The 72,089-nt window shown below is 37.9% G+C and overlaps 1 protein-coding gene and 1 long non-coding RNA gene across 3 annotated transcripts in view; one reads left to right on the top strand and one right to left on the bottom strand.

Annotated features, from left to right (window-relative positions):
- Positions 1–1,651, bottom strand: part of MEF2C (myocyte enhancer factor 2C) — a 125,671-nt gene extending 124,020 nt beyond the window's left edge. The window contains exons 1-2 of the mRNA XM_042013254.1: positions 1,564–1,651; positions 994–1,092 (exon numbers count right to left, since the gene is read on the bottom strand). The gene's annotated coding sequence lies outside the window, so the exon portion shown is untranslated. The remainder of the gene's footprint in view (positions 1–993; positions 1,093–1,563) is intronic.
- Positions 1,652–22,859: 21,208 nt separating this feature from the next.
- LOC121657377 lies at positions 22,860–60,445 on the top strand. Of its 2 annotated transcripts, XR_006013596.1 has the most exons (6): positions 22,860–23,104; positions 33,780–33,925; positions 35,194–35,312; positions 48,640–48,718; positions 49,184–49,400; positions 50,275–60,445. It is a non-coding gene; the product is annotated as an uncharacterized LOC121657377 (long non-coding RNA). The 2 variants fall into 2 exon arrangements; XR_006013595.1 differs by lacking the exons at positions 33,780–33,925; positions 35,194–35,312.
- The last annotated feature ends 11,644 nt before the right edge of the window (positions 60,446–72,089 follow it).

The following is a 72,089-nucleotide window of genomic DNA, read 5'->3' as shown; positions in this document are numbered from 1 at the left end:
CACGCAGTGTTTTAAACTATGAGACATCAGTCAAAATGTAATAATTATAAAATCCGATCTCCAAAGGTTTATTAAAGAGTGTACCCGAGTATCTCTTTCCATTACAAGTGTGATTACCTCAAGGTAACATTTCCTTTCAAGATGATTATCAAAGTCCGTTTTTGTTCTTTTGCGGATGCAGAACATATTTTTCCCTTAGGAGAAATGAGATTGCCAGTTTAAATCCTTTCATGGTGTTTAAACAGAAAAGCAGCGAGGTTACTATGAAATGATCCACCTCCTTTGCATCTTAACCCTGGGTTGGCTTTGTTTCTATTTTCTGTTTAAAGTTCTGCTCAAACCCATTCCACTCTACACCTCGCTCTCTTCCACCACCTCCCTGTTTGTACGAGCAATGCAGTATAACGCTTCTTCCCATGTCTGGCTGCTTTTAAACTTGGCCCACGCTGGGTGCAGCTCTTGAAGTGAGCTTTATGAAATTATTTTAAAGTGAGCTGGGGCGGTTGCCACAGCAACCCACCCTGAGAGAAATCGAGGCTATAGATTAATCTACCCCACAAGATTATTCAACAGTATTGTATTTGTTCTTCATTCATTCAGAATATTCCCTCAATCTGTATGCTTTTATAATGAACAAAAATATATAAACTCAGATAATTTCAAAGCTAATAGGGTATATATTCCAAGAGCATAATTTAATTGCTTTGTAAACCACTGCAGTGAGATGACATGTACATGATTCTTTGCAAAATAATTTAATTGCAAAAAAATCTGCAAGGTAGGCACAGCTGGCATATTAACTTTAAATAAAATGGCATGCCATTACTAAAATGGTGTCATACACATCAAGCAATGATTACAGAAAGCCTTTGTCACAGGTGTATCTGTAAGTATACAATAGAGTTTTGCTCTCCAGGTTTTGCTTTGAACAAAAACCTAAAAATAATAAATAGCACTTGGTAATATTAAATGTAAGGAATATTAAACACTCACCACATACACCCTCTTTATTGTCAAAATGATCCACCTCCAATGCTTTACTTAATCTTTCCCATAGTAGTTACTTCGGAGTTTACAATTCTTGTTCGGCACCTTGGATGTTTAAAAGCACAAAAGTAGCATATTATTAAAATGCAAACCTATAGTACTTCAATATATTTAAAGCAATTAATTAAACAATTTCTATAAAAAGGATACAAATCTTTGCTGATGTGCACTTAGGCCTATCTTACTTGTAAGTAACTTGATGTTTTCAGAAGCTGTTATAAACGCCATCTAAATCCTACCTTGGGGATGCTACACTATCAATAAAATTACAAAACTATTGATCACAGGCTGTACTTATCCTCCAATCAGTATTTGTGCGTTGACATGCATTTTGGAAAACACAGCTATCTCGTTGTTTAAAAGGCCAGGGTGAATTATAAAGTAGTAAAACTTGGCATATTAATTTTTTCCTTTTATCAAGGGCTGGTATGTGTGATGCCAACACCAGACATGCATCTCCTCGGCTCTGCTTTCAGGCAGGCAACACCAGGTAGCAGCAGCAGAACTTTTTTTTACCTCAAATATTCCTTTTTCTCTGCACCTGTAGTTGTGAAGAGCGGGTCCCAACCAGGACGACTGGTCTTGAGGGGCGACCTTTCTGGCCTCTGCCCCAACCCTTCGCACCTGCACACATCACTACCCCGAGCTTCTCATCATTTATTTATTGACTCATTATTTCTAGGTGCTGGGGCGTTCCTCCGGGTGCGTTGGTCGTGAGTCACGGCAGGAACAGGTACGACACCGGTCCCCTACCCCATCTCTTCCGCGGGTTTGGCGGCGCCGGGCGGGACAGCGAGTGCCAGGGGCTCCCGGGTCGCGCCGGCGCTGCCGGTGCTTTTTCCACCGCCCTCTCCTCGTCCCTGCTCCGACGGGAAGACGCTGGGGCAGTGCGGGGGCGGTGTAAGGCCGGCCGGGCGCCGACTGACGCCAGAGCGGGTGGTCCCGGCGAGGGAGGGCCAGAGGGAGCGGTGGTTGTTCCACTGCAGCTATGGCTGTGTGGGACTGGCCGGGATTAGGAAAGAGTTGGGAAGTCGAGACCAAAGGGTGGCTCTGGGGAAGGCTGCCCCGCGTCCCCCGGCAGAACTGCCCTTATCGGGCCCCTCCGGAGCCGGTTCAGAGCCTTTGCCCACGGCTCCGACCTCTGGAACAAGTGGGTGTCGCCACTATGGGAGGCCTAGACACAGCTCTGCAGTGCCAGCGGGACCCGGGTTGCCAATCCTGCCAGCTCAGGGCCAGGCTGGAGCAGGGGCTGCTGCCCGCCAGCCGCAGGAGGGTGGGTGGTGGGTGGTCGGAGCCGCGGTCCCGGGGCTTCAGAGAGGGCTGAAGTGGCCAAACACGTAGGGCCAGGCTCGGGAAGCTCCAGCAGCATATGGCAGTCCTGGGAATGGGACAGATCGGTGTCCAGCAGGCCGGTGTTGAAGCCGTGGACTGATGTTGGATGGAGGGCTTGGAGGTTGACTAATTAATACTGGGCATTATCTGTTAGTTTCCAGCCTTTTGGAAAGATGTTTTTTCAACTCCCCACTCCCCCTGTCCCCTCTACTAGGCTTTTTTTTTTTTTTTTGGAAAAGATTTTTTTTTTATGCTCTCCTGCTGATATTTTCAAGGACCTTTGCAGGGAAGAGATTGATTTTAAGGGAAAAAGGCTGCCAAATGCGTTAAGTCAACAATGAAAAGGGGTTTTGTTTGTTTTGCTAAATTGATCCTGTTCTAGTAATCTGCAGTGTTTCATTGTTACTAAAGGCAGTTTCTGAAACTGTAGTTTGCAAGTTCATACTGTCCTTTAAATATCTCATAAACAGCTGCCCAAAGGTTATTTTTATCCAAGACTTTTTAAAATTGTAGTTTCTTTTAAAACTGCTTTCAGACTAGAGATAGGAGATAACTTCTTAATAGATAAATACATTTTCTTTCAAGGATTAGGCATTACTAAAATTGTCCTAAAGAGTGCAAAAAAAGTATTTATTACTTTCTGAATGACAACACGGACTGATATTAGAATTAAATCTGAGTCTAGTGATAACCACTCTTGCCACACATGCATTTAGAAATAAGTAATACTTAAGCTATGTATCTTTTTATATTTTTCTTCAAAATGAGACTGAAATTGCATCTGAAGAAAGTTAACATCTATAGAAATCCTGAATCTCCTGCTTGGTGTGGAACATGGATGCTGTGGAGCTTATGTGGTGTGTCCAAAGGTCCCCTGAAGTCTGTTGAAATCCAGTGTACTCTGACAGGCTGAGATATTACAATGGAAGCTCAGCCCTATGCCACTGGCCACCCAGATCCCACTTCTGCTTCAAAATTAATCTCAGGGTAAGTTCTAACTCCAGTTCCTGTACCGGCCACTTTCTCTCTGTAAGTCATTCAGAGATACTTATTATGGTATGACAATGTTCCACCAAATGTGTAGAGTTTGTATATACACATATGCATCTTAGGGGCACAACTCTTGTGGCCCATGATCTTAAGTGTAAATAAAGGAAGAATTTAACCTACTAACTTCTCCCTTGCTGAGATTTAGGGACTCTAAAAATCTGGGTCTAGACTTGCCTGAAAGAAAAGCATCAAGGGTTTTGAAGTTTTCAGTGCTAGTAAGAAATTGTCAAGCAAAACTTTAGTCTCAGACAAACTCAAAAGCTCCGTAACTAGCTTCAATTCTACATCCCTTCCCCAATCTCTTCTGACATAAAGTTAATTAGGTAAAATTTCAAGCTAAATGGGCTTTCTTTTTTCCTATGCAAATATACAAAAATAGATCAAATATGACCTTAGAGTGGAACTTTGGAGTCAATTCCCCATCTTAATAGGGTTTAAGTACAGGAATATATTTGAAGAATAATCTTGGAAATGTTGTCATTTTCATGAACTGCTGTTCATCAGTCTGATAATTCTGCATCTTCACTTGCAGAAGCATCAGAATTTTTTTTCGGAAGCAAAGCGTTTGGTGGAACTGTAATTTATTTTATGGTTTAATACCTCTGTAATTAAAGTCTATCTAGATTATTAAACAGCCTTCACCCAAGAAATACAGTATCTTTACCATTCAACTTGATTGCTAATATAGAAGAGCTATCTCTCTCAGCTTCTAGAATTGATGCAGAGGAAGATAATTTTGTATTTCATTGTTAATTTATGTGGCTTTAGAAGTCTTAAACCTCTGCACCATTAGCTGGGTGTTTCTAAAGAAGTTTCTGCTGGGGCAGTTCCTTCTACTTATTTCTAAGGGGAAAGGCTGTCAGAAATTGTTTCAGAATTAGCATTTAAGTAAGGACCACCCTTTTTATTCCTTCTACCACATTTATTTGTCCACGTGATTGTGTGCCATTGAATAAGGAAAATCTCTCTGTGATTCACTTTCATTTTGGAAAAAGCTGGGAGGGAACAGAGAAAAGCTTTTTTTAGGCTGCGCATTCCTTCTCTTTTCCAGAAATTGAATTGCCTGACTAAGGTATTGTGATATTTTCAGATATTTTGACAAAAAAATCCACAACCCAAACCAAAAAATATGATTGCATCCCCTTGCTCATTGTGTGACACTCAAGCTTTTGTCTATTTTGCACTGAGTGATGATGTGATACAGAAGCAGACAGACAAAGATGGCCAGAAAGGCCTTAATTAAGTATTCTGCAGCTGCTACAAATTAGATCAGCATCTGCATCTGTGTAGACAATGAAATTCACTGTAATTTTGAGGGCCAAGCAAAATAGAGGTTTGTTTTGGATGGACCCCTAGCCACAATTCAAACAAAATTCTGAATGAAACATGTTCCAGGGGAAAAAAAAGGTTGGTCAATTTCATCTCCTGAAAGCCACTATGGTTTCCCGTTCTGGCTTTAGACGTGTATTCCAACGTCACACATGAAACACTTCTCTTACAGCATTCAAAATTGTTGATTTTTTTCCCTAAAAAATAATTTTCAGGAGTTTTCCAGATTAGACTTTGAGCTATATTTTAGGTAAGTGACCAGGTTTTTTTTGCTGTTTCTCTGACAATTTCCCTCTATTTCAGATTTCATACCACTTTCTGGAACCAAAGTTGGAGTAAATGATGTACAAATTTTAATGGTCAATGATCCAACCTGTTCTAACAGAGATATTTACACCATAAATTGAATATAGAATACAATAGCTATAGATCAGTACATGGAATGAGGGTATGAAGGTATTAGTCTCAAACTTTTTATACAGATATGCTTGCATGCAGATATTGAGAACTAATGGGCTATTCTGTTGATATTTTGACAAAATGCAGTGGTTTTATGTGTTTTCAAACTCTTCTGTACTGAATTAATGTTTTTGTTTTGCATTTGAACAGCTCCAAACCCAAGTGTTGATCTATAAATATGTTTTCTAAGCGCTGCTGTAATACTAATATCTCTGTTGTAAAACCAATAATTAATACAAATTTTTATTAGATGATTTAGAAAGGCCTTTTGAAAGTTGACAGCTCTTCTTGATAAGGGAAGAAGAAGTCGTAACTTCTGTGACGATAAATGTAATTGCACAAGAGTTGGGTCAGCTTTTAGATGTGATTGTGCCACTTACGTACATCTATTTAAAACTTCCATGAGCCCCCTGCTGTGATGTCATTGGTTATAAGTCTTCCCATGGAAGTACTTTAAAAGTTGATATTATTGAGGTTAAAAGGAAAAAAACCTCAGGTCATGTTTGGATATGTATTTTGGTTCAGATTTATTTCATCTGAAGTTGCTGTTACTGCCATATGATCTAGTTTGAGCTTCTTTATACAGCTCATGTATGATGCAGACAGATTTAAGTTCCCATTTCTGGTCTGTTATGTTCTTGCAAGCCTGCACCAATCAGACCAGTGAGATCCGATTTCAGCAATGTCTTTACAGATAGCTACCTTAACATGGCTAAAGGAGAAGAAACCTGATTACTGAATCCAAGAAGTTCCTCGATTTGGAATTTTTTTTTTTTTTTTTTTTTAAATTCAATTAACTTCATCCAAATATGTATTGGAACTTCTTGAACTGACCTAGTATATTGTTAGCCTTTTTAGTTTTAAGCACTCAGTAACAAATAAATATGTTATGGTGGCCCTAGTATCTCTCTTTACATTTTAAATCTACAGCAGTTGGAAGGTCTGTGCTGTAAAACCTCTTCGTCTCTAATGTGATTGAATTGTTTTCTTTGCTGTTGCTCAGCTAAAGGGGCAGGAGCTGGGGAACAGGTACATATTTGGAAGGGGTTTAGAAAATTTTCTAGCTCCTAAGTGAGACCAAAGGGTCTTTTTGTAGTCTACATATTCATGTAGGGGAAGATAAGACAAAAGGAATATAGGCAGAAGTAACTCAAGAGGACTGTTGCTAGTGGAGATAGAAGGGTTAAGAATTTTTGGATGAGGAGTTCACATATCCTTTTTTGCAGATTAAACTAGCAGTTTAGAAGTGTTTAAGGAGTGGTTTCTCCTGGGAACAAAGGAACCAAGTGCTTCTTTGCCCTAAGTGGGAGCCAGTTCCCTTGTATTCCTGTGTATTTTCTCATTTCAGTGAGATTGAGGTGGGGTATTAAATGGCTAATGAATTGATTTAGTGCAAGGACATAAAATTAAATGGCCAGATGTATTTTCACAAGGGTAGGAACAATCTCCTGATATACAGGTAGATTGTTTCACAATCTCTTCTATTTTTCTCAGTATTAACGTACTCTTTTATAATTATTACACACATAAAAAAATTGTTATTACCAAGCATTCTTTCTACAATAATTTTAAATTCAGGAGATGGATTGATATTAGGGAAAGGGCTATTTGCATATAGTTATATACGACTTTAAAAAGTAAAGGAAAAGAATGAATGGTGCAGGTACCTATAGCAAAAACTATAGGAAGCACCCATTTTTTATACTTCTCTATTGTTATTTTTGTAGCAATAAAATAGAGAGAAATGAAAATTATTGGGGGAGAGTTTTTTGTTAAAAAAAGAGCCAAAACAGAAGATCAAATGTAGCGACCCATAAACAGAAAGGTTTATTTTGCAGGATTAGTCCTTAGCAACTGGTTATCATACTGCTCAGCTTTTAATTTTTTTGCCCTGACAGATGATTCTATGTTTTGGGATACAGCGCATCAGCTACATTAACATTAGGTTGAACTTCATATGCCATAAGTACAGCTTCTAAGTACCTATGTAGAACTAGTAATGCTATATAGCTATACTTATGAACAAAGCTGTAATTGCTGTTTTATTCATCTATTATTTTATTATTTTAAAAATTATTTCCTGTGCAGTTATTTTATGTGCTCCCAGTAAACTTGTGTATGTTAGCTTAAATCTAGATGCTTATTCTTTGTATTTATTGAACTTGATTTAGAACCCAGTGCCTTTAGAGTTATGCATAGAAAGCACAGTGCTTTTGTCTTTATTGGAGATTTCTTAAGTGGTGCTTTCAGAGCTTGTCTCATAATGCTTAGTTGCTTTCAAAGGAACAAACCCATATCTGACTATGCAATAGGTTGTCAGTACTTTAACTGGAGAAGACAACTCCCGTTAACTGTTTGTGTACCTATACACTGTGACAAGGGGTATACTTTGAGACCTATCCTCATTACCTAGTTTATGGTGAGTGTAGAGTGCAACAGCATATTTGAAATGGGATAGGAGGGTGGAGCTCCAAGCAGTCATGGAGAGTGGTGTGTGAATGCATCTTCACCTGGGAATGAGCCACAGTGGGGTGCAGGGGTGGAGAACAGCTGCAAAGCCATCCATTTGCAGTCACGAGGACAGCTCAGGGGCATGGAGCCCTCAGTCAAGGCTCCAAGTGGCTCTCTGTGTCGCCAGCACACTGGCAAAGAGGAGAGTTCTCCACTACTCCTAATGGTAGTCAGATCCTTTGATTTCCATGGTGACTGTCTTGGACAAATAACCAATTATTTCTGAACAAAAACATTAATTAACGAAAGTCCAAGAAGAAAATTATATGCCTTGTTTAGAATAAGATTTTGTTTACTGTACCAAGGGAAAATAATTATAAATTTAAAGTGTGTATTAATTCATATATATATTTGTGCATACACACACGTTATATGCACACGTATACATGTATATATGCAAATACACTTTATAATAGAAATACAAAATGGAAAATTTTCATATTTAAAATACTCTTGTATAAAGAGGTAATTAAGGCTATTCATTCTACTCCCTTCCTGATTTTTTATCAGTATCTCATCTTCTTATCTAACTTTTATATGGAACTTCATTGCCTTTGGTGGAAAGTGTCCAGTTTTCACCAGTGTAAGTAGAAGGTCATGAGAGGCTTTTAAAATACCACATAACAGTATATGAAAAAATTAAAATTAACTTTTGAAGAACACAATCCAGACTGTGGATCTCCTAAAGAGATTTTTGCCAAAGCTTTGTGGTCAAATCCCATTTTTTATTTACATGCACTATGGAAAAAACTAATACAGATATCCTCCTGCCACTAAGACTTGGATTTACTGGAAAAGACAAACATGTGGTTGAAAGCTGAGCTACACTGTAGATTTTCAAAATAAAAGTGATAAAAAGATAGTTGTAGAAGAAATTGTCATAGTTTACAAAACAGACCACAGAGGTCTTAGTTAATAGGGAATAGTTGGTACAAAAATAAAGGAATGTACCAGGCATTTTAGGGGTAATTTTGTTTCTAACTGAAATAGTTATAAAGTTTCAGTGCATTAAATTAGGTTTTCCTATTACTTAATCTGTTAGTACTTCATTAATAACAGAATAATTTCAGAATTTCACTTAGTATGCTGAAATCTGTTGACGACAGAAATAAGAAACCAGAAAGTCCAATTAAGGACAGTCCTTTAAATATAATGGTCTAATGGTGATAATCTCTACCTTTTGAAGCATTAAACAATCTTTTTCTAGAGAAGGAAAGCATCTTTCATTTCACAAAATACTCTTTTCCCTCAGTGAAATACAGAATAATTTACCTGTAATTTCATGAAATTATCCAAGAGTTTGTCACTTTATTTACTGTTTCTAAGCCTTTAAAATCAATACAGTAAAATGCTGATGAACTTAGAATATACAGAACTAAAGGCTCTAAACTACAGGCTGTATGTTTTTCTTGTTTAATGTGGCATGTACAAAGTCTAGTTAGCTCCAGGAACTGCTATTACTATTTACTGAGTTCATATTTAACAGTGCTTGGTTTTAATGACTATTTAGGGGATTTGGTTTCCATACATTACATGTTATGCATGAAACAGCAGAGTTTTACAGGCACTGCTCATTTTAAAGGCTGATCTAGTTTTGGGGATTTCATTTTGTTCTATATTTCATACTTGATCTTAAAGTGTATATTTCATATTTAGAAGTTTACTTTATGCTTTGACTAGTAATGTTTTATGCTATTGGCCTTTTATTCTCACGTACAGCAGGATATCTTTGCAGCAAACAAAATTGTGATTATTTTAATATAGCACATTCCAGAAACAGAAACAACCTCTTCTTCATTTTCCGGTCTCTGAAAATGAAGAAAATGGATGAAAACTATGCCTGATTTACCTCTGCTGAGGTAGAACTTCCCTGTCAATTGTGTGGGTCCCACACCAAGCAGCCTAGCAGAAACAAAATCAAAGATCATGGGTGTTTGAAAGGTCATTATTATTCAGGTATTATTGTTCAGCCTAATCTTAGACTATGCATTGCTGATATATAATTTATTTTGATATATAGGGAAGACCTACTACAGAAATAATCTAAAAGTATATTGACATGTGATTCCTTTTTCTCCCCCATTAGTGCCTTCTATGCTGCGCAGTGACTTGTGCCTATGTAATCTGTTTGCTGAAAAAGATTCATATGGTTAAGTTTTCTGTCTGTTTACTCAAATAAATGTTTTCAATTTAACACAACAATTTGTAATGAATACTGTGAAACACAGTTAAAAGAATGAATTCTTGAAATAGAAGTAATAATAAAAATGCTTTTCTCCCCTTGAAAATATTTATTTTAACATGTGGTCACATTTTCCTGCATTTTTGCATTAATTGAAATCTTATTGTTCTAGGAAAAAAATAATTTTTTTTCCCCCATCATGTAGTTTCCCAAATCTTATGCAAATTAAAGAATACACACACAGACATAATTTGTGGTTTTAAAACAAGGGAATGTGTAAATTCATGATATCTTTAAAAAGCACCGTGTCAAGCTCTGCTCTCATGAAGCCTCTAGCTTACAATTTACATTTTCACTTTAGTATAAGGCAATGGTTTTGTGTGATAACCCTTTGATTGTCTTGTAAAATGCTCTAAACAGTGTTAATTTCACTCATTTATTACCAAGGAAACTTAGTTGATGTTCAGAAGGAATGTCTAAGCTCAGAATGGCTGTTGAAGCTCCAAGCAGTCTACAGACAACAAATCCTTTTGATTTATTTGGGAATTATCAGGATAACTCATTTATTTTTAAGGAGAAAGATGGAGAGTACAGAGTACACCCTCAGCCAGCACTGTCTGGCTTCTGCTGTTCCTGCATGTAATCCTCTATGTCCTTTCCTTTCAGAATCATAGAAACAGTTTGAAAGAAAGGGACTATAAGTATCCATTTAGTTTAAATAAACTTTTCTTGGCAATAGAAGCTAAAATCAAGCACTGTATCAAGTTAAATGAAAGCACGCTACAAAGCTTATATGCTTTCTCTTGAAGAAAGCTTTGTGAGAGTAACCATGAGCCTGGAGCTGAATCACTGTGGCAAGCAGAACATTCCGAAGACATAAGAATAATTATTTAATAAGTTTTTCTATTAAAACTCACCAGTGCCCTTCTGCTTCTCCAGGAAGTTGTACCCGTCAGCACCTGCTGAGGGCTTTGTTGATCAAACTGGCAGGTAAAAAAAATTCCTGTAGAATAAAGCCAGACCAGCTGGCTTTGAAGAGAAGCCCCCCCAGTTTGGGTTGTGTTTGCCTCACTCACCCTCTGCTCTGCAGACCTAGGCTTTTTCTCCTTTGGATGTTGACCTGTAGGCTGCATGATGTGGGCGCACAAGTGTCTGGCAGGCCAAGGTGCACCTGCTTCTGTCACTCCCAAGTAAATTTAGCTGTAAAAGGTATCACTGACAAGCAGACCTTTGTCAGTGCTGGCAAATAAACAGAGCATTGCCATCCCCCTTCAAAAGTACCCTGTAAGTTAAAATGGAAAATATCTACTTGGTCGTCTTATCCAGTAACCAGGAACTGCTTCTTCAAGAAGAAAGGACACGAGGCTCGTATATGGCAAAAAAGTTTCCTCCTTTAAATAGATGTTAAAATCACATTATTCCAAGGAGAATCTATGAACAAGATGAGATTTTGTTCTATTAAATGTGGCTGGAAAAAAACTTTTTTAAAATGGGAACACACCACACAGAAATTTCAATTCAGGTTATTAAATTGTGCTAGGTGTTAAAATTGATTGTATTTCTCTTCTGTAACTCATTGTGCTTTTTTGTCCAAGAAGTATTAGAAAACTAAAATGTATCATGTAGAAGATATTAATCTCATTCCCAAAATTAGAAAGCATACAGAATTGAGAGTTTGAATTTCAAAATTACATGTTTGTAATACTTATGTTGTGGTTATCCAGGAACCAGCCACTTTTAAAATGGGAGTTAAAGTAAATGGAGGCTCTTTTGAGAGAAGTGATCAAAACTTGTTATGCTTGTCCTTATTGGATATATATAATTTACTCATAATAGGGGTATTTATAATTTATATCTGCCCCTTGCTTTTTTTTTTTTTCCTTTTTTTCTTCCTGGAGATGGCTTCTGGTAATTGAAAGAGAAAGGTGTAATTTGCACCAGTGTGTCTTCTCACAAAATTAAAAAGAGTCACCAACATAGGTTTGCCAGGATTGGTAGCATACCCAGATACTCCATTTTCTACTTGAAAACTATGCCATAAACTCAAGCGGCTTTAAAGAAAAAATTTCCATAGTGTCTACTTTGCTCTAATATGCTATTTAGAAGGAGCAAAATGTTCCTTCTAACAAATGAGACAAAAATTGTGGGTCAGGAGCTCTTTGTAAGATAAACAAGGTTCCTATTTATTTACTTGTATAAACAACCACTCACCAAGCTGTATGTCTCTGCAGGGGCACCCTTTCGGATAGAAACATGGACCTTATTGGCATCATCTTGTAACCATGGAAACATTTTAAGTACCTCTCTCTCAATATGTACTTCCCTTATTCAGGGTTTAGGAGCTGAGTACCAAATAAGTAAGTGTTTTTATTATTTTCTTTGTGGAAGCTTGTTTTGTGGGGTTCATATCTGTCATAATAAAGATCTTGTACTTTCTTCATGTTTGCTAAAATAAAGTGTTTAGTTTCAAGTCTCCTATCTGCTCTAATTCTTAGATTAAAATTAATGTTCTAAAAGTCCTAATGAATGGAAATTCTGAAACTTCTCGTTATTCATTACTCTTTGAAAAACAAGGATCATAGTTCACATTATCATCAGACTTAATCACTGCTCTCATTGCATTAAACTAGTCTGGTTTTTCTGTGTTTCTGAAAAAGAAATAGGGAAAATAAATAAGAAATCAGACTATTTTCTCTTGGCAACAGCCATACCCACCTATGTCACTGTTTAGTAGGTCATGGAATTGTCTTGAAACTGAACCAAAAGAATGAAAATAAAGGAGCTTATTCTGGGTTTTTACACAGAAGTAATTGAAAAGCAAAATAATAATTTTTCTTTTAAGATGTGTCTGCCACACTTCTTAGTTAAAATTTCAAAGCATAGAGCTAAGAGAAATATGGGATTTTATGTCTCTATATTTCCATGCAGAAAAAGAAAAATTGGCATGAACTACATTTATTTTCAAAACTATCATTCTGAAGAAGATCCTTTGCAGATCAAATGTAGCTATTTCAACACGGCCTTGGCTCAAATTCAAGACTCTCTTGTAATTCCACCTATTAATTGGTACAACTGATGCACACTTTTAATGTACTTTGATTTAAAAAATATGAAAATGGGTTATTGCTACCCATTAGTTAACATCTTCTATGTATTTTTAAAAAATCCTGCCTTAATTTTCTTTATAAAAAGCATTTTCTTCACCTGAGCCAGGCTGTAACAATAGAATACTTTATTAACTACAACTGCTATCAGAAAAACACACTTCTGTCTGCAAAGATCCAGTACTTCTCACTGAAATCCTACTGGTTTAGAATCTTGGTTTGCTAAGATTGTATCCCTGCATATTATTTTCATTTACTACTGTTACTGTTTTTATTTGCCCCATTGTGTCCACAACGCAGTCCTTGATGAGTGCAGATAACACAAATGACTTCTCCACTGATTAGGCTGTAGTATTTGTGTAGAAATTCTATAAAACTTTGTTATATGATAAAAATTGTTACCTTTTTACATGCCAGATTCTCCATATCAGGTTTATACTTTTATTTATGGATATCTGTTTACAAATGTGCAATCATTTTATTTACAAAGTATGATCATGGTGTAGGCAAGTTGAAGCAGCCTGACCCCCTGTGAAAACCTCAGTGAGTAATCTTCCTGTGGGCTGGCCTGTTTGCTCTGCAAATTGCCACATGAGACCTAGGATTGTGATTGCTCTCAAGAACTTTTACTCTGAGCCAACTAAGCATATCAGAGAGGTGAAACTTTCAGCCTCCAGAGAAGGATGCAGCACACATGGCAGTTTTTTCATTTCCCTTTCATCGTGTGCCTGACCTTGTTACAAGGTCAAGCAACCCCAAGGTTGCTGGGGTACTAAATGGGGAAGTAGAAAGAGAACCTAATCTCTACTCAGCCCTCTATGTGTTCAGCCTGAGGTAGACGAGCAAGCTCTGACCTTGCTCATCATCCTGAACCAAATAAAACTTCAGTTACACACTTGAAGGATTGCTCAGGTGCGCTGCAAAATACAGTGAAAGTTTGGCTTAACCCTGCTGTTTTGAAATGATGAAACTTAGATTTGCCCTGTTGACTCTATGTAACTGGCAAAAATATAATTCTTCTTAGCCACAGATCTTGGGGAGAGAAAGGGATGAGGAAAATTGGTAGTGGTATCTCTTGGGCACATAAATCTTCATCTAAGTAATGTTCTCAGCTTTATGATTTTTGGCTTTTTAATCCAAGATGTCTTTTTTTTCCCCCTAGCATTTGTTAAAGAATCACTTCCAAAATGCTAGAAAGTCAGCCTGAGCATATTGCAGATAAAATCTGTCTCCCTTCTCCATCACGCAAAATAGAGATTCAACATTTGGCCTATATTCAGTTTTTCAGGTGCTAAAAAGCTATGACAAAACTGCACAGATCGTATGATAATGGGCATATTATACAACTCTAGATCATCATATGCCTAACTTATTATTACTATTTTAGTTTTCCACAGATCACTATTCTAGTGAAGTACATCAGCTTAGATGTACTTTAGAAAAATAAAGGCTAATTTAATGTTTTATGAATTTATAGATCAAATACAAATAAGTGGGAAAAAAACCAGGAAAAATTTAGGAATATGGGAAAGAAGTAGGTAGTATTGCTGTGAAGAGTGAGCTGAGTTGTGTGAAGGCTCTTATGGATCATCAGCAGAATAAAATGTATACAAGGAATTATAAAAGGAATAGAATATCCTCCTCTTATTTTTGAGTTATCACAGCAAAAACAAGCCTTAAATTCTGAACCTTACATGCCCGAAGCACACCCAAATGAAAAGGACTGAGAAAGAAACCTGACTTACTAAAAAGCAGCTATGTTTGAGGAACTTGCACAGAACAAAATTGGTTCAAATTTGGGCTCGAAAATGGGTGGGAGTCTGCTTCCACTGGTAGGAGCAGAGATTTTCCAGGAGGGAAGTACTCAGTTACAGTAACAAGGTGATGGAGTGTGAAATTCCCCGTTCATAAATTTACTCAAATAGGTGCAATACAGCAGTAAATATACATGGACAAATTTGCATGTGGCCTCCCCTGTATCACTGTGCAAACTCTGAAAGGACAAAGGATGTAAATATACATTTGGCAAGTGAGAGAGAGAGCAAGGTTATATGGGTTTTCCTGATACAGAGGAGGAACTGAACTTTTTTTCCTAAAGAAAAAGTAAATTGAAAGGTATATAGACAGTAGAGGTATGGTAGGAAAAGGGTCAGTTTAGCTGCAGCATTCTGAACAATTTTGAGAAAAGAATGTAGGGCACGGTTAAGGTAGATAATGTGAGGTATCTGTCCATTTAAGTGGTTGTTTGCAATGGTGGTGAGCCACATTTCACTGCAATGAAGATCTATATTTAGGAAAGAAGTTGCATAGTAAAATGCTGGAAATAGGTAGGTCCATAAGTTATGAAAGAGAATGGTTATGAAATACCTCATGTAGTGAGGTAGAGAAGGAAACAGAGGGAAGAGACAGTGTTTAAGTAGGAATAATTCTGTTCATGTCTGTGGCTGTTTGTAGGCAGAGGCAGATGCATGCTGTGCAGCAGAAACAGTCAGATTTGGCATAAATGTAGCTGAAGGCAGGAAAAAAGATAATCACAGAATCATAGAATACCAAGTTGGAAGGGGCCTCAAGGATCATTTGGCCCAACCTGTCTTGGAAAAAGCATGTCTATGGGGGTGGGAGAAAAAGAAAACTTTGGAACATGCTTCTCTACTTTTTCAGTTTTTATGCCCTAAAGTGAGAACAACTTCTCAAAAAAGAAAAATAAAAGCACTGTAGGGGAAGTATAGGTGAGTGAATTAGAGAGAAGAATCTGATCTTTCAGTGAGTTACTGATTCTGCTGAAATGCTGAGACAAACGTATACACATATGTGCAAGCACCTCAAATGCTCCTATTTGTAGATTTTGTTTAAAAAGCGTAACAGAAACTATGGGCAGAATTTATTCATGTAGTCAGAAGTACTTTCTGACACATGCATGAATACTGGCTAGCCAGTGTGCTTGTGTAATTCAATATGAGAGGACAGGGGCAGTAAGGGAGGAGATGACATGGCAGTGCCCAAGTTTGGCATCTCAAGTGCAGCAGCCTCTGTGCCACTCTGTGAAGGCTGTAGCACTGCCTCGGTCACATGAGGTTCACATAGAGGATACACACTAGGTACACACCTGTAAGGTGACAGGCTGATGCCATAAGATAGCTGGTTCCAGGAACTACAAATACCTAACTCACAATAAGCCTGTCTTGTTATGTTCTCTCACAGTTAAAATAAAAATAATGAAAAACAATTCTGAGACAAATATGAATGCATCTATACCACTGGAGTGAAAGCAGTGTGAGCAGCTACTGTCAGGAGGAACTCGGCTTTGTATATGCCATTATTTTAAATGTACTCCAGGATTCTGTCAACAGAGAAAATACATGAGAACTTCCCCAGGAATGTTTACTGCAGAACAGTTAACACTGACTATAAGTTACTTTAAACTAATAAATTAATAGTGACCTTTTCTGCCAAAGTATGGTTTGTTACAGACTGATATGCTGTTTTGTATAACTCTTTTACATAGTAATTGCCAGTATAGTTGCCCAAGAATTGAAATGTAAATATAATAGGGAGTGATTCATTGACAGTATCTAAAAGCAAAACAAAATCCTCAAAATGTTATGAGGTTTTAGAATGAAAACATTTTAGTCCAAATCAGCAATATGGTGCATTGTCAAAGTAATTATTTGAAAAGGAATATTTATAATAAACATTGGAAAGGATCAGTGAAATAAGGGGTTTCACTAAACATTCCCAGTTTCATGTAAAAATGATTCAACTCCTCTTCCCACAAGTAATTTTTCATATTTTTCTGTTGTCTCCCAAACTCATAAAAAGCTACAGTTTTATAAGTACATTCTGTTCAATAGTTAAGAGATTTATTTTGCATTTGTCCTGGTGACTACAAAAGATGCTTATTAATAAATGAGTAAGTGGGCCTCCTTTATTTTTAGTGCTTTGATTCTACATGAACAGTTGCTTTGAAAGCTACCATTTGAGGTGGTTCCAGTACCACAGACACACACAAGTTGCACTGAGATTTTTCATTTTTTGTGGGTTGTCAAATTTCAACCATTCAAATTTAAAGTTACTGTTTTGGGGTATGTACCTTGTGCTGGATTTTCTATAATGATTTAGCAGTAATTTGAAATGAACAGGAGGAATGGTATTCTAGATTATGTCTATTAAGAAAATATGTAAAATTGTTTCACTGGGAATTGCTAATAACTACAGATTTTTGGAATAATGGAAGAAGTTCAGGGATAATCTTAGTAATGTACCTACTGTCTGCTCAAATAGTGTGTCTGCCAAAAAGATGTTTGCCAGGAGAACATCAGGTTGTGTATGCTTGTCTGAGACTTCAGTTGGAAAACTGGCACCAAAGAGGGGGAGTGATTAAAATCTGTTGTCATGCCTGTATGCATAGAGCCAACTTGGTTAGAGCTGCATGGCAGCTAATTCTGATATCTGTGGTATTCTAAACAACTAACATTATCACAGAATCTGAGCATTACTAAGGTGTGTATGTTTTGCATTGTGTATGGATTGATGTGCTGGCTGCTGGCTGCTCCCTACCTGCTTGGTCGCAGTTTCTAGTACAAAAGGAGGAATATACACATTGTTTCTTCTCTCTTTGCACCTTTTTCCTGCTCCTTGGAATGATACAGAGAACTAACTTCGCCTTGATTTTCTCTCTTTGTCCCACCTTCCCAGTTCTTAGTATGACAGCAAACATTGTCCAGTGCTCTATTACAGCTGGTGGAGTGGTCCGAGGCTGGGCATATCCCACAGTGCTCCACAGCAGTAGGCAGAGAAATGTCTAGTAGAATTCAGACATTCTGAAGAATTGAGTTCTGCAACAGGCACTTGTATGTACAAAAATATAATTCTAATCCTCTGTTGTTTCTTGGCATTAATGTACCATATTCATTGAGACTGAAACAAAACTGATGCCTCTAAGAACACGGATTTGAACAATTATCCAAAATCAGATTATAATAAACAGCAGTTTTAGGAATTTTGATTAACCTCTAAATAAGTGTTAAATAAGTGCTACTTTGGAAAAACCCTGATCAAATGCATTAATGATAAGTTGTGAAGTAGTAGTAATTGCTGATAGGGCATTATAGATAACATAGTTAATTGATATCACTCTCTCAAACATATAGGGCACATCACCTGGCATGAAGCTGGAGTGATTATTTACTGCAGTTGAAATACATTAGATAAGATGCATAAAATGGAAACAGGTGTTTACTGTGATCATCTTACTTGGTCATTCAATGACTTTACTTTGGGTGAATATTGCTTCGCTATTAAAGCTTCCAGGTTTCTGATGAGCTGCTCTGACTAGATTTTAAGGGAATGTCACATGGTTCAGATGAAGACTGTAAGTAATCCAGAGAGCCTTCACAGGGTGAAGTAATCATTCAGGTCCACGGATCACTCTGGGAGCACAGTCAGGACTAGGAGGAGGTGGACCAGGGACAGGGCTGAGATGAGGCTACACCATGGCTCATTAACCCATTCAGGGAACAGTGAAGTTGGACTGGTAAAAAAGCAGGGGTCTGTTTATCCAGGAAACAGCTACCCAGAGCAAAGCCTACTAGTCCATTCAGAGACTACTACACTTAAAACATAGCTCTGATTAATTAAGGCCCTGGACTGAACTTAAAGGGAGCTCCTATGTCTGGGACCATGAGTGAAAGGGAAGTTTATCGGCATAATACAGCCTGTCAGGACAATCAGAGCCTTGACAGCTTCTTCCTTTCTCTTTCCTGTATCAATGCTCACACACACAGGGTTCACCAAATGCATCTGCCTCTCACTTTCTTCATGGTGGTCCTAAGGAGTGATGTGTTTTGGAAGAGTTCAGGTTGAGATTACAAGTGGGGGTGGCAAAGCTGTCCTCATCTTGCAGGTGTGTTCATAGAAGTACAGTACAGATCACACATGCAGACTCTGAGGAGTTTAGATTATTTTTTTTGAGTGAGAAAGGTCACATATTTGATGAAGAGTCCTCAGTTCCTCTTATTTCAAGCATGGCTGCAACCCACAACAACAAATTGGGAGAAAATACGTGTTGATGACACAGCTGCACATCTCATGAGGGCACATCTCATGCACAGTTCCATTGGACTACAAGGAGTTTTCTTCAACAAAATGAAAATGTTCTTATACCATAGCTTGGCAAATGTTAATAAAGCACATGGGCTTTGAAATGGATGAGATAATATGTGAGTGAAATGTACCCATTTTACACAAGACTTTGATCAGAATTGTTACTTATGACTGGCATTCTATGATATTCTTTCTTTACAACCCCATCTTATGCTGCAGTTCACTTGCCCTAAATTCTGCTGCAGTCTTCTTTTGCAAAAGTTTGAGATTTCAGTCACTGCTGTAAACAAGGTAAAAAAATTGAAGTCTTTACAAAAAATGTTACCATGAGTTCAGCATTGTATGGCATTTTATCTTATATTGCATCCTATTGATTTTATGCCAGATTTAACTTTTCATTTTAAGCAAGCTGCAGACTGCAATGTTGTTACCAAGAGTTGTCAACACAATAAACAGAAGGCTTGAGGAGTGGATATGGGGAAATTTATCAAATTTGTCAAGAATATGAATATGGTCTGGGAAGTACAGATACAGATAAGAAACTAGATAAGAAATACTTACCATCACTGACTATTAAAATAATGGCTATGAAGTTTTTGGTTTAATAAAAATTAAAATCAAAGGGCAATTCATGCGTATTAGAGATACTATGTAACTGCTGAAAACTTGGGCAAGTGTCTCTCCATGACTTTCTTTTCAGCTAACATCTGGAAGATTTTCTTTTCTAGCAAGCCCTATTTTAGTTTTAAAAATGACAATCTGCATCCTGCAGCACCCTGCAGCAGTGGGTGGATTCTCTGGCAAATTTGATTGCCACAGAATCACACAAGCCCTTGACTATTACCAAATGATGTGTGATGAACAAACACAGAAACTTATTTCACTGAAGTATTATCTTCATTTAGTACTTAAATGCCCTGGGAAGTAGCCTTTTGAATATCATAGATCATGGAACAATTGCTATTGGAGTATCTGGATTGCTTCATTGTTTATTTAACTTGAAAGAAGACTACCTGCAGTTTCACAGCTTTGATTATTTTTATGGCCAAAATGCTTGTATTGTAGTAAAATGTTTTATTGTATCTGCAATGGAATGGTGCCTCATTCTGCGATTGCTCTGGCTCTCTGTAGTTGAGGCTTCATGCAGAGTGGGTGCTTCAGGAAGCTGGGAAACTGTTGACTCAGCAGCGTTTTCCATTTTCTCCTTGTATGCTGTATCCACAATGAGGGAATCTTTTGAAGCTCATTTCAGGATGATTTTCTGGTATTTCACGTAGGCCTGAGGGGAGAAAGAGATGTATTCTGTGATTTGTCTTGAATAAAAGAGTATGCAGATATGAAACAGAATTCAAAAGTATCCTGAAGAGGAGACAAAGCTATTAGTGTGCTAGTGGTATTCTTTGTGAAGCACAGAAGTGCATCAATGAAGGTAAGAAGCTGGCTAGTAATATGAACATTTCACATTCATGGAGACACAGAGCAGTCAGTAATAGATGTCGTATCAAACTTTGGTAGCCTACTTCACCCTAATATTTCTGAAGGGTTCAGATCACAGCATCTCTCTGAGATGAATAAGTAACACATAATAAATCAAAAGGAAAAGCAAAGTCTCCTTCTGCTTCCTTTAGAGTACTTTCACTGATGTGCTGGGATGGTATGGGAAGCAGAAGAGAAAGAAGGATGAAAGGAAGGTCATTTGTAGATACCTTATGGGAAGGCATCTGATTTTGTCTCTATAGCACAAGATTCCATGTCTGAGCGAGAGACTCAAACACTTCTTAATGGGGTGCATCAGGCACAGCATTGCCTGCTGGCCAAAGGAGGTATTTGTCCTATTTTATTTTGCACTGGTGTGGCCTCACCTCGAATCCTGTGTGCAGTTTTGGGTGCCTTAATATAAGAAAGATATAAAGCCATTACAGAGTGTCCAAAGGAGTCCCATGGGGATGATGAAGGGTTTGGAGGGGAAGCCATATAAGGAGTGTTTGAGGTCACTTGGTCTGTTCAGCCTGAAGAAGACTGAGGGGAAATTCCTCTTGAAGGAAAGAAGGGGAGCAGGTACAGATACCTTCACTGTCATGACCACTGACAGGATTTGACTAAATAGCATGAAGCTGAGTTGGAGTAAGTTTAGGTAAAAGGGAAAAGTTTTTCACCCAGAGCTGTAACAGGGTCCCCAAAGAAGTGGTGACAGCACCAAGCCTGAGTTCTAGAAGTGCTTGGACAATGCTCTCAGACCTATGGTGTGATTCTTGTAGTGTCCTGTGCAGGGCCACAATTTGGACTCCATGATCCTTACAGGTCCCTTCTCTTTTTCTCTGATTCTCTGAATTTCTGATTCTCAACAGCTTTTGATAAAGAACAAAGAGTTTGGGCAACAGTGGACCTATTGAGCAGAAAATGACACACTTCTGGTGGTCCTTGCCTCTGCTGGCTTCTCTGGAGCATTGGAATCACTGGGTATAATTTCTCCCTTCAGAGACAAGTGAAAAAATCATCTGAAGTAGCAGCAAATGCTCACTTACATCTAGGACTGTCTACAGACACAAATCTAGTGGTGGAAAATGAATCCTAGTGCAGTTCATGAGAAGAAGATGAGGTCTTGGTTCCATGCATCTGGGTGCCAGTTGCCAGCTTGACCATAGGGAATTTTATCCTTGTTGTAAGTTTGCTATTTGTTCAGGCTGTGCATGCAAGTGTAAAACAAGGATTTAATTTATTTAATCTAACAATTTTTAAAAAAAGTTTTATAAGAGCTCCATAAGATTGACATTATCCTGCAGTAGTGTCACAGCCTGCAGTCATTTAATGCCTCTTCTTGTGAGGCCAGTATTCCACGCCCAACTGCATTTAGTAGGTCAGTACAATAATTTTAAATGTCTTTCTTTCAGATTCTTGCCATCTTCAATTATACCTTTCCACCCTACTATTTGTGTAATTTTCTTCTGTCTGAAGTCTCTTTACTGTTGTTCTCTATTGCACAGCATGATAAATTACCCATCAAGCCATATCTTTTCAGCCCAGAAATACATGGTAACAGAGAGTAATGGCATTATCACATGTTGTGTATTTTATTTCCTCACAGTTCATTCAAGGGTGTCACTTTATTTTCCTGCTTCCTTTTGGAATCATGAAAATTAACTATTTTAGTGTTCCTAAACTTTATGAACAGTTAGAAACACATCCTAAGCACAGAGCAACACATATACAATTCTGTATCACTTAACGCTTCCCCTGCATGGCAAAACCATATCAATGATTTTGAGTCTTTGCCGAAGCCATAATAAGGATGAAAGCCTTATTATACAGTTGAATAACCTGGGCTGTGGGCAAGAGTATTATTTGTAGCCTCAGGCCACCAACCAAATTAACTGCGAGTCACCCTTCACGTTGACACTGGACTAGGTTCTCTTGGGAGTTATGAAACTCTCAGGGTCTGATGCATACTGTTTCCACAATCCATCCTCTTCCCCCCCCTCCCCCCCTTCTCTTTAATTTAAGATAAATACCAGTAATTTTAACATTTGTGCTGAGATATCTCCCAGGCATTGCAAGTACATATTAGAAAAATGAACTGGAACAACTAAGAGTATTGGCAGCTAACACATATATAAAAATCTTCTTTAGAAATTGTGATTAAGATGATACAAAGAAATTTTGTTGTTGACAGCATCATTCAGAGCCCTCATTAGCATTCAACAAGGACAGTTTGGTAATTCACGGGCTTGTAAATTCCAGCATTAGTGCTCAGTCTGAAGAGAACTGCAGGAACAAACACAGAGCTGTACTCATTACCTATCTCAGATGTGAGACAGGATCTTGAGCAAACGTACCCTGTTCTTCTTTATGGGTCACTAGGAAGAATGATTGACTGAAACTGAGAAAAATCCCACTTCTGTAAGGCAAGCTAGAGGAATTATGACTTTGGGTAATCAGAAAGACCACTGTGGGACGAAATTTGGCTGGAAATAACTTCATATGCTTTCATGTAAGTATTTTTGTAATCAACAAAATACTATCTATTTAATACTGTTTATTTAATACTGTTTATTTTATGATTTATTTAAGTCATACTTGCTCCTAGAAAAGCATGAAAGCAGAATACAATATGCTGAAGCTGTCATAGTGCCAAGAATACCAAGACCTATTTGCAGACTTGTGATAATGGTCCAGTAACTTAAAGAGTGGCATATACTGAGAGAGTGGTCTTGAGAGGTGCTGGAAGAGCCAGAACTCCCAATAGCTGGTATAGGCACAGGTTAGGCACCAGTCCCAAGCCTAAATTAATCTAATCCTAAATAATATTTCTCTCCTACCCTCTGTAGCATTCTACTATGCACTTTGTAGTATTTACCTATTCTGTGACTATTCTGAGTCTTACATGCTGGGATTTTTAAAATTCCAGATATCAGTCAGCACCACAACATAATGTAATTATGTTTCTTTTTTTCAAGCATATTTTTACAGGTTCAATGACAAGATTAGTATAGAAATAAAAATGCATGAAGAATTTAGAATAAGCCTGACTTGTGAGCCATAGACAAAATCTTTTACTTTGTTTTTGCAACTTTTTGTGTAAAATCTTGAAATTGGTTTAAGTAAGACTGGAATCTCTGGATGTTGCAATTCATTTATCTTGTAATGTGTTCTAATCCATTTGCTTTAGAATGTCAGGTGGAAACTAGTAATAGAAAATCCCGCTCCAGTATGTTTCTACTCTTTTCTACTTTTCTACTCTACCTCTTTTATGGAAATTTGTTACTGCAGCTGATAAAGAGAATTATACAAGCTTTGTCACCGAAATCACATTGTAAAAGGTTCCAAAAAACTTGACAATGTTGACAGTTGTTTTCAGCAAATGGCTGCTTTACTGTAGCACTGTCAATGTTGATGTCCTTGTGCACATGTAAAAGAGCAATGTGATTAAGGCAAGCTTGTCCATGCTAGATATGAGCCAAGTTTTCAATCTCCTCATGGCACTGAAAGATTGCTCAGCTGTTGCAGACAAGGCAAGAATAGCTGGCAGATTTCTGCCATTAAAATAAAAAATCCTTGTCTTTGGGCATACGTCTATAGGAATGTGTAACATCTGCTACTGACCTTAAATTCTAGATAAGAGCAGCTCGTATTTGTAACTCAAATTCATATTCCTTGGTTTAGATGATGCACTTCCAAGGATATAACAAAGTATTTTTGTAAGAAGATACTTGTCTAGACAACGGTCTAAAGCATGATATACTTCTGTTAAGCGTTACAGTAGTGAAATGCCATTATTCCTCTAGTGTCACTTGCCACTGCAATTTATGTCCACCTTATGTTGAATTTAATTTGGACAAATAATCTATATTGTATTCTATTCTGAGAATATTTCATATTTATACATGAAAATCAATGCCTGTGATCTATCTAGAACATCAGTCATCTTTTCTACATTTTTTTTTCACTATCAACCAGATAAAAAGAGTGAAAAACTCAGTTCTTTAGCATTTGTCAAGGGAAATGGGCCTGAATTAACACAGTCATATCTTCCATCCTGTTGACCCTGAATTCTTTATGTAAGATGTCAAAGCCATGGGACTCAGCAGATTTGTTGCCATGCAACAAATTTGGGTGTGGAAATAGCGGGAAGAAGCCAGTTTCAACAACATAATCTCGTAACAAACCCAGGGGGATTTTCTCATATAAATTAGTGTAGACTTTGTTAGTCTAAACACACTCAGATTTCCACTTTGTATCTACTAAAAACACTTTGTAAAAATCTGGATTTCTGAAAATACCCTGAGGGAGAGAAAGGCACAGATTTCAGGTAGACTCAGGGTGACCAGTTCAAGATTTCTCAGATGCTCTGTGTGATGCTCTGCACATCATGGGCAATCTAGATAAGCCTATGTTTCAGGGAGGTGATATGGAAATATCTGTGAACTGAAGCTATGAACTGAAGGTCGTACAGTGACAAAGTGTGGTACTGAAGGGCAGCATCTGATAGTGTAGCATTTGATAGTGTCTAATTACAAAACTATGTTTCCTCTTCTTGCAACCCAGTAACACATTCTCTGTTCTCCAACAGAATTCTAAAAAAATGCCTTGGAAAAAAGTCTTCTTCAAAAAACAAGCCCAACTCAAGCCTAGAAAATGGTCTATTCTATACAGAATGAGGCTGAACTTTGATAGAAACAGAAGTTTTTGACAAGGTATTTGAAGAGTGTGACATAATACATGCAACAAAGGGGGGAAGGAGATAATTTAAAGATTCACTCCTCATCTTAATTCTAGTATTTCCCTGTATTTTAAGACTTGATGCTATAATGTAAACATCTTTATAAAAAAAATCTTATTGCGGTAAACCATAGGCAGCACCATCTATGCCTCCTATAATTATCATGTTTAAAATAAAAGTAATAGCAAGTGTAACAAGAAGGGCTTTTGTCTTAACAGAAACCAATATTAGTTTAGCCTTTTGCATCATTAGGGTAAAAGGATGTGGTGCAGTAAAAGCCGCATTGCAGGAAGATGTATTCATTTTTGTGCCCCCTGTGAAATTCAGGGAGACAATACACTTCTTTTTCCCTACTGTTTTGGATAAATATTTTTACCCCAATATTCTGAGCTCAGAGAGCAGCAGTTTGACTTATATTTTGTTCTCAGGTTGAAAACCTAAATCTCATAAAAGAAGGGCTGTAATTATCAGCTAGTAAATCTCTCTCTCAGCAGTTATTATTTAAGGTCAATTAGAATGAAGAACTTTTCAATCTGGTCTTATTACTAAAGGAAATCTTTCATGCAGAATTGGTGAAACAGGGGAGCTTCTCCCTGTACCCGCTGTGCTCTCTGTTTTGTGTTTTCCTTCACTACAGCTGCAAGCATTACCAGGCTGACTGCACTTTGAAAAACTAAAGCCACATTCTTCAGAACAGTTGCTTGGTGTTGGTCAGGTTTCTCTGCAGACTTTTTTTTCCATTTGGAGACATGGAGGCTGACACATAGTTTCCAAGAACTTTGCATGTCTTCTGTCTCCTGAATCGTCTCCTGTATCCCAAATATTTCTCAAGTGGCTAGCAAAAGAATAGCCAGATAATTTTTGGCCTGGTGGGACAAGCTTTGAGTAGAAAGTCAGATGGCTCTGAAAATGAATTTTAAAGTAATTATTTCATTTTATGTTAGCTTGTTGTCTTTAACATGTGTGTGCTTTCTTTGCTACAGTTAGAGCATTCACAAGATCTGAAGAGACTATGAAATCCCACTAACTTTAGCAGCAATTGCTGCCTTTGTTTCTCAGACTGTAAATGATACCACAAAATGATTAATGTAAAAAAAGCAATAATGCAGCTTGAAAAAAGTACAAGATGAGCAATAAACTAAACCAAAAGAGATTGTTGCATTTCCCAAAACAACACTTTTTCATTCCTGACCTAGGTTTACTTTTTCCCCCCCTTCTTTAAGCATCTGTTACATTATATACTAAAAAATAAATGCATCGAAGGGTAAAACTTTAATTCCAAAATTACTGCCTTTCAGACCCTTTATTTTCCTTTCAGGCATCTAAAAAGATAGGTCAAAGTAACACTGAATAATTTGAAAAGTTAACAAAATTTCATTTATGGGAAATCTAAGTAGATGCAATTAAAATAGTATTTAAACACATTGCTTCCCTGCAATTGTCAACTAAACATTTTAAAGAACTGAAGTTTTAGACAAATAATTTTTTTTTTTTCTTTTCCTAACAAGGCAAAGGGAAAAAAAAAACAGGCTTCAAGGGACAGGACATGAAGTCTTCGTGGGTCACTTTCCCCCTTTGCCGCAAAATGAACAAGTTTTGGCTCACAACCTTGTTTTGTTCTCCCTCAAATTACCCTGCCTAGATACCACTGGGAAGATGAGGGCTGAAGATTGACACACAACAACTGTAGATACAAACATACAAGGTGATAAATAGGGCCCTGATTCTGTAAGCAGACCTCACCAGACATAGCTGCCCTCCAGACCTCTGCTCTACCACAGTCAGTCTGCATTTTCATGGACTTTAATTTTATCAGTACTTAAGCCTGACTGGTTAGAAGACATAACACTGATAACACTCAATAATGAAGAAACAGTGTGCAAAGAAGAAAATATTTATTTTCTGGACATACCTGAAGTTAAAGACAAAATATTCAAGAATTTCTTATCACAAATGATAAGGGAAATTTCTCTTTGATTTTCTGCTTTCCATGCCTTGGATAAGCTAGGTTTCCGAAACTCTGGGACAAATCGTTTAACATATGTTGGATGAAGCCTGCATTACAGAGCAAGGCAGGGAAGTCACTAGAAATCCCTGCAAAAGGCTTGCTTAGATGTTCCACCTCTACAGTTCATTTTCTTTGGCTGAAGCAACAGGAACAGTGGAAAAGGAGCTAAGCCACTGCTGGCATTTTTGAACCCAGTTAATGGGATTCTTCTCACCAGGGGAGTTTGGAGTCTAATCTTGTCATTTGAGTTCCTTTTCCATCAGTGCTGCTCATACTTTAAGGCTTAATAATAAATATTGAAAATGTATTACATATTTTGAGCTACATTTTAGGGTTTTCTCCACACAGAGTAAATAATTGAACTTAGTCAACTCTGTGCCTCTTCTTCCAACTCTGCACACAAACACAGGCACAGGTAAGGCAGGACTAAATACAACTTAAATGTCTGCAGCGTGGGCATTTTACCAATTATAAATGTGTAGAACAACCAACCCCCAAACTTTTATCAGATATAAGGTGATTTAATGAATATATTTTTGTAAACCTAGGCCCAGAAAATATTTTTTCTACTGAGTGGTATTTGCCCAAGAAAAACAAGGCCAGAATATACACCTCCTGTGGGCCAGGAGAAACCTCTCTATATTTGTCTCTGAACAGTATAGACCTAATAATGACTAGTTGAAAAAATTATTGGGAAAGATGGAGCTTTTCAGATTTAGCAGATTCTTATTGGATTTGCCAGTGCGGAAAAAAGAAGAATCTGAGGATTCTTTTGCACAATGAAAAAAAGTTTTGCACATATTCAAGGAAGATTTAAGACACTGATAAAATGGATTCAGATAAAGTGTGAAAAATAAATAAATTAAGTGACCCCTAAATCAAGGTCTTACAGACATGTCAGATACTGGTTTACTCTTCTATGGATTTCGAGATCCTTGGACTCCTCATCTTTCCCAAAGTGGTCAGGGAAATGCAGCAAGTTTTCAGTCTGAAGGGCAGATTGTTTGATAGACTAAAACAGAATCCTCCTTACAGAACACCTGGAATTTTTTGTTATATGCTGGTAGTGAAAATAACAAAGCAACTGCTAAAAATATCCCTTTGTGTTTTTAAGAGGAAGGTACATGCACATGAGTTTCGTTTTCACAAGTTCTTTAGAAGCTTGAAAGTATCTGTTTTTAGGCAAAGTTTCAATATTTTCTTTGACTTGCTTGATTCATTTGAATCTTAAAATAACACAGTTTTTACCCATGTTTGAAAACTACGTACTTTGGAAAACAGTGTATCAGTCCTTGTTGAATCTGCCCTCCACTTCAAGAGCTGTGATTGTGACCAAGTAAAAGTATAAAAAATAAGTTCTGCAGGGAAAAGATGAGAGGTTTGTGCGTGTATGATTTTTTTGTTTTATCTGTTGTTGTTTAGAGAGTTACATAATTAATTGAACTTCTTCTTTAATGGAACTTCTTCTGCCTCAGAAATCTAATCATACTTAAAATACACACACGAATGTCTTTGGAAGATTATTCCTCAAGTATCTTCATTTCTGTATGCTGATTTATAAAGCTGTTTCAGATCTGTTGCACAGCCTAATACAATGGGTAGGCTTTGCTGGTTCCAGGACCTCTAAGTATCTTGACATTACCCCAAAAACCTGATATCTCTTGGTTGTGATCAGAGAGAGCACCAGAGTTGAAGCTTTGCTTAAATCACAGTATTTGTCCTGGGAGGTAGTAAAAACATAACTGTGCTATGGACAGTGAGGGAAAACACATGTTTGGGGGGCATGGGGTGCTTCCAGCCCTGCTGGGATGCTTGGAAGAGGGTGTTTGGGGCAGAGCTGCAGAACACAGTGTGCTATTGGGTTTGTGCCCCATGTTGCAGGTGTAGCTGTGGCAACTCCGGGCTCCGTATCAGGATATCCGAGTCCATCAGGTGGGTGGGGATATATGAATTTGGGAAAGAAATACATACACCAATTTTTCTAGCTGATGTAAAGGAAAAACACCTCAGACCCAGGAATGGTGCTAATAATGGTGGTGTAGTTTCAAAGACACTGTCTTGGCTCCAGCGCATGGTTTCAAGGAACTATATCCAAGGGAGAATTCAGGCCATTTTAGGACCAGAGACAAGTAATTTAGCTGACTTCCAGGTGATGGAAGATTAAGAAAAATGAAGTGCTGAGTGTCTTGTCCTTTACTGAATGTCTCCTTGCTACATCTGATACTGGCCCCCTCTGCAGGCAAAAAAACTGGTAGGGCCAATAACACAAAGGATTTGTTTTGCCTTTTGTGCAAACTTATGTTGTACTTCCCTGGTCTATGTAAATCGCTCTTTAGCAGCAAAGTGCCCTACATGCACCTGAAGTAACAGCAACAACACAGAGTGGTTTATGTGTTAGCTGAGTGGGCAATAAGTACCAGAAGGATTATAGGTGGAAGCCTAAACTTTACTCATCAGCCTCAGACCTCAGAAAGCTGTATTATTAAACAATTTTTATGACTTTTTCCTTTTCCCCCAAGTGTGACAAGTTGGAAATGAAGTTTTCTAAGGCTCCAACCCTTTGCTCTTTCACACTGTTGTATTAATTTTGCACCTGGGCACTAATGATGTGTCTGAGTGTTGCTGTTATGTTCCATCATTGTTGCCTGTATGCAGAGCTGGACATGGAGCAGTGGGTCCCAGTGCACCCAGTTTTGGTAGGGAAACTTAGCATTAACTATTTTCAAAGACATGCCTTACAAAGAACAGAAATGCTAATTGAAATGGAAATGATTTTTTATTTCAATTGTCTGAAAGGTTTGATAATGACTTTTTTCTTTGTTAAAAATGGCATGCTACAAATTTGTCTTTGTTGGCAATTCAAGACCTTGTGCCCTCACTTAAGTTTTCAAATCTTCAGGCGACTGACAAAACTATGGAGAATCAGGTTAGCAGTTGATTGGGGTAAGATAAAGTATTACACATTATGCTGAACCTACTTTTCACTTGCTAATTTCTAATATAGGTAAAAAAACGCTTTCAGAATGTCTTCATTTATAATAAATCTGATTTTTTCTTTCTCTGTGATTCTTCATTAAGAGGATGTAATGTATGCAGTGCCATAGTTCCTGATGTAAAAGTCACTAAAGCCAATGGAAGTTTATCCATGCATTTCACTGGGCTGTGGTTTGAAGGAATCCTGTACAAAATGCGTATTTTATGGCTCTGCAGTACAGATATCCTTTAATTTTAATGGAAGATTTGCTGGTCCATAGTAAGGTGTTTTTATTATTATTTATGTATTTTATTAATGTGTAGCCTAATGCATTTTGTTAAGGAGAATACAATTTATCTGTTTGTTAAATCTAAATAGTGTACCTTGAACTGTAACAGGTAGTGCTTTAAGGGTACAAGGGATCCTGTAGCAATGACAAAACCTATATTTTCATTTAAGATAATAAGCTGATAGAAAACTAGGCTGATGTCAACTATTTGAAAGTACTTAGTTTACTCAGTTACAGTCTTTTTTTTTCCTCAAAGGATCAAGTGCAGTTTGGAAAACCAAGGACTAAAACCTAATGGCCAAGTTCTTCAAACATGTGTCAGCAAAATTAATTTCAGTGGATAAAGAGTACTGCTTTCTTCCATTACATTACTGAGGAAAATTAACACGTTCTGGGCTTACCCTTGCCATCTAGTTTGTTCTTTCAAGCCCCCGTATGGAAAGGAATTTAATGTGCCTTTTTGATTTTATTGTAGAAATGAGATTGGACATTCTTCACCTGGCACAAAAAGAGGGGCAAGATTCCTTGTTTCTTCTGATCTCTGTTTGTGTAATTATAGAAGTTTGAAATCAATCCATGCACACTACTGTTGGTTGTTTTAAGGCCACCACAGTTATGCTTTAAATGAAAATCTTTAAAAGAGTAATTTATAATTACGGACAGCAGTATTCTTATTTAATTATATCTCAGCGTAGTCTTTGCAACTCTAAGAGGTGAGAATTTAAATTTATTTAAAATGTGTATATTGGGGTGCTTCTGAATAATTCCTTGCTACTAATCTGTGCCAGCTCAGGATTTCACACCCTAGAACAGATTGACTGGTTTGGCTTGCATAATAGGTACCCTACTATCCTGGACTACTTTGTGGGTGGGTGGAGATGGGTGCACTTGAAAATGCCAATTGGTAGCTAACCATAAAAAGTCAGATTTATGTGTGAGTGGAGAGGGTAGAAGTATCTATGTAAAGTAAAATGGATCTACTGATATGCTTAGGACAGACCATGGAACTAGAAATGATGTTTTCCAAAGCACCTAAGACATGGTTTTTGAGGCCATTGACAAGGTTTCTGGCAGGGTTTTTTGGGAACAGATGCAGGAATGCTTGAGATGATTGGCTACATCTACAGGTAAACCAGCTCTACAGAGATGATGTCTTGGGGGTCTGCATATTGCAAGGGAATCACTCTTCATCAGTATTGCATTGCCTGTCATTCTTTTGCTTTCTAAACAGGAAATAAAGGTACATGGGAAGTCTAGGAAAGGGGAGTTTTGATTCAAAGTCTCAATATAGCACCTTCTGTCTGTGTTATTACACATATCTCACTGGATACAATCTGGTGATTTTTTTGCCTTTCCATTTGGTGAGAAAGCACAGACTGGTATCTTGGTTTATTTAAGCATCAACATGGTTAAAGTTTGAGCGAGTTATTTGCTTTCCAAAAAAAAGACATCAAAACAAAATGCATTAATTTTTAATTAACTCTTACATGGGAAACAGTGTTAGTGGAATTATTGTTGTGCGGAACATCTTTGTCTTGGAGTTACTACAATATTTAGCAGTTGAAAGACTTAAAAACAGGCTTCCCTGTTAGCTTAATGAACTGACTTCTGCCAAAGCCAGCTTAGCCCAGCAGGTCTGGTCAGAAATATTTGCAGTCCTCCCAGGTGTGTGGGACAGGCTGCTTGAGATCCTGTACGGCACAGCTGGCATCACGTAGCACATTCCTGGGTTTACAGGCTCTACATGATATTTCATGCAGCTCTTGTTTCGTGGCTATGACCTGTTGCTGAGAGTCAAGCCACTATATAAACATGAAGGACTTCAAACTTGTGGTGTGCTGCTTTCCAGAGCAAGTGGTCATTTGTTCCAGTTTCCCATGACCACATTATTGTTTGGGTTTGCTGCTCAGAAAAATATGTCAAGTTGAAGCAATAATACTAGACAAGGAAGAGGGGTTGTATTGGAAATACAGGCTGCATTAGTATGTATTATTGAATGTGCCAAGACGATAATGTTACATTATCTCCAGTTTCAGCAGTCAAAATATTCTCCTTATTAAAATTAAAAATTTTCAAATATTCAAAGTAGCATAGCCAAAATCCAACTTAGAAAATACCTTATTTAGCTGTTAGCAAGATGATATGACTTTTAAACTCCATCTGTGATACCAATTTCTCCACTGGTGCCATTCAAAATAATATTTTTTTCATTGCATTTATAGCTTTATCCAGAAAGAGAAGGGAAAAATAAGATTAGAGAGTGATTTACCTTACACTGGATTTTACTGCACCTTGCCATTGCAAAGGAATCTTTGAAATAGTTGAAAACTACATAAGGAATAAGTCAGTTTCTAATTCACAGAAGAAAATATTCTGAGGTAAATGAGGTAACCAAAACATTGTGGCTTGAAGAGCATTCTGAGCAATTGCTGTTTCAGCTGTCCCAATCCACAAGATACTATTAAAACAGACTAGTCATAAAGAACATTCACCTTTTTTTACCTGAGAATGTTAATATTATTATATTGATGCACAGAATTAATGAATTTCCAGTCTTGTGAATTAATACAGATTTTGTTTGCAGAATCAGAGATTTGCATCTAGTAGTGTGCAGCAATAAAAGAGAGGATGACTTGACATCTTTAATTCAAGTGTAAATACAAAACCTCTAGTCTGAACTAAGTGAGTTTTCTTCGGATTTGCATCACTGTTGTTACAAATAGAACCTGACGGTCTATTCTTAGATAATCCAGAGCTGTTATAGGTTGGAACCTTGCAACTGTGTTACCTACTGCATTCATGAAAATCCTCAAGCATATTTGAAAATACATGATTAATACATTTTGGAATAATCCTTTGCATGCAAATATGCCATGGCCTTCAGGAGACTGTTTCCTGTCATATTTAATTGCTGATGGATGAAGGTCCTTTATCTCTGCAGAACATTTAAGACAAGTCCTGTTTATGCCACAGAAATTATTTTCTTCAGACAACACTTGAAAAGCACCTAAATATTTAATAGAGCTAATTTCTAAAATGATGTGAGATGTGTTGATTTTGCTGATTCTTTGTCCTGCCTTCCTCAAAAGACAAAAAAACCATTCCTCACTGAGAACTAAGAAGACCAGAAGTGTTAGCAACAAAGCTGATGGAATTTTTTTTTCCTTTTCAATAGTTGTACAGCAAGAAGAAAGAAGCAAGTGGCAGTAGTGGAAGGAAATGCTCCTATTCACGTGGAATCCCACCTGCATGAATCCGTTTGAGTGTATTCAGGCAGAGAGAGTGGGCAGGGCAACTAAGCTTCCCAGGCCTAGCAATTAGGTATAAAAAGCCTGTCTTTATCCAAACAGATAATCTACATTCTGGAAATTTCCACCACCCCTCTTTCTGAAGTCCTACTTTTCTTAAAGTGCAGAGCAGATGATCAATAATAGCTATTCTGGGATAGCAGTGGCTATAAAGTCATCCATGTTAAAAAACTAGGGCAATATACTAAATCAACACGAGTGATCCATGTCACTATCATTTTTTTTGATCTTTACAATGGTGGATTGGGGTTTTTTAGTTTTTAGGAGGGATTTTTTGTTGTTGGCTTGGATTTCTTTCTGAATTCTCTGAATTTTCCATTGCCTGTCATAGATCAGCTGTTGTCAGTGAAAGTTTGACATGAGTGACAGTGGCTGTGGGTGGCACAGGAAGCATTTGGTTTTACCTTGGTGCCACTTGTAATCTGACGTGACTTGAGCTTTTAAGACACTGGTGCTTTTCGCTGGGTCTTTGATCAGACATTGCAGGAATAGAAGGGAAGCTTCAGTGCTGGCCCTGGAAATGGGGCAGACAGAGGGGGAGAGAAGGATCAAAGGGAGAAAATTAAAACAAAATAATAAAAGGAAGCTGGAAACCAGTGAAATGGTATTAAATTACTGGCATTGCAATTCCCAGTTTTTCAGAAATGGTAGACTAGATCCTCAAATGTGAGGTTGGCTTTAGAATAAAAAAAAAAAAGTAATGACCAGATTAAAAAGAGAGATAGAGAGAGAAACCTTATGATGTGCTAGTCAAAGCTGGAAATGACAGTGTTTTGTTCCATGCATTCATCATTTTTTAAATTTGTCTTCTAGTTTTTCACTTGTTAGTACTCATGATTTTTCAATAGTTATAAGGGGCTGAGACTTAAAGATGCTGGATCTAATTCTCCAAGGTTTCATTTTATGTAATCCTCCTAATATTCAGTGCCTGGTCATAAATATCCAAGGGCTGTCAATACTGATTAGGTTAAACTTATTCTATTAATTTAGTTAATTCATTACATTGGGTATTTTGTTTTCTTTGATTAGTGTTGAATATAACTGGAAGGAAAATTTTTTATACTCAGTGTGATTCTCAGTCAAAGTCATGATTAGTAACCCTTGTATCATTTGAAGAGAGAAAGATATGGGTGTTTAAATGATCCTACCTTCTACAGATGACATAAAGGGTCCAGGAAAAAAGCTATTCCCTACAGCAGAAAAAAATTAAACTGTTCAGCATGTGCAGTGTCTCTTTTGTGGTGTCTATTAAAAATTTAATTTTTGAAATATTTTATGCAGATACTTTTCTTTACATATTGAAGTAATTTTGTTAAAACCACCTAAACTATTATACGTTGAAGAACATCTTCAAAACCTGATAAGTTCAAGACTTCAAATCTGGCAATCAAGCACATGAGGTAAGGGAGACTTAACAATACACATGCCAAGCCTGGAGTAAAAGGTGTTTTAGAAGATATAAGCTTATAAGGTGGGCTTTTGACACAGTATTTTCAGGCATGTTTTTGTACCTCATGCATCTTGAAAAGGAAAGTAAATGGGAGAAGAGGAAACAAAGGGGAGTCAACTGTATACTTTTTGGAAATTCATGTAAATAAAATGGTATCCCAACTTTATCTGCTGAAGTAGATTTCCCTACTTACAATACACATTTAGATAAATATGTACTAAATATTCCTACTAAATATGTCAGTTAAAATTTTTAAAGAGTTCTTATGTTATTAAGAATGTTATTATGTTATTTTATGGAAATGTTCACTATAAGTGTCCCTCATACTTGGGCATCTCAGTCGTAGATAAATTAGTTGATAGACATGAGAAGACAAGTTATCCTCTGTTACAACAGGCAATAGAAGGTGACAGGGGATCAGAGGGCTTGGCTGAGTCACTCCACCCTTTTGAGGTATGGCCACATCAGAAAAAGCTGAAAAAAGATGATTCTGCTCTGATTGCACCTGCCTGTTTTAGAAAACAGGTCTGCCTGCTGCCATGTGAATCCTCTGAGATAATCCCTGTGTTCCCTACTAAACTGGATCCTATCAACAGGATTAGTCATGTACATCCCCCTTTTCTATTCCCTTTCTCATCCATCACTGCGTGTGGAGAAGTACCCATCACCTGGACATCAAACAATACTAGTATGGTTAAGAAAGAAGAAAAGCAAGACACCAATTGAGGTACACCAGTACCCAATTATATTAGAAAGTACCAACATGTTTATTTGCATATTGCCTTAATACAGCATCCAAAATGCCTCAAAAGTTGGCTGCTTTCAGCTGATCTCTTCCTCCATGTGGCAGTCATGCTTCTGGCAGTTTAGGGAAGCTAAATTCAGCAGCTGGACCCCAGCATGGTCTTGGTTTTGCCTTTGTGTTTGCACTGATGATCCTTGTGGGGTTGACCCTGAATGTCCCACCACATCTTGTTTCTGGGGGAAACAATGGTAGAACAAATAGGTATTACAGATGTGAAATAGTGGGTAGAGAAAGTAGATGAAATTATTAACAGATAAGTTGATTATTGTTTGTTTGGATAGAAATGTACCCCAAACCGAACTTACTTCAGAGTTTGTTTTCCTGAGTGATGCCCTCAGCCTGTGGGTGGGAAGAAGGAAGTGAGGGATGCCAGCTCTTACAGTTTGTGGGGGCAAACCTCATGGGGCCAAACACTCCTTTATGTCTCCTGAAGGCACAAAGCACAGGCTGCATCCCTCCCTCTTGGATCTGGCACTGCTGCTGGGACATGAAGGGGCTGGCCCATTCAGACCCAGATTCAGGATCCAAAAACCCCATGCTGGCCTGCTGGAATGGCTAAAAGCGACGAGCACCAAATATATCCAATGACTGGAAGATAATGCAATCTTCCAGCAGTTGCTCTATCCATTTTAATAATTTTTCAGTGTATCATTTGCACAGCATTGCCCTAAAGAACTGTAGCAGTTTGGGCTGTTTTTAACAGTCAGGTCTCCTAAGATCAGCTGGTTTTCTAGGCCCATATCACCACTGCATTGAGCTACTGTGAAAAACAAAACCTTCTTTTCCTCTACACTGGCTTGGTCTATGACCAAAAAAACCACTAAAAAGAACCAACAAAAAATATACTGCTAGTAACTGTGTCCTACAATTGGAGCTGGTGCCCAAAGCTGAAAGCATGATTTCTTTCAGTTATTAAATGCTTCACATAGCCTAATACCACAGCAGTGACCCTGAAGGGTCTTTTCTGAACAAGTTAGAAAAGATAATACAAAAACAGAAAAAGAAGGGAAGAAACCCAAAGTTTTAAGCATCAAATTACTAAAAATTAGAAATGGTATTTTCTGTCTTAGATGTTTAAGAAAAGTTCATTAAAGAGATGAATATTAAGCCAAACATTTGGTTGGCTTTGCTGCAGCAGGCTGCAGGAATGTAAACTTTTTTTTCAATGACTTCAGCTCCTAATTTAAAAGCTAGGATTTTTAGCAGTGAGCAAGAGACTATATTTGGCAAAAAAACTCTGCTGGCTTTACTTAGTTACCTAGCACATTCAAAACAATACTCCTTTATCAAAAAACAATAGTCTGGTTTATTCATAGCATATGTAGAACTTGGAGCTTCCACCAAATTCCACTTTCTTCTCTTGCAATATGTCTGTTACTGACTAATGAGCTCAATAGTGCCTGTACTTCATTTTCAGCAAATTAAATTTATTCCTCACAGGAATTGTGGTTTGGTCATGGCACTGCTCCTAGGTATGGGTGGGGTTTGTTTTTCAACCAGCTCTTGGTTAGCCACATGGGTACGTGCTGTCGCACCACACAACAAAATCTTCTCTATAATAACTGGTTTAAGTAGCCATCCACCTCATGAAAGTGAATCCCATTTAATTTACTTCGTGTTTACCATGCTCCTTTTCAAACTGTATTGTTGGCACAGACGGGTATTTATACAACTTTTATTTTAAACTATTTATTTAGAGATGGAACTTCAGTAACACTTTTTGTCAGATTTATAGTGCATGTTTAAGACCAAGATTCTAAAAATGTAAGATTTCAAAGAGGAGGAAGCAGACAATGAATTTATACACCCGGGAGTCTATTCTCTCCCTGGATGTGATGGGAACTGTGCATGTTGCTGATGAAGGAGCCAGGCCTGTGAGGCAGAGTGTATACATCTGTGTTTCTGCAATTATGGTTCATCAAAAACCATCATCTGCAGACTTCCTACAAAAATCCACCAGGCTGATCAGGGAAGGTAGGCTTGGAATCTTGGATCACTGTGCTCCCATGTCAAAGACAGATCTGATGGGATACTCTGTGGTCCATTGGTAAGCACAGGTCTTGCATTGAACTCTGAGGAAAATAAAGAGAACAAAATGTAGTGCACAAAATAAAAGAAAAAAAGACTCTTGCTCAGCCACTGAAAACAGCTGATCCAAAAGTGGCTTTCAAAAAAATCTTCAAAACTAGCAGGCGAAAAATATCTTCCACTTTCTAGTAAAAGCTTTCAGGCTTGTTGTAGGGAAGGAGGAAGTATTATTTTTTTCAAAAAATAAAAAATCTTCATATAGATAGATATTATGACCTGAGCACTTGGGCTTGGTGCCCATTTTCCATGGCTAGCAGAATGAACAGCAACATGTATGGAGCACACAGATTTCTTTACGTCTACAGGAACAAGAGCTACATTTTATGAAGGCAAAACTTGCCCTAAAAAAGTTGGTTTGTGTTTTTGTATGAACCTATGTATTTTTTTTTGTTGTCTTTCTCCCCTTGCAAAAGCACTAAACTTTCAAAACTTTGGTTTAGAAAGCCACTGGTGTATACATCTCAGCACTCTCTGGAATAATTAAACAATGTGGAAAAATAATGAAGGAAAAGTACTTGTTAAGGATTTGTTTTTTTGGTCTTCTTGAAAGTTACAAAAACCATAAAAGTGCTTGGCAAACTCATAACCCTCTTTCTCATGAGACTACAAAACTCAATTTTTACAACAGACTTGTGAAATAACAGAGAAATGGGTGAAATAACTACTCTTTACTCAGAAGTTCAGTTAAGAAATCAACAGTAGATTGATCAAGCACTCCTGATTCTCTATCCTGTGCTGTAGTTTCTAGGATTCCAACCTTTTGAAACCTTATACTCTCAGTGATATTTACTACAATCAATTCCGCATAAATTGGATCGGTTTTAGTGCAAGACCAGTTTAAAGCTCGACAAAAAGTTGGAAGGAGAAAGTCAACCTCTTTTCTCTGATATCAAAGAAAAGATATTTAAAGAAAGAAAGACATTTTAAGATAATAAAAACTGATAGAAAGTAAATTCTTGCATGCCAATACATGCCAACATACATATGCACATATATATATACACACACATAAATATAAATGAGTACTAGCCATAAAACCTTGTGATTCACCCTATTATGTTCTCCACATTCAAATAACTGTCCTTCATATCTTTTCTTTATGCAAAGCACTAGAAACTGGAAACAAAAACCACAGCTTGTTAAAGCTGTCTTTTCAGAAGGTCCAATATTTTAGGCTAATGAGTAGGAAGAGGAAGTGAGCTTGGAAAATGCGGTATGATCTTTATAGCACAGGCTATAGAGCAGGGTGGTCACACAGGCAGCGTTGGTGCTTCTGAACCATGCAAAACGTGCTGTAACACAATACAGTTTTATCCAGGCTGGGAGCATGGAGAGGGCTGAAGCAGGGCCTCTGTGATCTGCTCTGTGTGCACCTCAAAAACTGTATCTCTTTCAGGGTAGGCAGAGGGGAGAATAGGTGAATTTTGTTCATGAAGAGTATAATTACATAATTACAAATGGCAGTTCAGTTCTCTTATTGAATAGTTAGTGAAGGGAAAACAGCATGGAATAATTCATAACTCATAACAAGGTAAAAATACTCATGGTGGCAATATACTCGACTGATAATCTTTTATATAGGACCTTTTAATTTCTTGTTTTCCAGGTCTCTGCAGAGGAGGAAAGTAATACTATCCGAACCACCAATTAGATGCCTTTTAGCTTTTTACAGGGCATTCCTGTCTTGCTAGTGCTTGCCTCCCTTGGCTGCTACAAAGCCATGCAGTTGATTTTTGTTTTCAAATGACTTTGAAAATACAAAACCTTTGCAGAAGTGCAAAACCTTTATTTATGATGAGATGTCCTCTTTTGGTGAGACTGCTGAATGTAAAATTATTGTCAGATGTATTGCAAAGATGAAAAGACACAGAGAGTGTCATTTGGATGGTAGCTTTTTTCCTTCAAATTATCTTTTTAGTCTAATTATTAGCAGTAGCTTTATTAATATCCATTTGCTTGCACTGCTTGGGAATCTGTGCATTTATGAAACATCACTAGGGTAGAATCTTATTGCCAGAACTGTGAGTAGAGTTTGAAGTGTTTGCAGACAAGTGCAGGTGGTCAGCACTAAAAAAATGTCATTGTCAAGCATTTTACCTCATTTATAAGTGGTACAAGAAAGCCATTATGGCAACAAATCACTCAGCTGTTGGGCCCACAAAGTGGGGACAGCACCACCAAGCAGGTTTTCAGGAAATTAATTATGAGCTGGCAGGTAATTCGTTATAAGCAGTGTGAAAAGGGGTGACTTTTTCCTTTTTTTTACCTTTCATTTTTTGGTTTGATTTGGGGATTTTTTGTTGTTGGTTTTGTTTTTGTTTCTTTTTTTTTTAGTAGGAACTATTTGAACATCAGTGTTAATATAAACGGATTCGTTATAACAGTACAGGGATTTCTGTACAGGTGTATGTGTGTATTGGTATTATTTTCAGCTATTTTCCATTCACTCTTCTTCAGGTGGTGTTAAACTGCATATGTGAAATAACAGTTGCACCTGTAACAATCCTCGTAATGGTTTCAGTGGTGACTGTAGAGAACTTTTAGTTGGGCTGTCCTGCTGAAATGGGCCAGAGGTGGCTTGTGCTAAAAAAAAATAGGAAGCAGAATTTAACCTTTTTTCTTGCACTGTGCTGTGTGATACAGTAAACAATTTAGGATGCTGGCATCTAAAAATAGACCCGGGCTTTTTCCAAGAGTCAGAAAGTAGTATGTTTAAAATGTCTTTCTAGACTGTAAAGTAAAGGTAAACATTCAAGTGGAGCTGTTAATAAAGAAATATTTTCTAATAGAGCCCAAAGGATTTGGTTCTCAGAATGACAAAAAAATATTCCCAAACAAAACCACCAAAACCAAACCCAAAAAAACCTCAGAGAAACTAATAACATAACTCTTTGAATTTTATTTTTTGAGAATATTTTAAAATTTTTTTTCTAAATTTGGTGTTTATTTAAAAGCCAATAAAGCCAGAAAAGAGAATTAGGATACCATGATCTAATAAAAAATAAACAATTTCTATGTAGACTTTCAATTACTAAATTATTTTATGTCAAAAGCTAGAAAATGAAATGCTTCTAAATATAGTGCATTGGAATTTTCTTATCAGTTAATTTTTTAGAAGCTCTACACTTAAGAGCACCATAGTAACAGCTCTGCAACCTGATTCTTCATTACAGTTAATCCACTGAGAGCTTCACTGAAAACATTTCCTCTGGGATCAGAGAGACTAGAAATCAATTCTGATAATACTAGAGCAAATTTAAAGATCAAAACTCCCTAGAAAGTATGTGATGAATAAATAAAGAGATCTTTATTCCTTATATAGTCTTTTTCACCTCTTTTCTACTTTGTTGTGCTGTAAACAAATATCTTTGTCTTGCAAATGGCAATATCTTGAAAGATTTTGTAAAAATGTGGCTAAAATCATTCATTCTGAATCATGTGAGTATTTAAGCTACTACTATTTGCAAAGTAGACTGTGAGAAGGTCAAAGTAATTGATGATATTGAGGTATTGAAGGCATCTTTGCCAATCACTTGTGGTTTCAGCATATGTGTCCAGCGTACATCAAATCTCTATTGAGGGCTGAATCTGAATATTATTTATTACCAACCAAAATAAGGCCAAAGGTTATGATGATGAAAGAAGCACACAAAGGACAAGTCTAGCTATAGTTCCTGTCCTGTGGTTTACTGAGGAGGAATTCTGTTTTACATGGTTGATACCACCTCACTCTGCAGCTGCCTGCTCTAATACCAGAAAAAGCCATCCAAGCATTTTGATTTTATATACTGCAATCTTTAAACAAGGGTTAGGTTGCCCTAATTACATGCTATCAAAAATTAAGAAACCTATCACATGTCACAGACCACCTTGGTGTTCCTGAAGGGGGACAAGCAGAGGTGTCACACTCCACACCACCTTGTCATCAGCTGCAGTTGTCCTTTAAGAGTACAAGCAGCATCTGTGGTAGATGAAATAACTTGAATTCTCATGTGCACTTTTCTTTCAGAAGACAGATCACACTGGATACATTTCTGGTACTGGGCACTGCTACATCTGAGTGCAGTTGTGCTAGAAGGCAAAAAATAATTAAATGTTTTATAAAAATAAAATATGGCAAATCAATATTCTATAAAATTAAAACATTGACTCACCATCTTTTGTGTCATTGCATGTGTCCTTCCATCGTGCCATGCACACTTGGACCACAAGAATGGCCAAAAAAGGCCTGTCAGATTCAAGGTTGCCTGGGGAATGCTCAGTAACGTGTCTCAGCCTGTGTGCATATCCCATATCCTGGACACAATGTGAGTGGTGGTGACAGCTCTTCTGATGCCAGGTTGGCAAAAATGGAGAAAGAATTTTTGTCACTTACCTCACTCTCTCCAATGTTTTTTTCATTTTTAACTCTATTTTGCTCGAAGGGAGAACAAGATATGGTCTGCTTGATGAACTCTGGTTAATAATGAGGTTCAAGATGTGGTAACTGGAGCCATGAGAAGCTCTGCTGGGATGGGGCATCACTGATCAGGGAACCATGGAGGATGTGACTTCCTAGCTGCGTGGGGCCATATTATTGAAATCCCAGTGCAGTTCCTGAAAGTGCAATTGACTTCATAGGGAGAGTAACCGAGCCTTTTGTGTCCCTGTGTATGATATTCATGTATTTGCTCTGACCCTGGCCATGGCTTGGTGGGATAGCTGGGAATCTATGAGGGCTGGCTCTGAGGCATCACAGAGCACAAACCCACTCACCCTTGTCCAAAAATTGTTTGCAGATTAACTTTGTAAGCCTAAATGTCACCCGTCAAAGCAGATAGTATCTTTTTTGAAACTTACCTAGTTCTGGCACAAAGAAATGAGAATATATGTGGGGTGAGTGCACAAAGAGTACAGGAGAGGTAGGAAGGAGAAGCAGAAAGGTGGTTTTGGGAGGCAAAAAGGAAGAAGACAGGAAAATATTTAGAAAAGGCAGGTTGCCCTGTCCCCTCCAGGGGGTGGAGAATTAATCTGAGAGATGAGAAAATCTTTAAAATTATTCATGAGACTTTAAAATGGCTGTATATAAAAGATAGAAATCACCAAAAGACCTTAAAGGGGAATTACAGATGTCATACACAATTTTATTTTAGTGGTATTTTGTCTTGGTTGGATCAGAGATGATCTGAATTTTAAATCTCGTTGTAGCTTAATCTCCATATAATCTCCTAAATGGAAAGATCTACTAGTATCTAATATTTTTCTACTGTACTTGAAGATATAAGCTGTATGTGTTGAGATACTGCCATAATTAAGCAAAATTCACAATGCCTAACGGTTATACCAGCAGTTCAATACCAGAATGGCCTCTAAATTATACAATAGTAATACTTTCCAAACCATTCCATTAAAATGACATTTCAGGACATCCTTTTGCTGTCCTTCTCATCTGAACTTCTCAAAACATTCAAGTTGTACTAATAAGGAAAGAATGAGGATTCATAACGTCGCTGTGATACAGTGCAGTAAATACTGCAAAGCAAATTTATGGAAATGACAAAAAAGAAATAATAGCAATATTTGGAACCAGCCAAAATCACACTTCTTTCCTGTTAATTCCATTTTTAGACCTTCACACAAGTAAAGGTGTTGTAATTCCTCATGTTAGCTCAGAGAGAGGGTTAAGTAATGTTTTTTCACATCTTCAGCACATACAAGTAAGTACCCTGTGCAATTTTTCAGAATTAGAACACAGAGAATTAGTAATTTCTGGGCAGCAAAATCTTACCAGGGGCAGGACAATGTCAGCACCTTTACCAGAAAATCACTGTTGTCCAGCAGACAGAGAATATATTTGAGTCATTTGAGTCTGAGGGAGTGGAGACCATGTGTGAAGGAAAAAACGAAAAATATCCAGCCATTTTCTTGGTTAGGAGCATTGGCACCAAAGAAAAAGGAAATTTGCCACTTTAACGACTCATTCCACAATTTTAAAAGACCTGAAAAGAGTGCACAGCCTTGGTTATATTGATACTCCCAGACTATAGAATAGAAAGCTGAGTGCTGCTCCACCATGAGCTGAAAATGAGTCAGCAGAGGGTTATGACCCATCACAAAAAGCTTTTGATGACCCCATGCAGAAGTACAAGCAGGACAAGATTGAATGAGAGCAGCATGTTTCACCTGAGGCTGAAGCACCTCTAATCAAGCACTTTATGTTTAGGGGAGTTCTTCTGAAGCTGAACACTGCTGGCTGGTGTGACCCAAAGCCATGACATTGTTTTAGGACTCTTCACACCATTGTGGACTGGTAATGTTCTCGTCTGCAGGCAGGATTTTGGGTGGGTTGTCTACTCTGAAGTCAGTTGTGAGCCAGATCTTACCTCCAAGAGCAGTGGAAGGTGTGTCATTTGCTGCTTCTTGCTTGTCTTTGTGGGCTTGGCACACAGAAGAACACACTAACACGTGGTTGTGTAGGATCACCATGCCCTTTTGGAAGAGGCAGGAGATTGCACTGCTACGTGTTGAGGCAGTACAGCTGAACAGCAGGTGCCTCTCCACAGAACAAGGCTAGTCAAAATGGCTTCTAAATAAAAGTGTTGAGCTGTGACAGTACTTAACATAACATGCAAGAAAAAAACTCCTCAATAAACACATACGTCCAGAAGACAAATGTGATGCCTGTCATGGGCTGCAGATGAAACTTCAGATGCTGTATTTCTATTTTTTTTGTTGGGCTCCCCCATGAACTGAGTTATACTGTACCACAATGATTAGCTTACTGTCCCCATTTAGCTCTCAAATGGGGTGTGAATAGTTTAACTCTGATGCACGGTCCATTTTCACTGGTGTTTCATCTGCATTTCATCATGCTGGGAGAATTGAGTCTTTGAGCAGATCTGAGGACAGCTGTACAGAGGGTAGTCATGTTTCCTCGCTGTTTTGTCAACATGTGTGGTGGTATTCCTCCTTCATACAGTGTCAACCCAGTTTGTAATAGTCTTGGAGTAAGTATTTAAGAAATTTGCTCTGTTCTTGTTGATCTGAGGTTACTTCCTGATTCTGGCACTGCCAGGGATATATGAGCCTGAATGGAGGCTATGTGATGGGTGCATAGAGGCAGTCGACTAATTTAGGGAAGAAAAACCCTTCCATGATTTTCCTTTTCACACATGCTGAAAGAAAAGGAGACAGGTATAACTCACGCTCTGTTTACATTGTACTGGTATCAATACAGGGAACCCTGTATAACATGTGGTTTATACCTTCTTGAAGGAATAAGAAAAAAAAAATAAAAAGGCTCCTCACAATTGTTGACGAAAGGAATATCAGAGGTAATGGTCATTAGCACATATCATGAGCTTGACATGACAAACACTACCTACAGGCCTTCTTATGGTTAAAATATTGCTGTTCCTGGATACCTGGGTATTGCAAAACTAAAGATTATTTTAAGCCCTGAGTAAATCGCAATTCCAAGTTTTCATGGTAAATCTATTGCAACAGAACAGTAAATATTACTATGAACCTCTTCACTGATTATCATTGTTCATTAAATCAAAAAAAATGGCCTGCAAATGTACATTATTGAAACTTCTTGCAGTCCTTAGTTAATCCAGTTGGAGTGACTTGGGTACTGCATGTGTCTGCTGGCCCCTAGCAGACCTCCTGGCAGGTGATATGGCTCTGTTTTCCCTTAAGAATTCCAAAGAATTCCATAGAAACACATGCTGTGTAATGTAATACTTCACTGTTCCCTTTCTGAGCCTACAAATTGCTATTGTGAAGAAAAGAAAAAGGTTGCTATTAATATAGTTTAATGTTACTTAACTTATTAGTTAGTGTTTATTTACTAACTGGGTTAAAAGGGAGAAATGCTATTTCAATGGAAATCAGTTCTGGTCTGATAAATGAAGGTACTCACCCATTCCCATGAATAATGTTATATACATCTTTCTTAAAATTACAGGGATTTCAGGAGTTCTGGCATGTATACACAGCCATTGACACAACGAAGGTTAGCCTTAGGGTGACACTTGAATCTAAGAGGAATGGAAATCTTTAATCATTGCTTAGGTCATGGAAAATTATCAAGCTTGCAGCTCTCAGATATCCATCCCTGTGTGCTCAACAACTGCATACCTCCTAAGCCTAGGTCCCCTCCCCCTGCCCCAAGCTACAGCAGTGAAGGCAGTTCCCAGCCCTTGATTTCTGATATGCCAGCATATGTTGGCAGTGCTTCACTTTGAACAAATTTAAATTTCTCTTGGGAGCAGGTTTCACTGGCCTGGGAAAGTAACAGACTGTTCTCTGCTTTCCTCTTCTACATCTGAGTATATACCCTTCCTGTACCCTGTACATTGGCTCTGACATATACATATACATATATATGTGTACATATATGAGGTGAAGCCAAATTTCAGAGCCACTCTTTGTTCAAATGCCCATACAATTACAGTGTCATGTTTAACTTCAATCTTTGGAACAGGAATGATAAAAAACCAAAAAGTAGCAAAAATTCTCATGTGGATATTTGTGTCTGAGTCTTTGGGAAATCCAGCAGTGTGTTAGGGTTTTGTTTTTCTAGGTTTGTAAAATTGTGCTTCCCTATTTGCATTTACAGGAAGTAACATATGTACAATACCTACAAGAACAGAGTAAGATGTGACACTGTTCCTGGTCAGGACTCACTTCCAATCGATCCTATCCTTATCTTAAGACCAACACTTACACTATACAAGGAAGAGTACACAGAGGTTAAGCGACAGCTTTCCCGGGAATGTCCTCCTCCTCTCAGCTGTCGGGGTTCTGTTATGGTCAATCTCCTTAGGCTCTCCATCTCTTTAAAGTATACTATGGAAGTATTCCATTAAAATGCTCCTATTTATTTGTGGCAATTTGCTTGCAAAATAAATTTGAGAATAGTTGAGATTGGATCTTACTGCTTTTGGAGATTCTGCCTAAAGGCAATGCATCTCTAGCCTGTATTTCCACATACTTTGGCATCACTTTGTTCAAGATCAAATCAGAAACACAATAATGATGTAGTTTAATAGGTAGCTGGAAAAGGGGAGCTGGATTAGAGCAAAATACTATGTAGAAAATACCTCTGTGTACTGTGGCAATGTTGTATAGTGTGATGTGAAGGTAAAGTTCACATCCATGTCATATAGGAGAAGAGAGCAGGACACAAAAGAGAGGGCTACAATGAGGAAAAAGTGCAATATCTCTTGCTTCTGGAAAATTTACAGCTTCCTCAAATGAAGCATTCAGTTATGGCAATGGGGTTAGTTTCTAAAAAATGTAGATTAAGCGGCTTCATAAATATGGATACTTAAAATAAGGCACGAACAAAAGCTTCATTCCAGTTTCAAAGATTTTGTGTCCAATCACAGATCAGTCAGTGCTTAAAAAGTGAATAGGGAGGGCAGAAAGGGAAGGGACTGCTTTGAAAATGAGCAAAACTCCAAGCTGTGACAAGCAGCTCCCATGCCCTGCCAGCACTTTGCTTAGACTGTAATGAGATTTATTTGGCGCAATCCCTTCTGCTTCCTCTTGTACTTTGAGGACATGAAAGAAGGTGGAGGCAAGGGAAAGCATTGCCAGATGAAATCTCGCAGGATTGGATGTGGGAGAGGGGCTTGACTCTGTGTGCCACTTGGCCTCAATTCTGCACATCAGCTGAACTTGTCAACCCCTGTGAGCACTCAGAGCTCGGACTGAGTACAGTGTTTGTACTTGAGTACTGTACAGACCATGGCAGACAGCTTTTGTTTTGGTTTTGCTTTTTTTTTTTTTTGTTCTGTTTGTTTTGAGTCTGTTCATTTGTTTCTTTAATTTTAATCCTAGAAACAAATTAATTTCTCCAATATTTTGTTAGAGCTGGAATATCAGCAAACAGTGCCCACCTAGATCCTGATGAGCAGCTAGCAATCAAATGTATCCCAAAAGAGTATATCTGTTCTTCTTGCTTTACCTTTTTTGTGAGGGTCTGTAAAACATTGACAGTTGCAAAGTTAACTTAAGACTGTGAAAAAGAAAGAGGTATATTGTCAACTTTACAGCTCTTTTTGGAATCAGATTACAATTTCCTGATTAAAATTCATTATTGGGAATAGCTTCATTGATTTCAGTGATTCTGAGTCCATCACAACTATTCAGGCTTCACAGGCATATTTGAATCTGGCCAATGGTGACACAACCTTTTCAGTAGATCAGCCTGGTAGAGAGGCTTTGTACTTTTAGTTCTACAGAGCACTTCCAGCACCCCTGTATATACTGGGAAAAAAACTGTTCAGGCATTTTTTTTTTATAGCATCCTTTCTTCCCCAGGAGAAATTGAATGTTGTAATATATTTCCCTCTCTGCTTCTTATATAAAACATGTGGTTTATATCTTCTTGCAGGAATAAGAAAATAAAAATAAAAAGGCTCCTCACAATTGTTGATGAGATGAATCTTCCAGGGTTTGATCCCTTGGCAAAGGTCTGTGCTTTGGCTTTCTCTCTTCTGTTAGTATTTCATGTGCATGCCATATTTTCTTTGATTTCATAGAACTATTTGTCTGTTAGCTTTTTTCTCAGTTGCCCGTTTCTTTTCCTTTACAAGATGCTTCATCAAATTGACTATTAAGTCCTCTCTTTTCTGTATTTTTTGGCTACCTCATTTCCTCAGTGACCATTCCTCAGGACCAGAGTTTGTGCAATGCACCTCTGCCATTTTGCCCATGTTTTCTGTCTCTCTCTTCCCTAATTTCCATTTTTTTTCTCATGTAACTGTCACTTCTTACTTCTAATGCTGTTTTTTGGAAAGTTCTCCTCCTCTAAGCAAAGCTGTCTTTTCTTTAGTTTTTTTTCCCCCTCTTATCTTTTTTTACCTTTCACTCTTATTATGATTATTGTGATTTACTTTTGTGTTCCCATAACAAATACCAACATTTTATTTCATTAGACATTTTGGAATCCATGTCAAAATCAAAATTGCCTTCTCAAATTGCTACTGGTTTAGAAGACTCTTCCAAATTTTTCTAATGAGAATGGAAATAGCAACCATACCTCTCAGGTTATTTTCTTCGGTGAAATGAAGCAAATATTTTCAGTTAAATGTTTTTGTCACAGAAAAAGAGACTTTGGACCAAAACAGAGAATTTGCTGTGTTTTGACAGTAGGTAAGTTATGACACAATTTCTCAGTGTTATGTTGAAAACCTCTGTGGAAATAGTTATATATTTGTATAGTGAGTCCTTCTGGGCTAAGTATGGTTTCCTCTGAATTCATCTATTGATCTCTCATTGACTGAAGTGCTGGGTCCACCATGTAGGACCTGAAAATAATTTTCAATAAAAGGACCTGTAAGATTTAAAAAAAAACCCTATAGGAGTTCATACCTGCAAGAACCTCTGATGCTGGCTTGTGAACTGGGGCTGCTTTGTGAATATTGAAGCCTCTTGATTCCCAGCCCAAGTCATTGAATGGGCATGGAATGGAGAGCCAAGGACACTAACTTTATCAGTCTTCCTCATTTAAGCTCTTCCTGCTCATCATTACTTAGCTGCTAGGGGAAAACAGAAAATCTCAGCTAGTAACATCAGTATCTGTCACGGAAGTCCAAGTAATTTAGTGGTAAGCCGCCTTTGCAGATCAGAACCTGGATTTGTAGGACTAAATAATTTCATGCTCTCCAAAGAGCATTAGAAATGTTACTTAGTTTGGTCCTAAAAGAAATTTTGTCAAATATACTGGATTTAATAGAGTCTAGCGGAAATGGTTAAACATCTATTTATTTTAATTAATGAAAATTAAAAGGAACATCTTAAACTCTAATTTGGTGTTCTGCTAATTTAAGCAAAGATGAATGAGGCATATTAAAAATGAACACAGTTATTATTTTTGTGGGTTATATAGCCCCCTTTCTCACTACATACCTCAGTTAGCAAAGTCTACTTTCAGCAGTGGCAGTTTCATTATCACTTCTAATTTAGAAGCCCTTTGTAGCACAATAAAGTTTCCAACGGTTAATGACTCCCGTTTCTTTCTGTGCAGGTTTACCTGGTGAAAACTGGTGTCAGAAGTTCCTCACTTTCCACTCTTGGATTGAGGTCATCATCCTCCAGACTGCTTTACCAATAGTGAACTTTCTTCTCAGTTCTGACCTGTGCATTCACGGCACTTGGACCGAGTATAAGTAGTGCTGTCACCAAATCCCTGTGCTGTTGTTACCCTTACATCTGGCGGCTACTGTAGCCAATATACTTCAGTTACTTTTAGGTACTTACCTGAGCAACTTAGTATCTCTGTGAGGGTTGCCGCACTGTGGGACAACTGCAATTGCATCTCACAGAGCTGTCGCACATCTTAATTACATGTTCTCCAAAGTGCTTGGAGGTTCCCTGATAAAAGTGATTTCAGTATGCAAAACACTGCAGCAAAACAAACTAATCTAGATGTCAGAGGTCAGCCCTGTCTGCCTACATTAACCTAATAGCCTGTGCTTTTCCTCTTTCCTTCATCATTTGCCAGAACAGATAGGGTTTGTTTTTCCTTTGATCCCATGGAGTTGACAGTGAAAGATGATTCTCAGTTTGTCATCTTGAACCTTCCCACTTTCCTGGTGATGTGACCCATGACATGAGGAAGATCTGTAATCATGGACAGATGCCTTTCTGAGGAATGTCCAGATACCGCAGAAGAGGTGGGAGAGGACCACACAGAAACCTGTGACTCCCGAGAGCAGCAGCTGGGCCCTGGAGGCGTATAGTGAGAAATAACTGTGTCAGGAGCAAGGATTTTTCAAAAGCTATGTGTTAGAATTTTCACAAGGTAGCTCACTACTCTAAAGAGTCTTATTTTCTCAACAGGGTAAGTGTTTCAGGCCATTTTAAATATACTTTTGAAATAAGACACTGTTTTCAATGGTGCTGTCCCTGTGTAACATGAACTCTGTTTCTGTGATATTTTCATATCACTCTGTGCTACTGGGAATGGTGATATTTCTGTGCTCGATCTTCAAAAAATTAGAAAACTGCTGAAAATGGGTTTTGTCAATGAAGAATAGGACTCACTCAGGATCCAGCAATGGGTTGTATGTTCATTAGAGGTACCAAGTACATAAACAAGACTAAGGGTAAAAAAAGACTCAACAACTGTTGAAATCATTCAGCCCTGTTATTCTTCACATCTCAAAGCTCTTAGCATACTTTACAGTGGAATAAAACCAAATTATGTCTGATAGATACACAGAAGATGCAACATCAAAGCAAATTGAGCAAATGAGTCTCCTGTCTCACTTCATTCTCAAAGTAGTGCCAGCTTGAAAATTAGAGGGGAATGTTTCAGGATTTTTCTAAGCTCTTTTTAAAACTTCTGGCTGCGCTTCTGGATACCAGCCAGCCTCCCTTGGTTATCTATCCCACTTCCCAATGTCCTCATGAGGAGCAATTTTCTTCCAATATCCAGCCCAAAACTTTCTGATTATCTCTTGTCCTCCCAACATATACTATTTTGGAGGACCTGTCTCCATCTCTTAAATGGGCCCCTGGTGCAGTGGTCACCCTCAATTGGTGACATCTGCAAATTTCATGGAAGAGTACTCCAGCAACTCTTCCAGGACACTGATAAACATGGTTGGTTTACAGGACAGGTCCCACATCTACTTGGACTAACAGTCACCATTGATACTAGAGGTGATATTAAAACATTGTGTTATTGGCTTTAAAGAGCAGAAACAAACTCTAAGACCTTGGAGGGACTGGCAGACTAGAGATCTCACAGAAAAAATCATAGCAATGTTCATGAGATGTAGAAGTGATTCTCCTTAGGAGACAGCCCATTCACTGAGACTCATTATACAAATTTAATAACTCTTTAACATATGCAGCTCTTGAAATTTATTGTTTCAGTCAGATCTTGATCACTAGCACATCTGATTAAAAACAATGGACTGAATTTTGGCTTTTTCCATCAGTTTCATGTAAGAAATAATAACTAATTAATAGCATCATACTTCTCAAAGAGTACTCCAAGCACCTTTAGCAAACCTATGAATAGAGAAATTAGGGTTGTTAGAAGCTAATCATCTAACTTCTGGTAAAGACTCCTTTGATAATGTTATTGACTTCTTAAGGACAATGTCAGCAGAGTGTTCTGTGAGACAGGCTTCTCCAGAAACATTGTCAGCCACAAACAATACCAAGTTCCTGCACTGGAGCTCATTGATGCTAAAGTTTGAAGGCCTTCAGGGCAAGACACAAGGAAGTATATTTAACTCAGAATTGACTGCGCTTTCTCTTGTTTTGCTTTGGTAAACTCAGCCTCTCCCCTCCCCCTCATACCAAGCTGCTTACATAGCCACATGATCAGTTTCTGTAGTACACTGGTTGTCCAAGCAAGGGTCATCTTTTATTGCTCCTATTTGAACTTTGCAAATCAGCTAAAGGCTGGGGATATTGTATAAACCACAAGACGGTGTCAGCAAGTTCTAGGTTAATGCTTTCCTTTAACAAAATAATATATTTTGTTTTCCACTACTTTCAAACGTACAGGAAGTATAAAAAACTTATAATATACAGGAAATTGTTTAGATGCAGGAACTGTCTGACTGTTCTGCAATGGAAAAACTGCTAATACTCAAAAAGAACTTGTCTTTCTTGAAGAAATATCCTCTGATTGTACAAGATCCAGAGTAACCTGTATTTTGACAAAGGCATATATGCATAACAATTCCTGTTCGAAGCTTTCTACATTTTTACACTTATTCTGGAAGAACATTTTGGAAACTTTCCTACTAAATTCTTAAAGGTTACTCCTAAAACAAGGTACTCAAACACACCCACAGGGATACCATTTTCTGTATCATCCTGTGAGTGTGTAGCACCTAATTTAACTCTATCATGTCTCTGTGCAGGTGTAGTGACCCATTCCTAGGAGGATTGCATTCCCTCCACATTGCTGTGTGCCTCTGCACTTCAGCTCTGTTCCAACTGTCAGACATCCAGAAATCCCAGCATCCAGATATTGTTGAAAAAATATGAATGTTTCTCAGCTTTTGGGAGAGAGAATGGAATTAGAGATAAGAAAACCTGGATGACAAAATACAGCAAACACAGACTGAGTCTTACCATTCTTGACAAGTATTGAACCCACACATCCACCTTTTGGGTATATTCAGACATATGTGAGTTAACTCAATAACTTCTAAAAGCTGCAGTTAAGTTCTTTGTAATAAAAACCAGCTTTTATATCTAGTCTTCAGGTGTTTTTTGGTATTAGAAAATAATGCAATAGATGAACTTGCTAGAGGAATAGTAACAAAACTGAAAATATATGCCTAAATATTTCCATCAAGTAACAGCCAGTTCTAACCCACTATCAATATTATGGTGCTAATAAATTGCATCATCCTATTATTATTAAAATGATAGATTAAATAAGTGACTGGCTCTCCTTAAAGAATACAGCTTTTCAATGGTCCCACAGAATAAAGCAACTAAAGCCTCATCTGTTAAAACTGCAACGACCCATACTACCTGCAGGAAAAGGCATGTCCACTCCCGACGTGGAAGAAGTACTTGAGTGACTTTAGAAAACAAACACTTAAATGCAGCTTCTTAGAAAGCCAGTATCACTGTGACTGCCTGCCTTGGGGACTTTATGTTTTCTCTGTCCTAGTGAGGCTTCTCTGTGTAATTCCTTTTTTCTTTTCCGGTAAGCCAGTGTACACTGACACTTCAAAAGTTAAACCCCTTTCCCTTTCCTTCCACTACTTAATTTGCTTTTCTGTCACTGCATGCTGCATATGAGAGGTGGAGCAGCCTTTTAACTTCAGAGATAGTCTTGATAGGAGGCCATATGAAATCAAACAAACTTTCAACATTTCAAGGGCAGTAAGGTGGCCACAAAACTAGCACCTGGATCCAAAACTAGATGGATGGCCCAGACAATCCATCCACAGCCTAACCACAGGTCAGACCAACTCCAATGTTGCTCATACTGTCCTTTGCCATTCAGCAAGAAGCCATATCTTTCTGCCCAAGGAATTTCCTTCACAGGGATTGCCTTTAAAGAGGGAGGGGAAAGTCGGTCTCCTAAAGAAAATGCACATGTATTCCACCTAATGAAAGATTTATCAAAAAAAAAGAGATAAATCCAACTTTTGTTGTTGATAAGCATGGGGAAATGGGAATTGGACTTCTACCTCATTTCATAGCAGTCTGATTTTTCCTAGACTTGAGGAGAAAAAAAATAAAAGAAAAAAATTATCATAAATGTTTGTTTTTCTACGTGAATTCCTTCAGGTGGGGTTCTGCTAATTCACTCCCTGCCCATTTAGCTGCCAGTATAAATATACAAAACATTACTTTTTTAGGCTCATTGTCTGCAGTTGAACAACTGTTTATTGTTCTTCATTTCATATTGCTGGTGTAAGACAGAGGATTCAGGTACTTTTGACAATCAGTAACATATATTACGTTTGTTTTGAATGCACATACAAGCTAGAGAATTGCTTGAATCAAAATGATGCTTAAACATAAAAAGAACACCCCAGCTCCAAAGCCTTTGCAGTCTGAGACAACAGACAATGTACATGACAATTTAATACAATTTTTAGTGTAAGTTGTTTGATTCAATCAATTTAGACTCCAAATGCGATTTAGGCTCCGAAGACTTAAACAGGCAACTAAAGGGCAGCCGCTGAGAGCAAGATGGGCAGATGAATCCATTCACGCGTAAACAAGCATGGAAAAGCTTGAAGGCCTTCATGGCAAAGTTTGGGTTCAACACCTCTTTTAGATTTTAAGCTATTACCCTACTTCAGGATGTGATTAAAAGTGAATTGCAGTAAAAAATCCAAAAAGCCCAAATGAAATAAACCTCGTTTCTTTCCCTTTGATTTCAGCTTCCCTACTTATGCTTCTGTCTTTTAAACAGAAATGACTGGGTTTGTAATAAGAAAAAGTGTGATTTCCAGCTATTGATCCATTTTCTTGTTAACAGAATTCTATGAGACACACATAAGAACTTGGTCAAGGTATAATTTTAAGAAACTAGCACAAAAGAAAAGAAAAAGCTAATAACCAAGGTATTGAATTGTGTATGTCTAAGGTGTGCAGGTAGATTCCTTAGGATGAGCTATCTGGAGGGACATCAAGTAGAAAAATATTGATAAAATTATAAGGAGTTGTGCCCGTAGTTCTGCCCTAAATTCTGCTGAGCAGATGAGGAGCAGAAGTACCTCACACTTTTTTGTTATTAGCTTTCACTAAATTGTGCAGGAAAATATTTGATTCATATATGCCTGAATTTTCCAATCAGCTAAGCTATGTGTTGTGCTCTTGCAAAATATCTTTTCTACTTACTGACTAGAACAAGGCAAGCATTAACTTTTTGCCACAGCACAAAGTGAAATTCTATATAATCCCCACATTATGACTCCTGTTCCCTTTAGTTTAATCTACAACTCTGGGAATTTGTTATACAACAAGAAACACATTTTAAGAATTGTCACATTTTTTAATTCCTTTTTGTGTTTGAAGCGTCACAAGCATTGTGGCTCCAGTTCAAGCCAACTGGAGCCTGGAAAATGAAATATAAGCTAAAAATACCATAAAAATGGAAATTTTTATCCTTAATCTTGTGTAAGGTTTTTACATTCTGCAGTGAAGCTATCTGAACGTGAAAGAGACTATGACTGAAAATTGAGGAGTATTGCAGCAATCCTCTCATCCACACTGGTTGAACCCATGAGTCCTGCTCATGAAAGGATCTTTGCAAGGAGACCTTGCTCCATCCAGGGACCTACAAAAGCCTGCAGAAGCTTTCATGATAGGATGGCTCTGTATCGAAGGATGGTGGGTTAAGTGGCACCGAAGAGGATGAGGACAAGAATGGCTCAATAGATAAATGCAACTGTTTAAAATATGGGCAATCTGTGTTGTAGTTTCTCTTCTGCTGTTGGTTTCTGGTGAAGCCCTGGGCGTATCTCTTACTCATGGTGGTTGACCGTATAATGGGGAGAACAGCCTCAAGGAGAATGGCAGCAAGGACATTTGCAAAAAAAAGGAAGGAAGGATGTGGGATAAGACTATCCCATACCAGATAACACGGTTTCCAGGGAGGGTTGACATGATCAATGCTATGCTTCTATGTATATCCATCAGGAAAACTAGACACCTCCAGCCTCTTCAGGACCTCCATGAGCTTCTGGGAAGACGAGATCTGGCAGAACATGCTTTCTTGTACCTGCATGCCAGTGACATGTATGAGAAGTGGAAGAACCATCTCTCCCTCTGCTTTCAATTATGAAAATTCTGTAATTTACTCAGGTTGCATGTCAGGGCTGAATAGTGGCCTAGAAAGTTTGCAAATATGTATTAATAAATAATCATGATGCCAAAATAATTGTATTTGTAACACATCTAATGCTCTTAAGCATTGCTGTGGGTGAACCTGAAAGACAGAAGTAGTATTTTTATGCTAATGCACTATAAAATGTCTTAGCAAAATAAGCAACTCCCTCTGCAGTGAGTGTTTATTTTCCTTGATACAGTTTAGTAGATTCTCATGTGACAGTCTTTTGTGTTGTATTTGTAAAATGATCTCTATGAGAATAGCACTGTTATAATATATTACAATCTGAAGGTGTTTGAGCAGCAGAAAGCTGCTAATACAGTGCTTCACAATGGAGCATTTAAACAGTTTAGAGAGCAGCTTTCATGTACAGTGCTTTAAAGAACTGCTACAAGCCGTGTTTGCACTGCTTTTGGAAAAGCAGGGTAATACTCAGGGGACAATTCCTTACCAGTGAGCTTCCTGTCACTGAGCGTTCATGTTGCTGTTCCAGCAAACCCAGGTGGGAACCATTTCAAGGAAATTTTGAATACTTCTCCTTTTGCCCAGAAACAGCTTAGCTATTTTTAGGGATTTTTCCATTGGCCTGAAGCGCATTTCAGTTGCTTAGCTTGATGGAGAGTGGCATATTGTATGTTGTGTTGAATTGAGAAAATGACTATGTTGCATCATGTCTGCATTTGGCACTGAAGGATGCTAAGATGCTCATATTTCCTCATACTTGTGCCAATTTATATGCAACACAGATATACCATAAATAAAATGTAGGGTATTGGATCCATCCTGCACGCATTTAACCTTGTGACACCTTGATGGCATTTGACTTCTTTGTGGAAGACTGGAATCAGTCACAGTGTGCCCCAGTCATAGGGTACTTAAAAATAAGGTGCTGTTGCTGTGCAAAGACTTGCTGTAATGCATCCTTTTCTTAATGGAAAATGCACCCTAGAGTCCTCATGGGGTTTAGACTATCAGGAGAAACAGATTGTCCAGTGGGGAGATACAGTTCCATGTTCAGGAAGTGCCTTTGCCCCGAAGAACACCACAACTGTGTGGGGAGATCTGCCCCCATTTCCCTTCATTCTCACCACACACTGCCGGGATGTGATCAGATTCAGTTGCTTCTATTAATCTCAAGACTAGATGGCAGATGAGCTGCATGGCTAGGCCAAAATAGGTTCCAGGGAATCAGCTGCAAAATTTCTTTTTGCTGTTTTCCTCCTCAATTCTTGTATCACATTTGGGGAGAAAAATAAAGCTCTTAGGCACTCTGTTTTAATCCATATAACTAGTACAATTAGTGTAACAGTAAGTCAGCTTTATATCATTGACTGAAATGTGGATGATTAAACAATTTTCTTTGGAGACACAGAAATTGCAGTGATTTTCCAGAATGAAATTGCAATGATTTTCCAGATCTGGTGTGTGAGGAAGAGGACTCTGCACTTGATAGTAATCTATCTTGCACTGCTTGATGCAAACCACCAGGCTGAGTTTGCACAGGGATTGCATCATTATTAACCCTCACAATTGACAGTGATGGAGTAACAGGAGCATCACAAGCTAATTTTGTAACTCTGCCACTAGAAACAGGAGATTCTAGTTTTTGAGTCTGCAATTATTTTCAACCTTTTGGTACGTACATCTTTATTCCCTCAGAAAATGTCGCGTCTTTTATGTAAATATCTCAGCAATAACCAAGAAAAGATCTTCTGATCTAAATTGAAAAGATCAGCCACAGTCTGCTCGGCAAGCTGAATGGCATATTGAAGTCACTCTTGATTTAGTTATTTTAGGAGATCAGTCCCTATCACAGTTGTTCTCTTTAGCCCTTCACAATGAGTTGAGGATGCACTTTGGTTTCGTATGTTACTTAGCTGAAATAGCAAATAAAAAGACTTCCTAAAGCTCTTCATTTTTCAAGTGAATGAGTTCATTTAGGCTGTTGAAAGATAACATTTTAAATGACCCTTAGAAACAGGTGTTTTGTGACAAATTGAGGCCCTGTCCATAGAAAGTTCCATGAATGGCAGTGAGGACTTTGCCTTCAATCCAGGATAGGATTTGAGTCAGGATGAAAGATGAAATATCAGTGTATTGATATTTAATCCTGTAGTTTCAGCTGGTAGTGAATCAAGTAGCAGCTCTTCAGGAGTCATCCTTTCCTCCATGGAATGAAGCTGCGATCGGTATTTCATACCCTCACACGGTTCCCATCACTGTCTGATGTGTAATCTGATACTGTATATATCTTAAAAAAATGAAGACACAAACCACGTTTTTCTTTTTATTTCCTATCTGTTCAAATGCAGGCTGTAACATGCAGTGTTACCACTGCTCATAACTATGACACTTAATTACATTTCATGAGTTGAATTTGGGATTTGAATGTCACTCAAGTAGTTCTTGCACACTTTATGATGTATATTTAATCCAGAAAACCTGAAGAAAACAGATCATTTAATTTTCTAATCGGTTTACCAGATACAGGCTGTGAGGCATGGAAATATTTTGAGCATTTTCTATGTTTTTTAATGAAGTGTTACTACAATGAGAGGCGGATGTTACAGCCCAGCTGTTGCCATACACAGCAGTGGCTGCTGTGCTCTGTGCAGAGCATCACATGCTGGCTCTCAGTGAAGCTTCAGGACTCCAGCCAAGGATGGCTGGCAGCAAGTTGGAGACTGTGATGGTTTTCCTGTTCTGTATTTTTTTTTCCCTCTGCAGTGGACAAATACCTCAAAAATTTTGGAATTAAAATTATTCAAGAGGATGAAATATTTCTAGAGGATGAAAAAATGGAGACTGGATGCTTTCTCCTTCTGCCTTTGCAGATGTATAGGCTGTGGGTTTGTGTCCCACAGGAGCTCCACGAGTAAAGGAGACCCGCTGGAGTCTGTCTCCAACAGGGTGTTTTCTTCTTGTGTTGTTACCTCCTCCCTGCAAGTTAATCTTCTCCACTGATGATATTTTGTGGAGACACAAGATTCATGGGTTCCATGAGGATGCAGACCAAGTTCTTCCTTTCAGTGTGGAGCATCTGAAGTTATGGGGAACATGCTATCAACAGTAAAACAAATGTGCATCAGATCCCTGGGGGACTTGTTTGGAGGGAACGCTGCACACATGGCATCCATCTGAGAACCAGAAGTATTGTTATTCAAGTGTTTCTGAAGCAAAGGAAACAATATGATGCATCCATAAATCCTTCCTCATGAGCATGTGAAACTGTAGTACTCAGACATTATGTCTGAATGGTAGAGTAGTACTCAGACATTATGTCTGAATGGTAGAAGAAACTGGAGTATTGGGGTCTTCACTTCCCAGGTAATCATTGTAAATGGAAAATCACACATTTTCTCGCTGAAAGAAATGTGTATGTATTGGTGTTTTATTTACTCAACTGTTTTTTCCCCCAATAATGAAATTACTATTAGAAGAATTCCGTGTGGCTGCAGAAACTTGAAAGTAAAATAAGAGCTCTATCAATCAGGGCCATATACACATATTATTTTTTTAGGATCAAGGTACTTTTAAAGAGCTGCTACCATCTGAATTGAAAACAGAGAAGAGTCTGTAGGATGACAGTATCCCAAGGTCTCTTAGACCTGGAGCCAGCTAGTAGGCAACAGGAGAGATTAGAAATCAATTTTGTTTGGAAGGAATTATTTCAAAGTGATTTGATAAAACAGAGAGGAGTGTTATAAAATAGCTGAGGTAAATGCTTTTATCTTGGGAGAGAAGATTCATCTTTTGTTTGAGTGGCAATGGCTCAATACTTCATGCTTAGCTCCTATTATGATTATATGCATTTAAATTCAGATAATGTACAGCAGTTGAAAAAATAAAGATAAGTGAAAACAAGGAAGTCTTGTATTTCCCAGGATATTGATTTATTCATATGATTAGGAGTTAGACCTCATATATATTTATACTTTAAATCAATGCCCAGTGAAAGAACCTACAACTGACTTGAAAAAGTGGAATCTGTGGTGTTAAGCTTTCCTGGGAGATGCTTAGCACTTTTGGCTTTTAGCAACATCTCTAGGAACTGACTGTGCCTTGTGGCTCATCCACATTGAGCTCTACAGAGTTCAGGAAATTTTCCATCGTTTCCTAACTTTAACTCTGCTACCCCGACTGTCCTGTGTTCGCACCACAGCCCTCAGTGAGGGGCAAACCACACGATGTTGTTCAATTGTCCAATGAGTTTTTTGTTCCAGAGTCTGGAGCCCTTTCCAGCTTTCCAGTCTCTTATGATACCAGAAGTAGGACTTAAAGAAGGAAAAGAAACTTCTCCAGCAACTGGATTTAAACTTAGAATTTTTACCTGAATCAGCATTTCCTGTCCTTTGTTTTGCACCTTGTAGTATCTCTGAAAAAGCTGTGTTGGTTTGACCCTGCTTTGTCAAAATTATTGTGTCTGGCAGTAGTGGTTGAATTCTTAACTAGAACAACATTACTACTGTTGTTGTTGGGAAATGTTATTGTCTTTTTGTACATATTTCTTTATTTTTGACAGAATGAATATTGGGAATTTGCATAATTCTTCTGAAGATTGAACTCTGCTCTAGGCAGCTAATAGCTCAGTCAGAGTTTGGCCTTTTGAAGCTGTGTCAAAAAGATTTAAAACTGTAATTTTATCAAACTGTGTCTTCTTTATGCAGCCTAGATCCTGATACAGAAGTCCTCAATGACACAGGTATTTACTGTCCATGCTGAAAAGTGCTGTTACTTTATTAATATGGCAAACCTAAAACTAAGTATTTGAATTCTTTCGTCCTTTGCTGAATTCAAGTCCAGTTACACACAACATCAACTGTTTTCTAACTTACATGTACTTGGAATTCAGCAAAGAAACTGTATTTTTGCTACCAGAGTTACAAGAACACACCAAAAATATTTCAATACTCAACAGCACTCTCATTAAAAGAACAGAGCCCTTAACAAGTTTCACATTACTTTATCTATATAATTCAGGTGTTATCTTGAGATCTGCATATATCTTGCATTCATTTAATGCAAACAGAGACTAATTGCATAATAATAATTATTTTTAATTATAAACCAGCTTATATTGTAGTAACCTTATTTATTTTTAGAACATTACTGAATCTTTCTTTGCCAATTTAGCCAGATACATTTGGACAGTTGCAAAGCCATGACAGCCAGTAGGACTCCATAGTTATCCATGCACAGACTTGTAAAATGCCTTGGATATGGCCAATGCACAGTAAGTCTGTTCGCAAATGGCTCTTTGCAGTGGGATTCCATACAATGCCATGATCTGCCCAACCCTAACGAGAGATGGCTGCACAATTGCAGAATTATTATTTTCTCCTTATAAGGATTTCAAAACTGGTTTCTATTTTCCAAAGCTGAATACACAAATATCCTCAGTAGTATCTTCATATTGAAATCGGTCACCGACTTTACTGGAAACAGAGTGATACTCAGAAGTTCAAACAGTTCTGATCTAGTGCTTTCAGAATGGCCCTGTATACACAAAAAACGATAAGTTCATTTTATACAGCAGGAAACTGAGGCAAAAATTATAAAGCAACTTGATTAAGCATTCAAAAGTAGAATTTTTCAGGTTTGCTAATCCTAGGAATTCTATAGCTTAGGTTGCATCTTTAAAACTGATTCATAATTTTTGGCTATCAGTAAAATTCACAAAAATAAATTTCTGAGTCCTTAGTATATGGTATTTTCAGTTTATGCACATGGTTAAATAATTTACTGATTACTCTTTATGGTGTCCTAAGAGCATTCAAAGCAGGTGAGAGCAGTTTGTGAATGGTATTTAATACATTGCAATTCATGACCTTCTGATGGTATAAGAAAACTTTTCAGTGTTGTATACCAGATCCTTGTAAAAGTTCATGATTAAAACTGTAAAACAGGTAATCTAAAGGACAGCAATTAATAGAGGCAGGTTACCAGCAAGAAGCATCTGTATTCATGAGAAACAGATAAAAGAATAGCCACAGATTTGTTCTAATGTTACAGAAAGTGGTTATGACAGTGAGTTTAGGGGAAGGTTGTTTGTTTCACTCTGGATGGTGCATGAGAGAAACAATGAAATTCTCAGGAGGTTCAGTAACAAACTCTTACTTGCAAACTTTAGAATGTTAAGGTAGAATAAGATACTCAGCAAATTTTAAGATGTAGCCATTTTGGCTGGAAATGCAACAATATAAAGCATAAAAATAACACTTAAGAAAATTTATAAGCAGAAAAGAAAGAAATAAATAGAAAGGATAAGAGTAGAAAGATACTACCTGTGGATCCAGCGACAACATATTGGTTGAAGTGATGGTCAGAGTCTTGATCTGTCAGGGATAGAGGAAGCCCATGAAACACAAAGTTCAATGGGTTAATATATGCTCAGGCTCTGTGGGAATGCCCAGGTACACTCCCTGGGATAGGGAGTTTTACAGTGTCTGATTTAACACTGTGGATCATGAGCACACTCTGGGGTCTTTGATGGTTCATGGTCCCTTCTAAGATATGACAACTGCCTCTCATGTTAGTGTTGCTGAGCAATTTTGTTCCATCAGAAGGGGTGAATACCCTCAGGCCTACCTAGAATGCCCCAGTATGTCCTCCAGAGGGAAGTTTTGACACCTGTGGAAGGGAGGACACTGGCATGATGAAAAGCATTTTCCAGTCTCTCGGGGTCTGCTTTTCGGCCTCTCCCCTTACCTGGCTCAAAACCCAGCTTGTAGCCTTGTGGTGGGCAGGTGTGCAACCCCTTTGCACCTGCATGGTTGCTTTGTATATGGTCAGCACAGCACCACTGCTTTTGAAAACATCTGACTGTTTTGAGTGATTAACCATTGATATTCAAGTCTCTCACAAGGAGGAAGAGAGTAAAAGACCCATTCTCAGTGTTTATATTGCACAGGATGATTATAAACAATCCTCCTGAAAGGAGAAAAAGGAAGGAAAAAACAAAGTGACTACTTCTGGCTCTGTAACATTCAATTCATTAAAAAACACATTGTGGTTGTGCTGATGTGAGTATAGAGTAGAGGTAAACTCACATAGCACAGTCAGCATGGAGATACTCCTCAAAAGCTCAAATGCAGAAGTGGCATATGGGTGTATGTGCATTTCCTATATAAATAGTAAAATTAAATGTGAATTATTGCAGGCAGTTTGGGTTTTCTTAGTCTCAAGCAATAATTTCAGAGCATTTCTATTGCATTCATCTATTCTGAGGGCTTTAGGATCCAGACTACTAGTTATGAGGATATTATCTTTGAATCACCAGCAGCTGCAGGAATATTTGAGAAAGTCTTGGCCACATGCCCCTTTCTGTAACTTGTCTGCAGACACTGATTTCCCATCACTAGTGGAAAGCAGGTAAAAGCTGGATATGCCTGTGCTCAGAGCCAGGGTGGCCTCTTTTGTAATATGGAGATCTAACGTTGGTATAAAACATATAAGCCCCATGTTATTTGATTTCATTATTCTTCATGATTTCAGCTTCTTCCCATAACACACAAGACTAATTTATAATATCCTTCAGGCACTCCAGTATTTCTTATACACTCACAAGAATATCTTGACTGTCTGGTGTTCCTGGTCTTCAGTTTTCAAACTAGCAATTCAATGTAGTGTGATCTCATCATGACTGTCACGCTGCCCTGTATTATTGCTTAAGTACAACCCTGCTAAAACTACTGCACCACCACTGGGGTTGAATGAATACAAGATAAGAAGTGCAGTATGACCATTTCAAAGGAAATGACACAGGGGTTTAATTAGTCCCTCTGTGTGTGCTTCATTGATTCCTAGAGGACTTTTTGTTCTAGTGGAAGCAGAGGTAGCTGGTAGGGTCAGAGCTACGATTATGTCACGTGTTTTTATTGATAAATCCAAAAAGACTAAAAAAGCAAGGCATTAGAGGACCAGACAGCAGACTCAGATATTGGCTAGTTCAGGAATCAGCTGCATATTTTTCCCATTTTTCTGATGCAAAATGTGCATAAACTCTGAGAATAAAATGCACCTGCAACATTAGCAGGCTGGACTGAAAAGTCAAAGCTGTGTTTGGTCTCCACTGGATGGCTTACCCAGCTAGACGAAGAATTCATATGATCTTATCCAGTCATGACCTGAACATGTTGAACATCCACAGCATCCAAAATAAAACATATCATTGTTATTTACCATTTGAATGGACATAAGGTGAAAGAACCTCAAGACCTACAGAAAAAAAGTGAAAGTGTCCATAATCCAAGGTTGGTATTTGGAAAGCATGAGAAGCTAGTTTTTTGCAGCTGCTGCAGCAGACTGGAGGGGAGAGCTGAATGAAGTTGTAATGCAGCTCAGTGATGCTCCCAAGAAGGAGCAAACAAACCTAACTGCTAGTTATTCATGAAAGGAGATTCCTTGTGTATCAGTTTCATCAGCTGGAGCATAGGTTGACAAGCGGGCAATAAACAAAGATAATATTTTTATATATATATAAATTATGTTGTTATATATATATAATTATGTTGTTTTCCCTGGGTTTTTGAAATACTTAAAGAAGGACAGTCTGGAATTGCATGTCTGTGGTACCCGAGACATTTCTGCTTGTGAGAAGAACAGGTTTCTCACCAAGAATATTAACCAGTGTTGCTTGTGGACCTCCTGGGTGACTGGTGGAGTCAGGAGTCATGATCTCCTGGTTCTGTCCATAGAGATACACTGGCATCTGTAGTGGCAGTGACTTAATGCCTGGTTCTGACACTTAAATGCTGCATCAGAATAGAACGGCTTCCATAAGGAAAATGATTGCTGATGGCCTGAACAAGAAATGATTGCTTGAAACTTCCAAGTGCCACTTACTTTGAGCTCTTCTTTCAAAAGTTGACTAAGTTTTGACACATGTCCTTTGCAATATTCACATTCATTTTCTGCACTGGACTTGTTTTGCTGACTTATCTCCTTTTGGCTGTGGAATAAGACATAATGATTCTTTTACATTCAGTCTTTCATACCACTGACCAAGACCTGCTGCTGAAAAGTTTGAGAATAAAACTGAGTGGCAGGATGCATCATTCCTGGTAAATGCCCCAGTTCCTGTGTGAAAGCCAGAGCTGCTCACTTTCCCCTTTGACACTACTCAGGCAGATAGCTGTTTCATCCTGGCTCTTTACTGTGTAAGACACTGTTCAAAAAGCATTAGCTGAAAGGATTAATTTGCAGTTAACAGGGAATGCACAACTTCCTGCGCATCGACTCAGTAAAATTTGGGTGAAATCAGCAGTAGGTGATTGCCAAGTCTGAGCTTTGCATTTTCTTGATGCATGTGCATAAATGAATATAATTCCTTTTTTCTTTTTCCTTTTTTCAGCAGGTGGCCACTGTGTACAAGTCTGTGAGGAAATGATTCACATCAAAAGCTTTCCCTGGAATCCATGCTATGCAGCAGGCCAGCCCATGACAGTGAAGTACAGTGAAAGTTTACACACAGAGACTCCATGTGTGTGATACATGTCTTGTATTTCCATCCTGTTCCTAACAGATCACCCTTTGATCTGCTCATTACTCTCCCTCATGCTGAAATGTTTCAGCTTTCCTACACAGAAGCTGATAGAATGAGAGGTTTTATTGCCTCAGCATGTTAGACTTCCAAAGTCTTACAAAGAGAATGGAGGAAACAGACCAGATGCTCAGTCAGATACGACAGCTTCGATATCTCCGTTTCCAACAGAACTCTCTTCTGAGGGCAAGTAGTCAAACCCCATGCACCCACTTCATAGCTTTTCCCATCTTGCAGTCTAGTTTTCTCTGTGACTGTAGAGTGTTGCAAAATTTATTTTCTCCAAGGTCAGCAAGTTACATGTGTGCCACATGTCTAATGATAGTGCTAGAAAAGAAACTGTAGCTGGCGATTTATAACAACCTCAGAAATCAGTTGTTTTGCTCAGTGGCAAAGATTTTTCAGGCTACTTTTTAAAAATAGACTGAATATACACTCTTGCCTCCAAATCATTACATGTATTCCCAATTTCATGAGGAGTCCTTACTGTGAAGATAATATAGCAGTTAGAGTCGGTCAGAGGGTTATTTTGCTCCTTCAGAAAATGGTAGGAGATAGACAATTTCATATCAAAATCTGGCAAAAACCATTTTCTTTTTCTTTCTATAATTTACCAGTGATCCTGCTATAATACAATTACTTTGTTCTCATCTTGATTTCACATATGTTTAGATAACAGGAATTTTTGACGAAGACTCTGAAAACTGAAAAATTTTATAAGGAAATCAATATATTTAATGGAAAAATTTCTTCCAACTCCATTTATGTACCTGGGCTTGGTATTTAAAGTTCTAGCTAGCTACAAACTTTTTTTAAAATTAGAATACCCTTATTTTCTCCTTTCCCAAGAAGACAAGACTTCTTTTCTGTAAGAATTGTCTGAAAATAATGACAAATGCTTTGCAATTACATCATCAAGCCAGCCATCAAAAGCATATACATTTGCTTACTTTGATGGAGCTTGACTGCAAGTTTGTGTTACATCTTCAGTCCACCAATCTCCAGAATAGAGAGCATCAACAAAGCAGTTCTGTGAATGTTTCTTTTTTGGCATTCACTAACTTTATACATAAAGCTGGAAATCTGTTAGGGCAAGACACTGATCTTATGAAGAACTGAGCTGCCAAATCTCTGTAGAGTAGAGGAAACATCAGGAAAATTTAAACTTTTGAAAGCAATTTACTCATCTAAGAGGATTTGAAAATTGTGATTGGAAAGTATCAATAGTAATATTCAGGAAAACAAAACAAAATAAACTTCTCTCTATTTGAGTAACACCTATTTAATGGTAGATTTTCTTAAGTGAAATGAAATGGCATGAGTCCAAACAAGCTGTGAAAAGATTAAAGTGCTTCTTGAAATGGGAGTGCAATATTTTTCATGCAGACTGCCTTGTCTTGAATTGATCAGAATTTGATTTCTCCACTCACATTCAGGGCCTGATTCCAAACATCTCCCTGCCAGTGGAAAAATCTTTATTAGCTTCAGTCACAGAACATGTTAAAGCAGAGAACACTATTGTTGAAAAATATTGCTTTATTTTGGGACTTGGTCCATGCAGTCACTCTGTACAGGCAATATCTCTTGCTTGAACTAAAGTCTCATTAATAGCACTAAAAATCCACCCTTGTTCAAGCTGTCCACAAATTATATTTCTCTGGGACATGTGTGATCAGGAAATGCCCTTTGTTGTCTGATTTACTTGATGCTGGCCAGATGACGTTCTTGTCTCACAGCTGATAGGGACATGCCTTGCCCTGCACTTCATGTAAGTTGTGTTCATGTAGGATTTCACTATGTCATCCTTCTCCTTGTGTTGGGAAACTTATAAGGAATAAGGCATCTGTGCTGCACTGTTATATATGAAACTGGGTAAATAATTTCTGGCTGATACAGAACTAGGAAAAAACTCAAGAAGGAAGTGAAAAAAAAATTAAGGTTTTCTATTTTTTTTAAGTGAAATTTTTTGTTGGCTACACTCATGAACAGTTTGCTTTAATGTTAAATATTGTGACCTGTAGTAATTTTCCTTAGACCTTTTTGAATTCACAATGAAACATATCCCAAGTTAAGAATGTCAGAATGAAACATGCTGGACTTTTCAAAAACAATATCTCTAGGTTGAGAAGATGCTGAAATAATTTTTCTTGAAACTCTACCTCCTATTTTTGACAGGGAAACCTGAATTTTTTGGCGTTTAAATTTCCTTCAGTTACTTTTGTTATAAATATTATATTTTTTTTTCTTCTTCCATTGCCATGAAAACAATGTTGAAGTGGAGCAAAGGAAAGAATGAACACAGGCTTGTGATAAGTTTGCAAATCATATTTTACCCCTCCCTTCCTGCAAATGGCTGAAACCCACAATTAAATGTAAAGCTTTTGGGAAGTAAAAGTTTATTTTAGTTGCTGATGAGACAAAAAGTTCACTAGTATGGCAGGACGAACATGATGTCAGCAGCAGTTCTTGACAAAGTTGCAGAACAGCATTGCTATTTTTGGGTTCCCATTCAGAAGTATGAATGATTGATTGCATTCTACATTGCTCTTCATTTTCATAAATTATTGTAAAATTATATATTAAAAGAATGAGTTCTTCAAATTTAGAGGAAAGGGGAAAATGCAGTCTGTTTGAAATTCTAGATTCAGATAGTCTCTCAAGATCTGAATTTTTATGGGCTGCTGCTCCAAGTGACTGTTTTTGTGGCTGACCCATGTTCACATCATTTTTTGCACCCGTCATCTCTGTGCAGATTGATGCAGCTATTCATTATTACCTTGACTAGATTAATTATCTCCAATTTTGTTAGACCTTTAAAATATGTATTCTGCCAGGACTGTATAACAGAGAAAGTTAGAATTGTTACTGTTTGAAAACAAGCTTGCAGCCTGTTGGCAGATACTAATTTTTTAAAGATAAGACTTAAATGAAGAAAAATTGTATTTTTTTAATTTGAAGAACATTTTTCCCCTCAATTAAATATAATGAAGGAAAATATGTTTAAAATACAACTTAGTCTTGCAAACCTCCTTATAAATACCAAACAGCTGATAGAAAGGTGACATTTCAGATGCTTAGGAGCCTGAATACTTAAGCTCTTCTCCCAGAACTCTATTTTTTTGTACTGCAGATGTGACATGGGTGATGAGATATCCCTTACCATACTCAAAGAATTGTCACAGGATTTTAGGTCAAAGATTTTTCTCCATGAAGGAGACTGTCAGGTGAACAGCTTTGTTGAAGAGATGCTAACGTGAGTTCAAACAAATTATGAAGAATGTGGTAGGTGATGAGGTGTCCAGTGCTGTCAGGTGGCCAAAGGAACTTCTGACCTTCTTGTCTTCATCTTGCATTGTGTAAAAAAAGGTGCCAATGTAGGTGCCCCAAATCTGAAGGTCTCCACAAAGACAGACCCCATTGCATCAACGACCTTCCATTCATGTTGGGGATCAAAAACCTGTACTTAGCAAGTGTGCTTCACTCTTCCCATTAGATGGTATGAAAAAACTGCCTTTATCTGTCTGTTTCTGTATGCATGGGACTTTCTTCCCACCTTCTGTTGGTCTTTCTGATGAAGTTCTGAAAATATTCTCATTGGTCGACAATGACACCAGGATACCGTTGCTGAATTTGCTAGACTGCAGTCTTCGGGCAAGCAAGAAGCCAGCTATCAGGAGAGCTTTTAACTGAAAACTGTCCTGCAATTTGGAACCCCTCTCTTTAAAAAATGGCTCAAGCCACTAATTCCTAAGTCTGATCCTAGATTTCATATGGTTAGATTTTGTACCCTTCTCACCATCGAGTAGTAACATTGAGCAGTGGCATTGCACATTTGCACTTACAGACCTCAAAGATCTTCTTGGAAGAAAACAGTAGGGCAAAAAGGATCAGAGAAGCAACCAAAAAACAGGTCTTGCATGTCCTGATCATCAAGGCTTTCCAGCTGAGTTTAACTTTGAGGTGCCTCACACATGCTTCAAGCGCTGGAGCAATGTCAAAAAGGAGTTGATGTCTTTATCAGGAAATGCAGTTTTCTTCAAAGTACTCCATCTTCTCCTGTTGCCTGTGAGTGAAGGAGAATGCCTCTACTCATCAAGTTGATGGGTAATGCTGCTGTCCTCATCATTGCCTCCAAAACTCCAAAGAGGACAAAATTGCTGCTTTCAACACTGCTCTACGTAGGTTACCTTATTGCAGAGTGAAATTACCTTCTCCCTTACCTGGAGGGGTACAGTGCTGGAAGAAACAATGCTGGAAAACGTTGTACATTCAGAGCTGCTATTTACCAAAAAGAAAGCCTCAGGTCTGGTTCTACATGGCTGCCCACAGGCAGCCTCAGAGGTGTGGACTCAGGGGCACTGATACATCTTCACATCTTAACAGCCAACGTGTGGAGCACATATTCCTTCACTTCTGAATCCTAAAGGCAAAACAGGAAGCCAAATTAATTCTTGTCATAAACTATCCTGAATGACACAAGCACCATTCCCACCAGCTTGGTGGAGGTGGTCACTTTGATCATGAGAGCAGCAGTTTGCCTCTTGTGCAAGCACAGGGTGCTGAAATATCTGGGGCATATTTCCTACAAAGCACTTTCCTACCATGTACTTTATTGACTGCATTAACCAGAAGCATTTTAAGGACTTTTCCAGATGCATAATAAAGTAACAAGGGGCTGGGCTACGAAGCTTTGAAAATCAAGGTCACGATTGCAAAGGGTCATTTACTGAAGAGAAAATAAACTTCTTGACCAAGAACTTGAATTGTGCATATTTAAATATTCACAGCACCTACAAGTTTTGCTGCTACTCTGTGAAATACAGCTTCATTTGCCAGTGAGTCAGGCTTATAAAAATGGTAATTGTGAAGTGCAGTTGCTAACTGTATCAAGAGAGAAGGGATTTTATACGTAATGGAGATTCTTTTTAATGATAAATTATCTAGCTCCTGGCTACCATGTATGAGCTCTATTAACTGCCAATAAATTGTTCATCATTAAATCTAGTTCACTCTTCTTAATTAGGCCAAGAGTTCTTTTCTCTTTAAATCTTTTTCTTGCTTTAATTTGGAAATATATTTGAAATCCTAATGATCCTAACAGCTGCACCAGACACTACTGTAGAGTCACTTAAGGACTGATGTTACACAACTGAAGTCTGGAAAGATCTGAAAATCTATGCATTATACAAATCAGGGTTTAAAACACATAGTTAATAGAAGTGTCTGGTTATAGCTGCAGAAAAATTCTGAGCACATTCTTACTATCAGCTTAAAAGAACCCAACAACACACCCTAACCTTGTTTTGTCTAGAAAAGATGGATACAATTACCTGATTACTTGAAAAGGATAAAAAGATACCCATTCTAAACAAAGACCTAAATAAGACATTGTCTAGAAAAGGTAATTAAGATTTGGAAGTGCTTGCTCTCCATTGCTGGAGACTTGTTTTTCCTTTCTACCTTCAGTTGTCCATCTGAAATAATAGAATTAATGCACATGCCCTTTATATATGCTTTAACACCCATGTTGAATTGCTAACTGGCTCTCTGGGTACCATTTAAGGTTCAAACATAATCAGTCAGCAATTTTCAAACTTCTGCAAGATGTGAATCTTTTCCTTAGGGCAGACAGAGCACTGGACTTGAGTGACAGGAGTTGTGACTGCAGGGAATCCCAGTTGTCAGAGCTGGAGTTGAGTCAAACTCATATGAGTTTTCCCATAGGATACAGTTAGCAAATCTTCCTGACAGAGGCTAGAGGCAAAAAGAGGCCAGAAGTGCTAGAGCTAAAATGTGTTTGTGTGCACAGAAATATAGGTCTCCACTATCTGCTGAGCAATTACAAGTTTAGACAATTGTACTCCTGCCTCACATTCCTCCTGTGAGTGTCCTTTTCTGCAGTTTAGCCTACTTTGGCACTCTTCACATTGCTGGGTGTTTCAAGGAATTGAACATGTATTGTCCAGAGTGA

Source organism: Corvus kubaryi, unplaced genomic scaffold (assembly GCF_017639235.1).
Source record: "Corvus kubaryi isolate FWS band 111438036 unplaced genomic scaffold, C.kubaryi_AGA036_p1.0 split1-37296, whole genome shotgun sequence".
Lineage (NCBI taxonomy): Eukaryota > Metazoa > Chordata > Aves > Passeriformes > Corvidae > Corvus > Corvus kubaryi.
The sequence above is the reverse complement of the archived record's forward strand: the minus strand, read 5'-3'. Positions and strand labels throughout refer to the sequence as shown.